This window comes from Heteronotia binoei, chromosome 3, assembly GCF_032191835.1.
Source record: "Heteronotia binoei isolate CCM8104 ecotype False Entrance Well chromosome 3, APGP_CSIRO_Hbin_v1, whole genome shotgun sequence".
Classification (NCBI taxonomy): Eukaryota; Metazoa; Chordata; class Lepidosauria; order Squamata; family Gekkonidae; genus Heteronotia; species Heteronotia binoei.
Window position 1 is genome coordinate 115845851 of NC_083225.1, and position 72089 is coordinate 115917939.

Here is a 72089-nt window from a genome sequence, read left to right on the forward strand (position 1 = left end):
AGGTATCAATCAGGATCGAGGGAAACCCCTGCCTGATGGAACTGGACTCGGGTTCCTCCATCTCCATAATTTCGGAGGAGTCCCTAAAAAAACTGTGCCCACGTGGCCGGCCTAAGCTGCGACCGGCTGGTTTCATACTACGGGACTTCCAAAAGAACCCCGTACAGATCCTGGGGTGGGCCACAGTGAGGGTGGAGTTTAAGAGCTTTAGGGGAAAACTGGATATACTGGTGGTCAAACGCCAGCTCACCACACTGGCCTGGTTTCATCCGTTGGGAATTCAGATCGTGGGGGTGCAGCAGCTGGGGGCGCAAGGGTTTGAGCATGTGTGCAGGGAATTTCCAGAGGTGTTTGATGGGGCTCTCAGGTGCTACAAGGGTCCTCCCATATCCTTACCCCTCGACCCCCACGTGTGGCCAATACGGCTAAAGGCCAGGCGGGTTCCGTTCGCTCTGAAGCCCAAAATCAAAGCAGAGCTGGACCACCTCACAGCCCAGGGAGTGCTAGAACCGGTTTCCTACGCCACATGAGAAACCCCGATAGTAACCCCGGTGAAGCCCAATGGGGACGTGCGAATTTGTGCCGACTACAAGTGCACCATAAACAAGGCACTACAAGATAACCCCTACCCCGTCCTAGTAGTCAGTCACGTTTTGGCAGCACTAGCAGGGTCAAAAATTTTGGGGAAGCTGGACTTGGCCCAGGCATACCAGCAGCTCCCAGTGGATGCCGAGATGGCTGAAGCCCAGACCATAGTGACCCACAGGCGGGCTTTCAGGGTGCGGCGGTTACAATTTAAGGTGAGTGTGGCTCCGGGGGTCTTTCAGAGCCTGATGGATTCTCTCCTCAAAGGGATCCCCGGGGTGCAACCATTTTTCGATGACTTTCTGATCGCCGCACCAGGAGCAGAGGAGTTCAGCAACCGACTGCGAGAGGTCCTCCGAAGGTTCCAGGAGGCCGGACTGAAAGTCAAGCGGGAAAAATATTCCCTCAGGGTGCCAAGGGTGGAGTTCTTGGGGTTTGTGGTGGACGCTGCAGGGATCCACCCAACGGCCGACAAAACCAAGGCCATTGTGGAGGCCCTGACCCCCACGTGCAGGGCGGAGCTACAAAGTTTCTTGGGGTTATTAAATTTTTACCATTCGTTCTTGCCCCACAAAGCAGCCTTAGCGGAACCCCTCCATAGGCTCTTAGATAAAAACGCCCCATGGGTCTGGGGAAAGAAGCAGGCAGCCGCTTTTCAGGGGGTTAAGGAGCTCCTCGTATCCAATAACGTGCTCCACCATTTTGATGAAGCCCTGCCAGTGGTTTTAGCATGCGATGCGCCACCATATGGGGTGGGTGCCATCCTGGGTCACCAACTCCCAGACGGAAGGGAGGTCCCGATAGCATATTACTCCAGAACCATGACCCCCGCAGAGTGCAACTATGCCCAGATCAATAAGGAGGCCTTGGCAATCGTGGTGGGGGTGCATAAGTTTAATGACTACCTGTACAGTAGACATTTTACGATCGCCACGGATTACAAGCCACTCCTGGGACTCCTCGTCCCTGACCGCCAGACACCACAGATTCTGTCGCAGCGCGTCCTGTGGTGGAATCAGTTCCTAAACTCTTACTCATATGCCCTGGTCCACCACCTGGGCAAGGCGATGGGTCACGCGGATGCCCTCAGTCGCCTTCTGCTGCCCTCCATGGATCCAGACATGGCCCCAGCCCACCATGTGATGCTCATTGAAACACTACCAGAGAGACCCCTACACGCTCCCGAGGTAGCGAAGGTCGCAGGGTGGGACAAAATACTCACGCGGGTTCTCGACTGGGTGGGGAGGGGATGGCCTGAGGGAAAACAGGCCGAAGAATTCAGGGCATTCACATCTCGCAGGGAAGAACTCTCCTCGCACAAGGGGTGTCTTCTCTGGGGAAGCAGGGTGGTAGTTCCCCTCCATTGCAGAAACAAGTGCTGTAGGCCCTACATGAAACACATCCCGGGATTGTACAGATGAAGGCCCTAGCACGCACTTATGTATGGTGGCCGGGGATGGACGAGGAGATTGAGGGGTGGGTTCGAAGGTGCCAAGCCTGCCAGGAGTCCCGGCCCAAACTGCCCAGTGCTCTGGTCCACCGCTGGGAAGCCCATAGGAGGCCGTGGTCTAGGTTACATATTGACTTTGCGGGGCCATTTCAGGGCCAAACATTCTTCATTCTGGTGGACGCTTACACTAAGTGGTTGGAAGTTATCCCCGTAGCCTCCACCTCAACAGTGGCGGCGGCCAGAGCGTTGCGCAGGGTCCTTTGCACACACGAGATTCCTGACACCATCATCTTGGATAATGAGAAATTCCAGGAGTTCTTGCAGACATACCTAATAAAATATATACGGCCCTCCCCCTTCCATCCGGCCACCAACGGCCAAGCAGAGCGGATGGTACGCACCACTAAAGAGGCCTTGGGATGCATAGTACAGGGGGACGGAAACAACGCCTGGCCGCCTTCCTATTTGACAATAGAATCACCCCCAACCCAGTCACAGGGGTGAGCCCAGCAGAGTTGTTAATGGGAAGGAAGCTCATCACAAGTTTGGACCAGCTGCATCCTGATTGGGCCACCGATCTCCGCAGCTCTCCAGAAATCAGGGAAGCGGCTAGGGGGTTCTTTCCAGGGGATCCGGTATATGCAAGGAACTACGCCAGCAGCCCCGAGTGGGTAGTGGGGCGGGTGCTGCACGTGACGGGGTCCTGCCACTATGACATCTCAACAGAGGGGAGCCAAATCCTGCGGAGGCATATAGATCAGATGCGCCGCCGCACCTTGCTGGAAGAGCTGGCTGCAGTACGGAACGAGGAGGAACCAGCGGTCGCACCCAATCTGAGAGCTACCCCGCCGACCGCTCCGACCATTCGGGCGGAAGAGCTGCACCGGGGCGGGGGCGATCCCCCAAGAGTAGAGACACCAGAAGAGAAGCAGGGCACAGACAACCATAGGCCGGCGCTACTCCCATGCGGGGAAACTGCCGTCCCGTCCGCTGCAGCAGCCGTGGCCCTGGCAGCCCCAGTGACTGCCCCTATTCCACAAGTAACCCCAAGGAGGTCGACCAGGGAACGCAAGGCCTCCGCTTACTTGCAAGACTATGTGTCCTGAACTAGGGGGGGAGGAGTGTTATGTCCTGAAACATAAGCTGATGTACCTCATGGCGATAGCTACAGAGGCGACCCCACGGGTCCCCGGATGTAGCTCACCAGACGCCCCGCCCATCAAGATCTGTGGTGGGAAGTTTGACTGACTAGGATTGGACTGGTCAGACTTGGGGGGCAGTTCCGGGTAATGTATATAAGCGGGGCCCGGCCCGCGTGTGGCTCTTTTGTAATGTACCACCAAATAAAGCATGTTGCCTTCCACCCGTCTCGCAACTCAGTACATTACAACTTTGCTCACTGAATTCAATTAACAAGATTTGTCAGTGACTGTGTGTCAAGCATCTTGTTTCTTTATTGGTATGCCTGTATTACTAACTGTTATTCTAATGTGTTGCACATCAAAGCCATGTAACCTCTTCCTTAGTTCTCACTAGTAGCAAATGCAGGAATGTCCTCTTTGAAGATAAGGCCTCTGGGAACACTTTCTCAGGCTCAGGTCTGAACCCAGGATGTTGCTAGACCGCAGTAATAGATAACGTAGTAGAATTCCTAAGGTATCTTTGATGTGCCCCCTTAAAGCTAGTATTCTTGAGTTACAATGTATCACTTCCAATCTGGTGCCTATCCAAGCACAATACATTATAAATAAACGAATACTTTGTTTCAAAATCAAGAACTGGTTATTTTGAGATCTAATACTTGACACTGTGTACAGTAGAACAACTTCTGTAATCAGATATATGCTCTCTTTAGGATATTGGAATGCCAAAGCTTATTTCCTAGCAAGCGCTTTTACTTGTGGAGAAACAAGAAAGAAGGAGATAGTCTCCAATAGTCTTGCTACTTGAAAAATGCAAATTTATTTTTTCTATGATGAAAATAAGAAATGGCTTTATGATAAACTGTAGAAGTTTGAAAGCTAAAATTTCAGACGAAGGATAGTGATCAGTCTGGGAAAATAAAGAAAGGGCTCAGGAGTACAATTGTGTGTTGGGCATAAACCAAACTGAATAAATACCTGGAAAATACCTTATCAGTATTTTTCAGATATTAATTCAGCCAAATACAGATTAAGTGATCTGATTTGACTACCAATATACCTGAGCCTGAATAAAAACTGATCTTTTACAGTTTTTATTTGGATGAGCTATTCCAAGGAGAGAATCAGTAGGGAGGAGGGGTGGAAGCTGAGAACCAGCTGGTGGGCTCCTCAAGACAGGTCTGCTTGCAGTGGGGAGAGGTCTCCCCATCACCCACAGGCCCTGGGGCCAGCTTCTCCTGCCCAGTGATTTAAATTTCCATTCATCAGTGAGAGATGTCTTCACCACATGCAGATCCTGGAGCCAGCTTCTCCTTTAAACCAGCAGGATGAAGAATCCCAGCTAGTTCTGCATGCTGAAAAAATCTAGCAATACCGGGATTTCAGAATATCAGGAAATACCAATTTTGGGGGGTTCAGTATATCCAAATCCAAAAAATATTGAGTTTTTTGTGCAAACCCCTGGTCAGGAGTTAATAAATTGTCTACAGGAAGAACAGCTTGAAAAGGAATGGGAGGTCAACTGGGAAGAGATGATACAGTGCAGAGAATTCACTTGAGAAGAAGTAGTATTGTGTGTTTCTGGATTTGTGTGTGTGTGTGAACAGATGCTGTTGATACTGTGAATTAAGGAGTGAAAATATTGTGTAAGATAAATCTAGCTTGCTTAAAAGGTATTCAACAATAACTTTAGATTTTCAAAAGCAACAATTACTTTAATATGTGTTAAATTATTATACTCCTAGAAAAATAATTGAATAATAAAGATATTTATTGGAATTTTATTTGATTCTAATTAAACTTTTCCTCCCTGCAGTAAAGTTTTGAACCTTCAGTTCTCCACTACAAAGTTTGGAGAGGAAAGTTCTAGGCACACACACACACACACACAAAGGATGATAGAGGAAATCTTAACTGTTTTTTCCCTTGATATCTACATTTGCCATCCCAATGAAGCACACTGCAGGGCAAGAATAAGGTATTATGAATGTCCCTTGCTCAGCTCTGAAATGCAGGACATGACTTGTGAAGACTGAAAGGGATGTGACAATGATGCATGTATCGTACAGTGAAATCCTGAACAGAAGTACACTCTTCTAGACTCATTAAAGTCAATGGGCTTAAAATAAGGTTCCAGATGGGACCCAGAGATCTCCTGGAATACAACTGATACCTGCAGGATACCACAGGGCTCAGTACTAGGTCCAATGCTTTTTAACTTGTTCATTAATGATTTGGAGTTGGGAATAAGCAGTGAAGCGGCTAAGTTTGCAGATGACACTAAATTGTTCAGGGTAATGAGAACCAGAGAGAACTGTGAGGCACTCCAAAAGGATCTGTCGAGGCTGAGTGAGTGGGCATCAACATGGCAAATGAGATTCAACATGACTAAGTGCAACGTAATGCACATTGGGGCCAAAAATTCTAACTATAAATACAAGTTGATGGGGTGTGAACTGGCGGTAGGGTTGCCAAGTCCAATTTAAGAAATATCTGGGGACTTTGGGGGTGGAGCCAGGAGACTTTGGGGGTGGAGCCAGGAGACATTAGGGGTGGAGCCAAGATCAAGGTTGTGACAAGCATAATTGAACTCCAAAGGGAGTTCTGGCCATCACATTTAAAGGGACGGCACACCTTTTCAATGCCTTCCTTCCATAGGAAATAATGAAGGATAGGGGCACCTTCTTTTGGGGCTCATAGAATTGGACCCCATGGTACAATCGTTTTGAAACTTGGGGATATTTTGGGGAGAGGCACTAGATACTGTACTGAAAATTTGGTGCCTCTACCTCAAAAAACAGCCCCCCCAGATACCCGCAGATCAATTCTCCATGATTTTGTATAGGAATAAATCTCCATAGGGAATAATAGAGTTCCCAGCAGACATTTCCCACCCCTCCCCCTGCTTTCTGACGACCCTGAAGCGGGGGGAGGGCCTCCAAACCGGGGGATCCCCTGCCCCTATCTGGGGATTGGCAACCCTAACTGGCGGATACTGACCAAGAGATAGATCTTGGGGTTGTAGTGGATAACTCAGTGAAAATTTCGAGACAGTGTGCAACCGCAATTTTTTCAAAAGGCCACCACACTTCAAAAAAGATATTTTAGCACTGGAAAAAGTGCAGAAAAGGGCAACTAGAATTATCAATGGGTTGGAACACTTTCCCTATGAAGAAAGGTTAAAACACTTGAGGCTCTTTAGCTTGGACAAACATCAACTGAAGGGTGACATGACAGAGGTTTACAAGATTAAGCATGGGATAGAGAAGGCAGAGAAAGAAGTACTTTTCTCCCTTTCTCACAATACATGAACTCATGGACATTCAATGAAATTGTTGAGCAGTTGGGTTAGAACGAATGAAAGGAAGTACTTCTTCAGCGAAAGGGTAATTAACACATGGAATTTACTGCCACAGGAGGTGGCGGTGGCTACAAGCATAGACAGCTTCAAAAGGAGATTGAATAAACATATCCAGAGGTCCATCAGTGGCTATTAGCCACAGCGTATTGTTGGAACTCTCTGTCTGGGCAGTGATGCTCTGTATTCTTGGTGCTTGCGGGGAGCACAGTGATAGGGCTTCTAGTGTCCTGGCCTCACTGATGGACCTCCTGATGGTGCCTGATTATTATTTTTTTTGCCACTGTGTGACAAAAGAGTGTTGGTCTGGCTGGACCATTGACCTGATCCAACATGGCTTCTCTTATGTTCTTATGATCTCCAGTCTACAAAGATAAGTTCTCCTAGTGAAATGGTTGCTTTGGAGGATACTCTATTGCATTATACTCCCTAGAGATTCCTACACCCTCAAACCCTACCTCTCCTGCCCCCACCCCCAAATCTCCAGAAATTTCCCAACCTAAAGGCAACCCTAGCTTAGAAGGACTGCTTGGGCCTACATTGCTGACCTTCAAAATTCAGGAGAGCAAATTTTTACCTATATTTAAAATAAATCCTGTTTCTAGAGTACACAATTAACAGTAGATTGACTCTGTAGTTTCTTTTGACTAAATAGGATGCAGTCAAAAATTAAGTGATCTATCAATACAAAATTAGTAAAAACTCTGTGTAATGTTTTGTTGATAAATATGGATCCTGCAAACAATGATATAATGAGTTAACCAGAACCAAATTTGACATAAAACAAAGCAGTGTCACAAATTTTTAAAATTAGATTATTTTACATTAGATGCTTTCTATTTCTAGCATATTTAATATTATTCACAATAACTTTTGGGAATAAATGTTTGCCAATAGACAAAAAGTAATTTTCCAAAGATTAAAAAAATTAGCTTGAATTTTATAGCCACTGATTCTTTTCTATATAGACAGGTAGGCTTTTTAATTAAAACTGCACTGACTGTCCTGTGTTTGTCATTGATGAGTGCAGGCAAGACAAAGACAAATGCAAACTCAGCAGATATTGCTTCCCACAATTGTTTTAAAAATCTTTAATCACTGATTCAGAGCACACAGTATCTTTGATTCCCTCCAATCTTCATCACTTCAAAACTGCTTTATCTTGAGTGGTTGCTGAGAAAAGTGGAGAATCTATGCAGCCTATCCATCACTTTTTGTCTTAATTGAATGGCACCAAAATCAGATCAATAAAATGGAACATGAGACATCTTTGCACTTCCACAGTCACTTATTCTTTCCTTTCTCTATAACTTCTAACCATCATCGTGACCAGAAACATTAAGCATGGCATTTGAACACTCCTGCCAAGAATACAAGCTGGTAGTTTTGAATAAAATTGTCCGGAAAACAATAAAACTTTTTCCATGTGAAAAGGCCATGAAGTCAATGCAAAAAACATTAGCCATGCCCATTCTGAAGTATCATGCTACTGACAAAAAAAGGATACACAAATTATGTGTTCTGTGGCTGCCAGTTTAACTCCTCCTTTCCCTGCCTCCTCCTTCCAGTTTTTTTTTCCAGCTGTGCCTGATTGTGTAACAAGCAATTGAGCTGACCTCTTAGTTCAATTCCACAAGTTTTGCAACAAACCCAGACCAGCTGTGATTTCTTTGTATACAGGGTTCTAAGCTCGGCAATGAATTATTGATAACTTCACAGAGCAAAATGCAAAGTCAGACACAGTTATAATCCCAGACTTTTGCTGAAAAGCTCTAGCTTTGCGAAGCCATCAAATGCAATAAAAAGAGCCGTGGTTTCTGAAATTCAGGAAGATTGCATTTATGAATTTTACTGCTGGGTATCTTTATCTTATGGTTTATTCACACATACATGCAATGAGGCAATGAAGGTTAAACATATCAGTCTAACATGATAACATTTAAAGATACAGTACAGAGAAAATTCAACTCTCCCCCCCCAAAAAAAACAACAACGTTATTCACAAATAATTGTCTAAGTGTACCTACTGTGGCCAAAAGCACACAACATAAAACAAGAAAGAAAACAACTCTCTGAAGAAGTAGTTCATCCATAGCATCCATCTTCCACAAAGAAGTGAGATATGATCACCATTCATGCTGTGTCATTTAGAGATCTTGCAGGAAAGTACTTTGACAGAAAATGTTACACACATGGAAATGAGCGTGCTGAGCAGCTGTAGCAGCCCCTTATAATTTCCCTTATAATTTCAGTTCATGATGTGCCCAGTTTGTGAACCATGAACTGTCATGAACTTCTAGGCACCAAACAAACAAGTTCATGATGCTCTAGTATAGTCCCGTCCCTGGACATACTAGAGACACCAAACTCACAGAGGATTTCCTGCTGGTTCTCCTCTATCAGACCTCCAGGTTTTGTGGTGATTGGATTTATGGGGTATGAGTTATGGCCCCTCATAACTTTCTGAGGAAATGTCAGAAATGATATGCACAGGTTTAGGAGGTTCAGGAGTGTATAGAATGGACCCAGTGTTAGCTAGAAGCATCAGACTTGCAGAAGACCTCACCCTGATACACCACCAATGTGCTCTGCACACATACAGCCAGTCAGGGGCAAGTCATCCCCCTGATTCAATGGAATTGGGCCCCAGGGAGACAGCTGTTCTCCCATGAGTCAGGGCCTTGGCAGAGAGCTTGCAGATAGGCATCACCATCAGGTTGCATCCACTCTGCAAGCAAAGGGAGTACAAGCTAACCTGTATCTGTGACCATCAGATAAAAGGCAGCATTGCTCTCCCAAAGGTAAAAATGTGGGTCCCCAGCTTATGCAATGGAAGTGTGAGCCCTGTTCAAAAAAAAAAAAGTGCAGAGGCTAAAGGGCAGTAGATATGGCTAGAGGGAACAGTGGGTAGAAGAAACTGGGGAGGAGGAGCACAGCACCTTTGCCTCAGATAAACCTTGATATGGGCTAAGGCTAATTTTAAACTAAGTTAAAAGTGATTGAAGCTAGCCAAAACATTCAGGATGTCACATGCCTTTTACTCTGTATCATGTAGTTGCTGTGCTCCTTTTGGGAAGCTTTGAGATGGATCAAGTTCTTCAAAAACAGTGCAGAAATTTTGAGCCATCAGGCCAAATAGCCAGTCAAATATAAAGGATGAGTCATCAAGAAAGATGATAAAGCTTACCAGGAAATGCAAAAGAAAGTGTTTTTACTTTTCCTGTACAAACTAATTGCTTAAGTATTCTTCTGTCTCCAAAACCACTTGTGAAATACCAGAACAGTTTCCTGAGAATTTATATAGACATGAAAATTATGGAAAGAAGTTGAAGAATGCCTTAGAAATGTGGTTGTGGAGACACTAGGATGTAGCATCCATAAAATCATTTTAAGTGATTGAACCGGATGATTGTTTTGGCACACATTAGCTTGAGCATGGTGTTTTCTTCACCCTCTCTTGCTTCCTTCTACATCACAGCTTGTTTTGCCAGGCTTGGTCAATCACATAGAAGTTACAGAGCAAAACCTCTATTTTTTTCCATTGGCTGAGGTTTCTCCCTTGGGGACGAAGAGGGGGGAAGCAGAGCTTGCTTTGCCAGGCTTTCTCAATCACACAGCAGAGCTACTGAGCCAAGCCTCTATTCCTTTGGCTGTGGTTCCTCCCCCCACCCACCCCCAGTCCCCTGGGGAAGGAAGGAAAGAGCCAAAGTTTCCATTGCCCTAGATCCCATGGGGGAAATACAAAGAAAGCACCTTTAAGACCAATGAGTGCTAATGTTTTAAGCATCATTCTCTGCATATCCTCCTTTCCCCTTCCTCACAGACTTGTCACAGCAAGCAATCTTTCAATCAATGGTATAAACTGTGATCATATCAATCAGTCAGCCAGTGATTGTAAGTAAACACTCCAAAAAGTCCTAGTATTTCACATTCTCTTAACTTACTCCTGCTTACTTTTGAACATCCTTATTGGAGATCTAGTTCTTCCGTCTCAACTAATAACCTGATTTTTCCATCCAGATGTAGCTTCTTCTTCCTATCATTTAATGACCCAAACTCACATCTGCAATATAGATGTGACCTGGATCCACACCATGGTAACATCAAGACTAGATTTCTGTAATTCATTCTACATAGGTCCATGGTCAATTTATCCATTAGGCATAGTAGGCACAGTGTCTAGGGTCAATGATACTTTTAGGGGTCCACAAAAATGTTCAATTTCTTTTTAAATGGCCTTTTTGGGTCAAAGAAAATGTTTTAATTTTTTTCTCACATCAGAAAAAAAATGAAATTTTAAGGTTTATGAAAATCTATTGCATTTTGTCTAAAACAGAAAAAATGTTGAAGTATCATGTTGAAGAAATCACAAAGGCAAAAGTGCTAGGGCCCACAAAAGTCAGCCCTGCATAGGTCTCCCTTCACAGTCAATTCAGATAGTACAGAGCACCTTAGCTAGCTAGCTAGCCAGGGCATGCATATTGTTCTCATTCTGCAGTCACTCTACTGGCTGTCCATCAGTTACTGGGGTGAATTCAAGGTATTGACAATCCCTTCATGGCCTTGGTCCCTCAAATCCGCAAAATCGCATCTCTCTCAATACTCCACTACAGTATGTCAGCTTCACTCTTCTCAGTAAGGCCTTCTGCAGGTACTCCCCTGCAAATGGTCAAAATAACTACTACCCAAACTTGTGCATTCTCTGTTGTAGCTTATGGAATGACTAGCCTGATAAGGTTAGCAAGATTTTCACTTTCCTGGCTTTCTGCATACTACTTTATTGACTTCCTGCAAAATGGAAGTATTCAAGAGCGCTTGTTTGCACAGATAATAGGACTGTAATGTAATGGTTCAGAAAACTGAATTGGTAAAGGGATAGAGACTACGATTATAGTACTGTACCGCTGCCTATCACTGTAAGTATGCTCTACCTAAGCAGTTTCTACACCATTTAATATTTCATGTTTAAATGGTGTGCTTTGTTTCAGCCCTGTTAGATATCTGCTTATTTTCTGTAGTCCAACCAAACCCTGTTGCACTATTAACTGGATGCAGTTAATAGCCTCCACATCAGCCCTACTTGACTTCTGAGATCTGACAAGATCAGGCTAGGCTGGGGCTATCCAGGGCAGGGAAGGAAAGGTCCCTTGTGCAAGCACCAGTCGTTTCCGGCTCTGGGGTGACGTTGCTTTCACAACGTTTTCATGGCAGACTTTTTTACAGGGTGGTTTGCCATTGCCTTCCCCAGTCATCTACACTTTCCGCCCCCCAGCAAGCTAGGTACTCATTTTACTGAGCTTGGAAGAATGAAAGGCTGAGTCAACCTCGAACCGGCTACCTGAAAACCCAGCTTCCACCAGGGATTGAACTCAGGTTGTGAGCAGAGCTTAGTACTGCAGCTTTAACACTCTGCGCCATGGGGCTCTTCATCCAGGGCAGGGCCCCTCCTATATTTGACCAAATTATTTTCGTTAATAATAATGAAACAAAATTTTGCAAATAATGGCCAGAAAATAGATTCAGGTGAGTAACCATGTTGGTCTGAAGCAGCAGAACAAAACTTGATCTTAGAGGCGTCACTGGACCCAAACTTTGTATTCAATGGGCAGAAAAGAAATGCAGATGGTAAAAGGTTTCTTGTATTTAACTTTATACATATAATCAGGCCAGTAAAAAAAAAAAATCAAATTCCAAATGCTATTCCATCATGAGAACCAGTGTGGTGTACTGCTTAAAGACTTGGTCTAGAATCTGGGAAATCCAGGTTTAAATCCCCACTTGTATGCCATAGAAGCTTGCTGGGTAAGACATTACTCTCAGCCTAGCCCTGACCTGGATAGCCTGATTTCATCAGAACTCAGAAGCTAAGCAGTGCTGGCATGAAGGCAGGCAATGGCAAACTGGTTCTGAACATCTCTTGCTTTGAAAACTGTAACAGTCTCCATAAGTCACCGTGACTTGACAGGGAAAAAGATTCATCATACCACTCATATACTGAGCAGGCACTTGGGAGACCTTCTGTTCTCCATTTTGAAGCCCAAGAAATGATCATCCCAAACATCTGCAAGGCATTTTTTAGAGCTAGGAGTCTACCTTTGTACTAACCACAAGTAATATTGATTCCAGCAATTTACTGTTCACCTGTATCACCATGTAACCAATCAATTTATCGTTTGCTGAACTATTCACAACCTGTTTGTTTCTATTAACAGGAACAGGCTATTGGCAGCTGGCAGAAGCTGGCTTCTAGCTGATGAAGAATCATCTGGAAGTTTGGTTCTTCTGACCTCCCATCTTGAAAACTTTGATGAATCCCAGATTTGATAAGTGCAGCAAATTTAGCAGTGCAGAGTGGGGGGGGGAGGGGAGTGATCAGCTGAGTTCTTTTATCTTTTCCCCTCCAGCTTGGGCTGGGGACAAAAGAAGATCATTTCTTCTCTCTGCACCCACCATGTCATCTTGGGCTACAGTCAAAAGGAGTGGATCACTTGTGCTGCGCAGAAAAGGAGCACAACAAACTCCTCCTCCTCTACCATTTGCAGTTGGGAGATCAAGAAGTGTTGTTTGTAACAGAGTGATCAAAAGCTGATTGCTTCTGATCTCTAACTTCAATGTAGAACTATTGGGGTTAGCTGTGATCAGCTGTGAGTGGGCTTCTGATCAACAAGCAGCTGCCAATTTATTTGACAGATGTTCAAGTTGCATGATACAAGTTGAACATATCTTTGTTCATTTCACAGTTTGATCATGAGTGTTAAACACGTTCATTGTGAAATAAGTGGATTCCCTATTTTAACTAGTGAACAAATAAGCAATTTAATAGTTTGGGCTATTTAACTCAAAAGACAGTGCCAACAAAAAGCCATGTAAGTTTCATTTTCACAATGTTATTTGCAAGGACTACAACATTGCTGGATACAATTCTCAACACAGGGCATCCTGTGTCAGAGGCTTATCACTTGCATCAAAATAAGATCACATTCCCAGGAGACTTAGTGGAAGGAATGTAACAGAAAAAGAAGACTTTGTTAGACTGCCAAGCCAAATACATGATCCAAATATATTATTCTTTTTTAAATCTATAATGCAATGACAATTTAGATAATATCATCAGAATTAACTGTAATGGCATGGTATTAGTATTTTTAAGAAAAGGGAACCTGCTGGAAAGGTTTGTGAAGTAACTTAATGTTAGTATTTATTTTCATACTTTTGCGGGGGCATTCATTAGTCTAATGAGAAGGAAAAGCTATGAAGCAATTTTGCCACCAATTTTCGCTAATGACTTAAACATGACAATTAATTTGGGTGAACAGCTTTTATGAAAGAGAACAAAAGTGAAAACTAGTCTAATTGATGTCATTAGTCATCTTTTTGCCAATTTCATCTATGGAAAATCTAAGCCATCATACTCTACATTTAAAGCAAAATTCTACTGTTATGATTACAACATGAAATGATATATAACAGCATTTTATTAAGAACAAAGTTAGAATCCAGGGGCACCTTTAAGACCAACAAAGTTTTATTCAAGGTATGAGCTTTTGTGTGCTCACACACTTCCTCAGATACATTGAAATGGAAGTTATCTGAAGAAGTGTGTATTCACATGAAAGCTCATGCCTTGAATAAAACTTTATTGGTCTTAAAGGTGCCACTGGACTGTAACTTTGTTTTACTGCTTGAGATCAACACAGCTGTCCACCTGGAACATTTTATTAAGTATTTATCAAAGAGTGCTAAATGATAAAGAAAAGAAGAAAACAGTCGGGATAGCATGCAGACTGTGGCTAAAAGAACAAAGTCAAATTGTGAAGTAACTTATGTTTGTTTTAACAGAGAAAATTTGTCAAAAGAACCAAGCATGATTTGCTAGAGATTTGTTCAACTACGGTATGGTGAATGAACTTACAACCAATCACCTATTCTAACCTCATACTTGCTAAAAGGCGGGGGGGTCTTCTGTTAGGGGAAGTGCTTTTAAGTCTCTTATTTTAACAGGGAAATTAGCTAAGAGACTTGGTAGAGCGAATTAGGAGCGAAGATCTTTTCTTTCAATGATACGGTGTTCAGGTTTTCAGCCAAGAATAGTCCAAGCAATTGTATCTTTTATAGTGTTTATTTAGAATATGTAGCAAGAGGATTTATACACACACATATCTTTGTACAAGCAAACAAGAGCCTAAGAAAATAAAGGTTATCAATAGACGAGTTCAAGGGTTGATGAACCGGGTAATATTCACCTGATCTAGAAGAGGAGACGTCCATCCAATAGAAAAATACACGGAGAGGAATGCAAATGACCAGCGTAACACATCCTATAGACCCAATTACAGGAGTAACGGGTGGTACAGGCTGCAAATGGCACCCTACAGAATGCACACCGAGGTGGGTTTTTGACCCACACTATATAGAGGTTCAACAGATGGAGGTCAGTAGCTACCAAAGGGACTTTGATGTTTCATTGATGGCTATCTTGAATCGCTATGTTGGGAAACTTTACACATTTCACTAGAATGATAAGCTTGCATAATTTGTTATCGGGTTTTGTTTGACACTCGGAAAAGGGATCAAAAGATCTTTAAGGGTAGGATCAATCAAGTTATGCATTTGATTAGATTTAGGAAGGTAGAGGTGATAGACTGGAGGAAGAAACAATTGGCAAGTAGCAGATCAGTGAGAGTAATACTTACCCTCAGTTCCCATGTTATTATGCATCCATTTGGGTGGAGGCGCTAAAGGGGGAATGGGTGAGATTATACTGAGAGGCAGACTGCAGGCGCCAACCAAAACAAGCTCTCTGCGGGGTCCACTCCACCTGTTTAGACAGAGAGTTGTCTTGGCCTGTCTTTGGTTGGACTCCATTTTGTTTCACAGAAGTAAGAGACCCTCTCTCTTTATTTGCACTGGGGTACTCCATTTTATCAGGCAGCGCCTCTCAGTAACAATCCCCCCTTTGCGGTCGTGCTTATCCATGGATATGATGACCGCACATTCACGATGCCAGATTGTACTGCCATTGGGGAACTGCACTTTCCAGAGAAGAGGCACAGACAATAGAGAACAAGACAGCAAAGGTATCAGAGATAGGAGTGTCATCTAAAAAAATGGGGCGCCAGCTCTTTGAGAGCTCGTTTCTTCTTTGAAACCAAATCCAAAAAATGCCAAATTAAAATGGAGAGCTACTGGGCACTTTCCTCTTCTGGATCTGTGTTAATAAGAGGATATATTTGGATAATAATGGTGAATTAAACTGACTTCTGCATAAGTACAATGCGACCGGGTGAGACTATATACAGGAAATAGGAGGGTGCTTATTAAATCAGTCTACCAGAAGCATCAAAATCATTCATGTAAAATGCGCGCACATTGTATATATGAGGGCTAAATATATGGTGAGTCTGGCAGGCAGTCTGCCTTTGACCCAGGTTACAAAACAGCACTCGTCTATCTAACATAATTTTCTATCTATACCCATGGTTCTTCATCCTTTACACACTCCTTCGTGTTGATTGGCACAGCGATGTCTTTCTGTTTTTCATAATACATTGTCTTTTTTTATTATTATTATTTTTAAAACAAATCCTTTATTTGACAGTTCCATATACAAAAAAAGCTAAACATAAACTATACACAAACATACTCGACCCACCACCCATCCACCCATCCCTCCAAACCAAGGAGCTTAAGGGGCTTCACCATAACACAATTCCGACTTTCTCATAGTAAATCCCATGCTTTTTATCGATACGTATAAATAGTCCCAAGTCTTCCTACAATCTTGTAGATTACCTCCTCTTAATCTTACAGTTAATGTGTCCATCTCAGCTGCTTCAAATAGCCTTTGTAAAAATTCATCTCTGTCCGGTAATTTAGAGACTTTCCAGTATTTCGTGTACAAAATTCTCGCGACAGTTATTATGTACAACAACAGTTTTTTTCTTGTCTGGATAAACTCCCTTTACACACATTCAACAAATATAATTCCGGAGTATGCTGAAGCCTTATTCTTAATATTTTTTGTGTCCAGAAATTAATTTGGGCCCAATATTTTTTTGCATATTCACACTGTCACCAAATGTGGTAAAGGGACCCCTTTGCTTTCCTGCATTTCCAGCATTTGTTTGAGTACTTAGGATATATTTTACTCAATCTTTCAGGTGTTAAGTACCATCGATACATCATCTTATATATATATTCTTTGAACACTGCTGATTTGGTTAATTTTAAGTTTTGATGCCAAATTTTTTCCCATTCCTCCATCTCAATACTATATCCAAAATCCTTCAACCATTTTATCCAGCTTTCTTTAAAAACTTCATTTTGCATTTTAATTTGTAAGAGCCAATTATAGATTTTAGAAATAAGCTTCTGATTGTCACAAATTATCATGTCAAATTCATTTGGTTTTTTAACAAATCCTGTTTCCTTGTCTAATTGATACTTAGATTTAACTTGGTTCTTCAGCCACCAATCCAATTTCACATTGTCGTCCAGTTTTAGATTATTCTCTTTGTCTAGTAGGTGTCCGTAATTGTAATTATTTTCCCAACAATATAAATTGGGTTGGCTAGAAGCTTCTACTGGTGATAGCCAAGAGGGTACATTTGAATAAACCATATTTTTCACTTCATTCCATACTTTATATAGCGATTTTCTTACCTCATGTCTGAGAAAGATATTATTCCTTGTTGGAGGCTGATACCATAAATAAGAGTGCCAGCCTCTAACCAAACCTACACCTTCCAGTACCAATAACCTTTTATTTTCCAGTGCAAACCAGTCTGTTAACCATACTAAACAGCACGCCTTATAGTATGTGTTCCAATCAGGTGAAAGCTAGCCCTCCTCGTGTTTTGCTGTCTTGTAAAACCTTTAATTTGATTCTTGGTTTTTTGTTTTGCCAAATAAAAATGGTAATCAATTTATTTAGTTGATAAAAGAATGTTTGGGACAAAATGATTGGTATTGTCTGAAATAAGTACAAGATTCTTGGTAGTATATTCATCTTGATTGATGCGACTCTCCCCAATAAAGAAATTTGTAGGTCTCTCCATTTGTATAAATCTAATTGTATTTCTTTTAAGATCTTGTCATAATTATCTCTTTGTAATGTTTTTAAGTCGTTTGAAAAATAAATGCCTAAATACTTGATCTTCTTTTCATGGCTAAAGCCAGATTTCATTTCTTATTGGGCAATTTCCTCCTTGGTCATATTTTGGGTCAAGAATTTAGTTTTCTGGAGATTAACTTTAAAGCCTGATATTCCTCCATATTCTTCCAATCTCTTCATCAGATGTTCTATCAAAAAGATGGGGTCTTCTAATATCAGTAACAAGTCATCAGCAAAGGCTCGTACTTTGTACTTTTCCCCCTTGATCTTAGTACCTTTAATTCCATCATCTTCCCTTATTTTTGTTATTAAAAATTCCAATGTTAAAATGAAGAGCAAGGAAGATAATGAACATCCTTGTCTAGTACCCCGTTCGATTCTTATCGCTTCAGTAAAATGCCCATTGATATTTATTTTTGCACTTTGTTTGGTATAAATGGCTCTCACCAATTTAACAAAAATTTCACCACATCCAATAGCCTCTAATGCTTTTAAAATAAGGTTCCAGTTGACGTTATCAAACGCCTTTTCAGCATCGAGGGCAACGCCTGCAAACTGCTTCTCAGAATGTATCCGATACTACTCTAGAATATTCATGAAGAATCTTACATTCTGTCTTATCATTCTCCCGGGAATGAACCCCGTTTGGTCTTCAACAATGACCGTAGATATAACCTTTTTGAGCCTGTTAGACAACATTGTCACAAATATTTTGTAGTCAGCATTTAGGAGCGAGATTGGCCTATAGTTACGAATTTCTGTAGAATCTGTCTCTTTCTTATGGATCAATGATATCAAAGCCTCACTCCAGGATGAGGGGAAATTAGCTGTTTCTTGTATTTCATCTATAACGCCTTTATAGGGAATCAATAGTATCTCTTCAAATGTTTTAAAAAACTCAATCGGTAGTCCATCAGGACCGGGTGACTTGTTACTTTTCTGTCTTTTCAATGCCTCTGTTATTTCATGCATGGTGATAGCACTCTCTAATCCATCCCGTTGCTCTTTTGTTATTTGCTTAATCCCAACATTTCTAATATACTCCTCCTGAGGTTGTTGTGCGATCTCTTGCTTCTTATAAAGTTTCTGATAATAGTCTTGCGCAATTATATTCATTTGGGATTTTTCTGAGATTTCTTCTTTATCTTCATTCTTGAGTGATCTTATAATTTTTCTCTCCCTTTCTTTTCTTAATTTATATGCTAGCCACCTACTGGTCTTGTTAGCACTTTCAAAATAATTTTGTTTTGTCCACTTCAACTTCTTCTCTAATTCTTCAACCAATAATAGATTTATTTCATGCTGTAGTGCATAAATCTTAACTGTTATTTCTTTTGTGTTTTTATCTTTTTGTTGTTTTTCCAACTCCTTTAATTCCGTTATCAAATCATTATAGGCTTTCATTCGTTCTTTTTTCCTTTTTGTAGTGTAGCTAATTGCAATCCCTCTGAAGAATGCTTTGAAGGCGTCCCAAATTACTTGCATCAAGGTATCCTTTTTCAGATTACATTCAAAAAACATCTTTATGTCTTTTTTCGCCTTCTCAGTAAACACTTCTTCCTTTAAAATTTGCAAGTTCAGCGTCCAACATGTTTTACGTGAGACATCTTTCAAGATAATCTGAATTGGATTGTGATCAGCATATGTTTTGGGATTGATATCTGCTTGGATAACCGACCAGCCCAGGGAGGTCGACATCCAGCACATGTCTAACCGAGACCAACAGTTATGTACATGTGAGAAATATGTAAAATCCCTTTTGTGGGTTTTTCATCCTCCAGACATCTACTAAATTGAACTCATCTGCCATTTTAAAAAAGGTTTTTGGTAACTGGCTGCCAAGATTTTTGGCCTTGGCTTTCTCTCATTTTTCGTCCTTCCCTATATCAAATACGGCATTATAGTCTCCCACGATACAAAAATTTTCCAGCCCATATTTCAATAAGTTTTCGTGTAGCCTGGTGTAAAATTGCTCTTGATTGTTATTTGGCGCATATATATTACTCAAAATTATTTTATTTCCATTAATCTCAATTTCTATTACTACAATTCTACCTATCTCATCTTTATATAACAATTTAGAGTTTACGTGTTCCTTCACATAAATAGCAACGCCTCTTTTTTTCTTCGAGTCACATGAGTAGTAGAGCTGTCCTAGTTTTTTATTTTGCAAATATTTTGTATCCCCTTCTTTTATGTGGGTTTCTTGTAGACATATTATTTGGGCCCCCGTCTTCTGAAGTTGCAGAAAGATCTTTTTTTTCTTTTCCTTGGTTCATTCAATCAGTTTGTGTTAACAGAAAAAATCTGTAATCCAGCTTTGGTCATCATCTTGTTGTTGAATTACTATCCAGTATCTTTCTTTGTTCTTTTTGTGATTGAAATCTTGTCTTGATTCTTTCTCTTTTCTTTTCCTGGGGATCCTTTTTCCCCACACTGTTATGATCGGGTTCTTCTTCTTGGTCTTCTCCAGATTCCGATTCCTGGCAGTGACATTCTACATATTTCTCCCAAAATTCTTCCAGCTTTTCTCTTGATGTTAAATTATGTCGCCTAGTTTGATAAATAAAAAAGATTCCTTCTGGTACCAACCATCTAAATTGTATCGAATGTTTCATAAGCCAGTTTGTTAGTTTTTTATATTCAAATCGTCTTTTCCTTATAGACCAGGGTATGTCTTTCAAGACTTTAATGTCCTTATCTTCCCATTTCAGGCCTTTTTCCTTTACTGCCCTCAAAATCTTCTCACAAGTCACCATTCAGATGAATCTAACTTGAATCTCTCTTGGGAGGTTAAGTCTTTTGGTATGCGCAGACGCCACTCTTCTTACCCATTCAATCTCCATCTTCCCATTTTCCAACAGTTCCTCTCCATCTATGGTCAACAAATCAACGGTCTTGTTTTCTATGTTTTCCTCTTTTTCCTCAGGAATATTTTGGAACCTCAATATATGCGCCGATTTCTCCATCTCCAACCTTGCTACTCTGTCTTCTAATTCTAGCAGGTTAGCTTTATTTTCTCGTGTACCTGCTGATGTTACTTCTCCTTGATCCTTCAGTTCTTCTACTTTTACTGACAATTCATGTACTTGTTGTGTATTAACTAACAACTGTTTTTGGAATTCCATTACTTGTTCATTTGTTTTCTTGATTTCCCGCATTAATTCAGTCTTGATTTCTTCTAGGGCTTCCTGGTTCTGCTTAAACCCTGCTATCATTATGTTTTGTAATTTTTCCAAAGCATCCTGATTGGTTGCTGGGGGTCCTAATTTACTTCCCCCTGGAGGGGTACAGTGACCAAGTTTTTTAATTTTAGGATCCATTTCTATAAATTCTCTCCGTTACTCTTGCTATTAATAGGCTAAGCTTTCTTGCTAATTTGAACAGCTCTTCTGCCAATTGATCAAGTTAATTCAAATTATTGTAATATCAATCAATTTTCCCAGCTAACTAACTACCTTAAACAATAATCATTTCAATTCCCTCTGAAACATTAATTTACATAATAAATACAATTCATTATTTGCAGGATTTACTCCCCATCATTTCCAATCAATTCAATCAATCAATTCCTTCTTATCAATAACCTATTATGCTATAAATCATTGTTATCAGAAATAATCACTATTATTGAAAAATAAGAATCACTGTTATCAGAAATAAATCAACTATACAATCTTATACTATTTATATTATTATTATACTATTATTCAAATTTAGTCCTCTTTTTCTTCTTTCTTCTGTTCTTCCTCTTTGATCTTCCTTTCCCTTTCTTCTTACTATATGTCCTTATCTCTTATTCCCAGTTCTTTCTTCCTCAAAGTCCCAGTACTTTCCATTTCTCACTAACACTGTCTTCTGCCACTCTTCAAGAAAAAGGTAGCAGCTATACAAATTAGCTAAGAACCACCTCTCCCTCCTTTAAACTTTCTATGTCTTCCAAGCAGTTCAAAATCTCCTGCCTCTAGGGTTCCTTCCTTCTATACACTTAGTCACATCCAACTCCTTCCACAGACCCTCTACTACTTGCAATTGCCAACCAATTCTTACTTCTACTCACAGTTCCTTTCCAGTACCACTGCCATCTTCTTTCTGGTTCTGTTCTCAAACCTCGCCATTCATACTGCCCTCTCCGCCATTTTCACCACTCCTTTCCCCTTACCCAGTCCTTCATTTTGACTTTTCAGTCCAGTCCAGTCTAGTCTTTCCTTTCTTCTTTTCTTCTATTCCTCTACAAGCATTTCCCTCTTCCTCATACACTCCGAGTTCAAACTTTTCCATCCTTCTCTTCTCCACTCCACCTCCTCTTTTTCGGCTTTTTCGGCTTCTCTGCTTTTCAACTTCCCAACTCCCTCCGCTCACTCTTCCACCACCGCCTCTCACCCAGTCCTTCTTTCTTATGCAAATCCTCCTCAAACAAGCTCAAATTCACATCTTTTAACCTTCCTTTCTCCGTTCCGCCTCTCCACCACTTCTCACCTCCGCTTTTCTGCTTTTCTGCTTTGCGCTCCACTTTCCCGGTTCCCCGCCTCTCAGCTTGCTCCTTCCACCTCTTTTCCAGACTGCTCCTTCTTCTTCTTATAGATGTTTCTTCTGTCTCCTCTTCAGTTGTCTCCTCTATTCAGCTCACTTACAAGGCATTGACAGACTGGTTCTTGGAAGTCTATTGCCCTGTCAGCTCCTTCCCAGCGGCCCAGCTTAACGCGAAAGCGTTAGCAAGTTCCAGTCAGAGGAAAGGCTGGGATCGAAAGGTAAGCCTCCTCTTCCCCCACAAGTCCCCTGCCAGCTCCCCAGACTACGAAGTGTCCCCAGACACTTCTTTAAGAGGTATCCTCCAAAGAGGACCCTCTCAAGAGCCTGCTAAATCGGAACGTTCACCGGAGCCCAGCACGAATGCTCCGCTTCACCACGCCATCATACCGGAAGCTCCATAATACATTGTCTTTGCACTGGGGCGAGGTGCTCAGTCCTAGGGATTTGGAACGGTTGCCCCAGTGACTAATTGCTCTCTCTTGAAGGAATATTAAGGCCTCATGATCAGTATGGGCAACAAGCACACACAGATCCCTGGGCTCCTGGGAGAACGATCATGACCCTGCATAAAGGCACTTGGAAACATAAAGCAAACTCAAATGCTAGCTCATTTCCAGATAAGCATAGCCTTTAGGAGAAACCCAGTTTTTACAGCTGCAGGGCTTGTCAGCAAAGCTGGACTCTGCTCCTTCCTGAACAGCATGGAGCCTTGCTCAGCAACAATACACAGATACGGGAGAAAACTCTGATAGGACAAAAGACCCCTTAATATGCTAAAATGGACTAGAGCATGATGGGTACATTGTTGGAAGGGCACAAGAAATTTACCCCTAGATTATTCATTGAAAGACACAATTCCTAAACCCCATTTTACAAGGTTCCCTTGGTTCCTCAACCTTCTTCTGCTGCTGGTGCAACATACTTATATTTATTGTGAACCAAAAGGGACTTCACGCTGTAAGGCTGAGTCTTGGCAATGCAAGCCTGCACACTTTCACTTTTCCCTGCTGTTGGTCGGGGCCCGTGTGGGTCTCGATTCGACAGGGGCTCCCCAAACCTACTCAGATCCTAACCAGTAACAGGCCAGGTAAAGCCCGCTCCTCCCCCCCTCCACATCCCCAGGAGACCCTGACATTGGGGTCTCCTCCTTTCAAATTGTAAAAGATAAATGTGCTTTGTGTAGTCCCTTTTTCTTGACATCGGGAGGGGGTGGAGGTTCCTTGCATAGCCCAGCCTCTTGACCTTATTCCCACAATCCCTCAGCATCTTTCCTGATCTCTTCTGAGCATGCTACAACTTTTACAGGGGCAGTGCATATGGAAAACAGTTGTCTAAAAGTGCAATTGGGAATACATTCCAGGCTTATTCTGGCAGTGATCCTTATTACCAGGTACTGTTACAATACATATATATTAAATATGCAAGGGTGAGCTGTTTCATTATTGATTGGTAGAAGCATTAGGCATACTCACATTAGCATGATATTATGAAAGTAGGTCCTGCAAGGTAGGCTCTGAGTGTCAGTGATGTCTCAGTATCTGGGGCCATGGCTTCCAGTGAGTCTATCCTGACCCGGGCTTGCCCAACAGGAAAGCGGGAGTGCCTGTCAAACTGGTGACCTTTTCTGTGTGTGGCCATGCGTATGAGCAGTCAACGTTTTCCACATAGACCACTTGAAGGTCAGAGATGATAGTCTCTATAATATGGAGCCACTACAATAAGATCTTAATGACCCTAATTTTTGTCGAAGACTCAGTCTTCAGTTTGGGATCCCAGTCACCCAATATAGTAAAGAAAAGATTTTTAACATAAAACAAAAAAGGGGGGAATGAAGCTGGTGGGCTATCTTTCCCCACAGTATCATTTCCTTGTTTGCAGCAGTTCCAGGGGTGGGGAGTATGAGAAGCTTTCAATACATTTGATTTGCTTACGAACCCAGCAGACTATGGCTATGAATGCTACCGCTACCACGATCTGAAAAATTAAGATTACAACAATAGGGTGCAGCATAACATTAAGAATACCCCCGGCCATAGGGCTCCATCCAAGAAATACCTCTCACCAAAAATGTTTTACATCAGAAATGATGTCGGCTGAGATTTTTGCTATTCGAGGTCCATTATGCAGAACAGTGAGTGTAGCATCTTCCCCCATTTCTTTGACCTTTTGCAATGCTTGACTCAAGAGGTGGTGAGTGAGCAGGCTGCGAATGAGTTCTAAACCAAGACCAAGGGAGACGGGAGAAATAGACTGATACATTGCAGGGGACAAAGACATTTCCTGCTTCGTCCATATTGGGGTGTAAAAATTAAAGTTGCAGCCGTGTATGGTGGAAATATTGCAAAAACATCAATTGATCTTGGGGAGCATGGATTGCACATAAAGAGAATTTATAATAGCATAATTGCAACTCGTCCTCAGGCACACACATGCTTGGCCCACATATACCAAAGCTGACTGGGACTCATTCATGGAGTCATATTGACGCTGTCCTGAAACTTTTATTCCCGGGTTCAGGCAGGGCTGGTGCTCCTCGAATGCATTATCTTCACATATAAACCCTAACTTTTCCTTATGTCTGCAACCTTGGACATTAACAGTCTTCCAACCAGAGGGGGTATCTCTAGCCCATCTGTTACTATCCCGGGCATAGAGTACGGTATCTGAGTTCACTTAGAGATCAAGAGGGACAACCGGATAAGCAATAAAAATGTCACTGGCATCCACAGTAGTAATTAACAGGGTTAGCTGCCGCAGAGTCCTGTCAAAAACAGTTTTCTCTAAAGACCACCAGCCTTCTAATTGCATTTCTCTTTTGGTCATGTGCACCTTGACGAGGTGCCGAATTTCTCGGGGGATATGACCATCCACGGTTTGCCTAATTACACCCATGGCAGTCTCTGAGTCAACGGCTTGTGCTTGGGTACAAGCAATTGCCAACAAGATATTTTCCTGGAGGAAAAGAAGGTTGTCTATTAAGAGGTGAAAATCTCCTTCCATTACTTGCTCCCAAGTAATTAACATTGAACTGATAGCATGTTGTATGCCAGCCAAAGAATGCATGGATTTAGTGATAGGCTCTCCTAACTTGGATGCGTCTGCAGCAGATCGTGGCAACTTATTAGACAATACTTCCAGATTGGTTGCAGCTAGTAATGCGATACCTGCTCCAATGGGTGCTACCCAAGTCTGCAAAACCTCGTTTTGACTTAGTGGGTTTCGTTTTTAACTGTAACATATCCATCCATTTTTCCACACCCATCTCACCAGACTCAATATAGGGAGCGCATTGCTTAAGATGGAGTGAAGTATCCAGTCCTTTTAGGTCAATTTTGACTTCTTTGGCTGGCATTTGTGGTCTAATTAAGACCGTCTCCTGCCAATTACGTTTCAAAACATGGAATCCTACCACTGGATATTGGAGAGTTCTGAGGGATCCTACCTCATTTATTAATGGATTAAAGATTAAGGCTGCCAGGTCACTCAGTACTAAGGAGTAATTTTCTTCAACATGGATGGTATCAATAACAAGAGTGCCAAGCATAATAAACTTTTGCTCTCTCGTCGCATTGCTGCATTCTGTGTTGTTTAAATTAATGATCCAATCAAGGGGTTCTTGCCTTGACATCACTTTACTTTCCATGGCCCAATTTAGCGGGTTCCATTCTACACAGGCAAATGGGTGCTTTTCCCCTTTTGGGTCTGTCAGCGTAATAGGAAATTCAGTAGTATGGGGAGGAAATGGTCTGTTCCAATTGACACAATGATTTTTAGTGGGTTGCCGATGTTCCAAACAGTGGCAGTTATAATGGCTATCGAACAGGGTGCTATCTGTGTACTAGGGGATTCTGTGCTTGGGACCTTGGAGAGTTTGGGCCAGAGCCAGCAAACCACAGGGACCGCTAGTTCCGCTTTTAGCTTAGGTTGGTGACAGAACTGTTCAATCTTTCTGGATTTAAAATTTAAAATTAAAATTAAAAATACAGTTTATAATATTTTCTGAGGGGCAGGCTTGCAGGGTCTTGGTCATTCTTAGGTCTGTGTAATCCTTCAGAACTACAAGCATTTATGGGTTCCAGGCTAAATAGCATGTCATGGCCTCTCCGGGAACCTGTTTTCCATCACATTAGTACACATTAGTGAACTTTCCATGTCTAGTTACTGGGCACGGAGAATTCCCTGGAGACTCTAGGCGGCCATAACAGTCTCAAATTTGCGGTTGTGTCCCCAATTGCTCTGTTTGTGTTAAGGGTAAGTCTCTACTTACTGCAAGCAGCACAAAATAAAATATACTTACCATCATATTCAGTGATCTGTTCAACTGGGGCACAACCTGCAAAGGGAATTATTATGTTTTTCCAGACACGTTTTCCCCACAGCTTTTATTTATGTGAAGAATCCTCCCCCCTTGGCTGGCTTGGGAGGGTGGGGGCATCTTCCGAAAGTGTCATGGAAGTATTAGCTAGGCAAACTTGGTTAGGCTGCGCTTGTGCTCTTAAGGAGACCTGTTTTACATTTATCTCAGACATAGATCTCCTCGTGGCTATAGGGGCAGCAGGATCACTAGGAGCGGTTGCCTCTGGTGGCTTACATATGAACATATGAAGCTGCCTTATACTGAATCATATCCTTGGTCCATCAAAGTCAGTATTGTCTTCTCAGACTGGCAGCGGCTCTCCAGGGTCTCAAGCTGAGGTTTTTCACACCTATTTGCCTGGACCCTTTTTTGGAGATGCCGGGGATTGAACCTGGGACCTTCTGCTTCCCAAGCAGATGCTCTGCCACTGAGCCACCGTCCCTCCCCAAAGGGACGGTGGCTTCCCTTTCCACTCCTTCAACTGGGAACAATGGAAATACTTGAGCCTTGGTTCTGCTCCCCTTCTAGGGATGGCTACTTGATAGATGGCAGGAGTTATCCTCCGGGTGATTTTTACTGGCCCCTGCCATTTAGCAGCCAGAGAGTGCTCTTGTTGAAACAGTTTGCGATACATAACCAATTGTCCCACTTCCCATTGTTGGGGATTTTGAACCCAGCCCAATCTCTTATCCACTCTTTGTTGGGCAACTCCTAGCTGGAGGGCTACTTGATGGTGAACCTTACTTAGCTCACTGATCAATGTGTGTACCCATTGATCCGTGACCAAGGCAGGCTCTAGTTTAGAAGGGATTTGTGTGTTTATCCAGAATGCTTCTGGCAGCAGCATTTTCCACCCCATCATAACCAGGTGCGGGGAGAAACTATGTACTGCCTTTGTTCCTCTAAGGGCCATGAGGATGATGGGCAACATCTCATCCCAGTCCTTCCCAGTGGACTGCACCGTTTTACTGAGAGCTTCCTATAAGGTGCAATTTGTTCTCTCTATGGCTCCAGATGACTGCGGGTGTGCAGCAATGTGAAATCTCTGCTTTATTCTCAAAGCTTTACACAGTCCTCTGGTAACTTCTCCAATGAAATGTGAGCCCAAATCTGAGTCAATTACACGTGTGATGCCGAATCTGCTAAAGATGTTGTTAAACAAAACTTTGGCTGTGGTTGCTGCAGTGTTGTTGCGGCAGGGAAATGCCTCGACCCATTTGCTAAATGGATCTATTAAAGTCAGGCAGTATTTGTATCCTTGTGAAGTGCTAGGAAGGGGGCCAATGAAATCGATTTGGATCCAAGCCCATGGCCCTTCAATCCTTTGATGCTGAATGGAAGCTTTTGTGCCGACCGGGTCTGCACATACCATAGCACAGAAGAGGCAATTATTAACCCATTGTTCTATGTCCTTGCACACGCCCGGCCACCATCCAGTTTCTCTTACTCTTTCTAGAGTGACATCTTTGCCTTTGTGGCTTTGTTCATGGATGAATTGGAACAGATCTCCCTGTGTCTCAGTATGAACTAGGCAATGAGGATTCCGTTCACTGTCTATGGCCCAATACACTCCTTCCTTCTTTTCTATCATATATCGGCCAGTGGGATCCTTCCCTGCCTCAGTAGCTGCGCTATCATGGGGTCTCCATCCTAAAGGATGGCCAGGTCCAGGTATGGGAAAAATCGGGAAGCTTGCCTTCTAGTGGTAATTGCACAAACCAGGAAGAATTCTTCCTCTACCTCTGTGTCCAGGTCTGCATATGCGGCTACTTTTGCTAACTCGTCTACCCTGTTGTTCCACTGGCTGATGGGGAATGAGTCCCTCTGATGTCCCTTGACATGGGTAACCCAGGTTTGGCTGGTCCTGACTAGAACATGCTTGGCCACACTATGCCATTTGTCTGGGTGTGGTATCAGTTTCCCCCCTGAATTCACCCCACTGCTCTCAAGCCATCCGGGGAGCCACATGGTGGCGGCTTTGGCCACCCATTCTGAGTCTGTATATATTGCTAAGGAGCTCTCTAAGGGCTCAAAGAAAAGGACCTGACAGAGAGCCTCTATTTCCGCTGCTTGGCTTGAGTGCGGAAGTGCAGAGCCTGAAAGCTCATATCCATCCGAGGTTCTAATTCCTCCAAATCCTGTCACCGCTCTCCCTTCTACATGCAATGAGGAGCTGTCGCAAAACCAACATGTAAAACCCTGCAGCAGTGCTTCCTCTAGGGATCCTCCCCACATCGCAGGCCATGTATCCTTTTTAAGTTCAGGTATAGGGCATTCGTGTTCTGCTCCTACAATCATCAGGCCATAAGGAGAGGGCAGCTCCTTTGACTCCTTTTGGAAGTCGATGCCTTCGCTTACCAAGGCTATCATCCACTGGGCAATTCTGCTGTTAGTGATCTGTCCGTTATGAATTCTTCCAGACAGAATATACTTCAACGGTGTGTGTGTGGTCTGCACTATAACTTTTGCTCCCCTGATGATGAATTCCTGTCAAGCATTGTTTATTCCTTTCTGATGGTAGCTATTAAAATATAGAAATGTTACTAACCATGAATAAAACTCAGGCACATCAAAGTAGAGAAGTCTTTCGCTTTTACTAACAAATGCAGGAATGTACTCTTTGAAGATAAAACCTCCTGGGACCAATTCCCAGGCCAGCCAGGCTTGGACCCACGAAGTGCCAGCCATAATAGAAATAAGGAAGTTACAGTGTAGAGTTTCACACGTGAATGTAGAATGGTTTAGAGAATGTAGAATTGTTTATAGAATCCTTTGATGTGCCATCTTTAAGTATGTATCTCACTGTTATACTGTATCAGTTCCAATGCCTAGCTCAAATGAACCACATGGATTATCAATAAACCAAACTTTGTTTCAAAAATCCAAGGTTATTTTGAAATCTCATGCTTGTCAATTCCCGGTGTTCCAGACTCCATACCAGGGCTAAGCATACCTTCTCGCAAGGGGTGAAGCATTTCTCTGGCTGTGACAAGTTGTGAGACACATAAGCCACAACTCTCATAGCCCCATTTTGGTTTTGGCTCAGGGTGGCAGCAATACTTTGCTCAGAGGTGGCCAGTTGTATGTAAAATGGTTTCATCATGTCAGGGTGCACTAGCACGGGGACTTGTAGAAGACTTTTCTTGAGATCGGCAAAAGCTACCTGCTGTTTCTTCCCCCATTCCCACTGTGCCTTTTTCTTAAGTAGTGCATAGAGAGGACGGGCCTTATCTGCAAAATCTGTATGAAGGTGCGCAAGAAATTGAACGTTCCTAGCAGAGCTCTTCGTGAATGAGAATCGGTGGGGGCAGGGAGCTTCGAGATCACTTCTACCCTTTGTGCATCTGGGGTTCTGCCTTCAGCTCCCAGTGTCAGTCCTAGGTCCTTCACTTCAGTTTTTACTAATTGTGGTTTCTCTCGGCTCGCTTTGAAGCCAGCGTCCTGCAATAAGCTCAGTACTTCCTGCGTGATTTCATGTGTCATTTCCTGCTCGTTTGAATGAATCAAACGTCCGTGCAACTGATCACATGGTCGTGTGAGGAGGGGCTTAGCTTCTCCCACATCTGTACTACATGTGCATGACAGATGCTAGGACTGGAGTGGAAACCCTGCGGCATGCGTTTGAAAGAATACTGTTGTCCACGGAATGTAAAGGCGAATTTGTACAAACAAGATTCATGGAGCCTAATTGAATGAAACGCATTGGCCAAGTCCAAAACGCTATAGTACCTGGACTCTGCTGCTATGGCTGCCAGGATCTCATTGTACTTAGCCACTATGGGAGCCACCACGGGAGTGATGGCATTTAGCGCTCTGTAGTCTATTGTCATTCCCCATGTTACTCCGTCTGCCTTCAGTACTGGCCACAGAGGCGAGTTACATATGGACTACATGGGGAGAATTACATCCCACTTCAAAAGACCCTCATTCATTTTTGCAATCCCGGCTTCAGCCTTGGCTGGGTATTTATACTGTTTTTGTGGTGGGGGATCCCTTCCTTCAATCAGTACACAAGCATTTTTAACCAAGCCACACTCCGCTTTGTCTTTAGTTCAAACATTGGGAAACTCGATGGTCCATTGTTCTGAGGTGAAAGGCACCAATGGGAATGGTGCCTTAAGGGTGGCACATATATGCACGGCATTAATGAGAGGAGGACTGTCTTCCAGCTGCCACAGCAGTCCATTAGCTAAATCTACAGTGAGCTTGTTTATTCTCAGAAAAGGCATTACCAGAATACCAGGCTCTTCCTCATCCTCACAAGCTTGTATTGTTGTATGCAGTACCTCAACACTAATGGGAATGTTCTCCCAGAGCTTGGATGCATGGGAACCTCCAGCAAAGCCTGAAAGGATCACAAGCACATGGGCAGGGTTTCCAGCTACAACAAGATCTGGGTGAAGTACATTTAAAGCAGCACCGGTGTCTACCAGGAGATCTGCGGTTTGAATATTCCCCAGGGTCTTTATGCCTGCTAGAACCATCGGTTTCCCCAGTCATCCGGCTTAAATCATGCTATGACTCCAGTGGGAAGAGGATGGGACCCGGGGCACTCCTATTTATACTGACTTAGATCAAGGTACAGCTGCTGGGGAGGGGAAGAAGTGGTAATGGCAACCACAGGAGCATTGGCATGGGCCCGCTGCATACCGAGCTTCTTTTCCTATTCCTGCACAGCTGCCAGAAGAACATGGGTGGGCTTCTTATCATATAGGCTCATGTCCTCTTCTATATCCTTGAGCCCATCTCCATGTGTCATTTCTTATGCTAGATGTGTCCGGGGTGTGCGCCTTCTCCCGGAAGCCTGTACGCCCACCTTGTTGAGGCAGGGAGGGAAGCGGAGGGGGGGCAAGGGCACTACTGGAGCTGCTGAGGGTTGCTGAGGTGCATACATTCCTTGGGAAGGAGGCGCTGGGGCAGAAGGAACATGAGGATTATATAGGTTCGGCTGCTGCATGTATTGACCCTGGATTGAAAGCGGTCCATATTCTCCATTCTGGCTGGGATAGCTGTAGTGGTTTGCTTGAAGGAGAGGGGGAGCTGGCATGTGTGGGGTCGATAGTCCTGATTTGTGGTTTCATCTAAAGTCCTAGTAGCCTCTATTTTCTCCTTGGTCCTTATTCCATTCTGCTTGGGCTGGATGAACTCTATTTCTTTCCTGCCTTGGCTTAGAATGTGGCCCGTTGTTGGCATATGTTATAGCCTGTATGAGCTTAGCCTGCTTAGTCTCTTGTATTCTACAAGAGGGTTTGCAGCCGGTTTTGGGTGCACGTTCCCTCATTAAGTCAGACACATATCAGATTTTTTCATTAGGGTCCAGCCACGTCATTAAATTGTGCTGGATATGCCCCATAGCTGCTCTGGTTTCCTGATCCAATTCCCTATATATTGCTGCCTTGAAGTCTGGCTGATCAAAATTATACACTCCATTCACAGCCGGGATTCTATCGGCTAGGATGTCAAGTCTGATGTTCAATAACGAGACCTTCTTGATAAAAAGTTTCTAGTTTATTGTAACATACTGTTAGACTGTAGAAGACGATTGAGAGACTGGCAAGCATACACAAAGAGCAAACATTTAAGGTATACATCAAAGGAATTCCTTAGGGGGGCACTCTATGCAGGGCACATTCACACATTATTGTTACTTTATCGTTCTCAAGCTTTGGCTGGCCTTGGGCGCTTCCTTAGCACCGACTATCTCTGAGAAGGCACCACAATCTTGTTCCCATATTCCCATTTCTAAGCATTGCTACATAACAAAGGAAGGGAGGTGGGGGAAGGAGAGTTTAAGTTAGCAGCATCTGAATACAGAGTGGTTTTTACCCAGGATCCTTTTCCTGAACCAGAGTTTGTAACTAAACTACCTAGACATTGAGCAGACTTGACATAGGATGGCTAGCGTTTTCTTCCTGCCTAGGTAGCTCTCTGGACTCTCCCTGGGGCGTTGCTTGTCTTCAAAATACATTGTCATGGCATCCATTGCAGGCCACATTAACAGGTCTCTTGTAGTTAAATTACGGGCATTGACCCCTGCATCAAAAGTAGTAGCATCAGCCCCATTTATACAGATACATGCTAGTTGTGTCAGGTCTGCCCCTGTAGCCGTAGGGTAAGCCATAGCTACCTTTGTCATCCAGTCTAAACCATTCTCTCTATTAAAGGAGCCCACAGAGTCGGCTATAGCCTTAGCTTCATGTGGTTTCCAAGGGGCATACTCAGTGATTTCCTGAGTGGTGATTCTCCCCTGCCCACTTGGGTGTTCACTATCTTAGTATGAATTGGTCTTAAGGGCGCTACTGCTTCCTCTCCACTTTCCACGGGGGCAGACTGGAGGGCCTCATAACTCCTGGGTTTCCAATCAGGATTGAAAGCGGAGATTGCCTGGGTGTCTTGGGGGATCACATCTTCTGACATAGTTCCATTATACCCTTAGATGACATATGCTTGGGTTTGAAAACTGAAATGAAGGCTGTTTGCCTTTTAAGTTTTTCCTCCAGTCCCTCCTTCTCGGCTTTGCACTTATCGTGATTGACCTCATCGTAGACATTGATCTTTTTCTGAGCTATGTGCTTTGCCAGCCTCTCTGCATCCTCCAATTCCCTCTGTAACTCTTCTATGCATTCCTTAGCCTTGCTATGCTCTATAAACAGCTCATCGTACTTCTGTTGGTGAGCCAGGAGGGTCGAGTTAAGGACTCTCCACTCCATCTGATTATTAATTTCAGCACTTCTGAGTTGCTCCAGCTCCTATATTAGGGCTGCCCTTTGATCATCAAAATCTGCTTCCAGATCCCTCTGAGTAGCATCTAGCCATGCCCCTAGCTCCACATTCTGATCTTATATCTGGCATTGCGCGGCCTCAACTCGAGCATTACAGCTCGACTTCAGCGACTCCATTTCTAAATTCCTTATAGTTAATTCCTTATCTCTCTTCTATTTCGGCCGTGTTTTTCTCCTCCTTTAGGGTCATCTCCTTCTTTATCTTGGTAAGCTTGGAACTTAATTCCTCATTTCGTGCAAGTATGCCTGCAATAAAGGAGATGGCATCCTGGAGTGCAATAAACATTCCCCAGGCGGCAAACTCCTGTCTCTTCAACTGTCCGATTTTCCTTTCCTCACAAGACTTCTGGAAAGCTTCCCTAAAAGTCTGGAGGGAGTCGAGACTCTTGAAGGACCCAGCCTCCCAAATATTCTTCCCTTGCTTTGCCATCCATTTTCTAAACTTATCTAGCTGTGGTTTCTGACTCATTTCCTACACTTCAATCATGATCACTATGTTCCAATCTACTCTACCCAATTTGCTCTCGAAACCCAAAACCTACAGCTCTATCCTTACTCTTTATTTCAAACGCAATTCAGTAGACTACTCTACAAAGTCTCACTCTCCGCTCTTTTCCAGCTCCATGCCAGCTCCAGTGCGAGGAAGACAGTCCCAACAAAACTTCCCACTGTTTTTCCACTCTACATGCTTTCAGCAGGAAGGGGGGGGGGGTTCACAAAGATTCCAATTTTGCTCTAAACAATTCTTTCCTTCTTATTTCTAAGGGAGGGTCCACGTTTTTTCGACCTCGTGTCAGCTCCGGGGGGGGGGGGGAGTGAAAAGAAGGGGGTGGAATCTGGAAACAACTCTCAATCTTGAACTACACCATTCCAACTGGTGTGTCAACTCGGGTGCTGTGAAGAGGGGGGGGGAGAATTCCAGGGAGCAGTCTAGCAACAATCTGTCCTCGTATCCAACTACAATCACACCTTTCCAACATGTGCGCTAGCTCAGTTGTGTGCAGTACAATTTCTAAACAATAATCAGAGGGCTTGAAAGGTTTTTCGGCTGGGAGGGGTACCAGTCTCCACAGTCCAGGGAAGACAAGAGTGAGTAGCTCGCCCTCTGGGAGCGACCCTAGGAGGACTTCTTTCAAGATTTTCCTTTTTCTCTTTTCCTTTTAAAACCGTGGGTAGGGGAAGGGGTGGGCTAGAGTGCTTCTTTTATAGTCTTTTATATATGCCTACCTGTGTTGGTGCAGGTTTTCCTAACCAGAGATCCTAGCCTGTTTCCTCCCACAAAAATAGCCATGTTTAGAAGGCCTCAGCGGCGGCCAGGGACTTGGGGATCTTTAGGCACTTGCGTTTGAACTATGCTCATGGATTGGGGCGAACTGCAATCCTTGTAGAATAGTCGGGGTGTTTTGCTAAAGATCCTTGCAAGAGATGAAAGGGGAAGCCAACCCACAAAAGATCAGCTCGACTAGAGCCACTCATTCACACACCTGTGTTGGTGCAGGTTTTCCTAACCAGAGATCCTAGCCTGTTTCCTCCCACAAAAATAGCCATGTTTAGAAGGCCTCAGCGGCGGCCAGGGACTTGGGGATCTTTAGGCACTTGCGTTTGAACTATGCTCACGGATTGGGGCGAAATGCAATCCTTGTAGAATAGTCGGGGTGTTTTGCTAAAGATCCTTGCAAGAGATGAAAGGGGAAGCCAACCCACAAAAGATCAGCTCGACTAGAGCCACTCATTCACACACATTCACACTTTACTGAGCTATTCCAATGAAAACCTTTCCTCTACAAGAGCCTAAAAAAATAGAGGTTATCAATAGAGGAGTTCAAGGGTAGATGAAGCAGGTAATATTCACCTGAACTAGAAGAGGAGATGTCCGTCCAATGGAAAAATACACGGAGAGGAACGTGAATGACCAGCGTAACACATCCTATAGACCCAATTACAGGAGTAATGGGTGGTACAGACTGCAAATGGCACCCTACAGATTGCACACCATGGTGAGTTTTTGACCCACACTATATAGGGGTTCGACGGATGGGGGTCGGTAGCTACCAAAGGGGCTTTGATGTTCCATTGATGGCTATCTATGTTGGCAAACTTTGCACATTTCACTAGAATGATAAGCTTGGAGGGACTGCATAATTTGTTACCGGGTTTTGTCTGACACTCGGAAAAGGGATCAAAAGACCTTTAAGGGTAGGATCAATCAAGTTATGCATTTGATTAGATTTAGCAAGGTAGAGGTGATAGACTGGAGGAAGAGACAATTGGCGAGTAGCAGAAGATCAGTGAGAGTAATACTTACCATCAGTTTCCCCGTTTGGGCAGAGGTGCTAGAGGGGGAATGGGTAAGATTATGCTGAGAGACAGACTGCAGGCACCAACCAAAACAAGCTCTCTACTGGGTCCACTTCACTTGTTTAGATAGAGTGTTTTCTTGGCCTGTCTTTGGTCGGACTCCATTTTGTTTCACAGAAGTAAGAGAGCCTCTCTCTTTATTTGCACTGGGGTACTCCATTTTATCAGGCAGCGCCTCTCAGTAACACTTCCTTCCATTATTGTTTTGGTTTCAGAGTTTTCTTCACACTGATTAAATGTAGGATTGTCAACTGACAGGGATGGGAAGCAATATCAATGCTGCTCTCTCTATAACAAGATTGTTTTATGCACTCTGTCTGCCACAGCTTCGTATGATTTCTGGCTTAGTAGCACAAGGTCATCCAAGCTTACTCGACATTTTAATTGGTACGGCTACTCAAAAGCAAACTTCAACACAATGCTGGCACTCTCAATTCCAAGGCACAAGGGAGCAATGTAAAGATGGAGCAGCTTTCCAAAACATAGGCAACATATTTCATAAGATTACAACACATCACCAGCATGAATACAAATTTCCTAAGACAGCCATTTGTCTCACCATATGAATCAAATACCATTTTGATGGAAAGAAGACACACTGTAATGATCATGCAAGGCATTTGTATGTTCTTAAAGTGTTGCTTTTTAAAAAAAAAAAAAAATCAGGACCAGAAGACATCTTAATAAATGGACTTAGCTAAGAAAATGTTTTGATATCTGCCAAAGCCTACCGCAGCAACAACTTTGAAATTTCCATATCAAATTATAAACTTTGGATGCCTGAAGCACAAATAAACATTCTAAAGGCTTTTAGCCACAAGGAGATAAGATCTCTCTCTGGGGAGACTGCTCGAAACTGCTCCATTGCCTTTGTGCAGACTACTGGAATGTGCTTGCTTTTCATTTCTTTCTTTGTGTCTGGCTCTCAGGCCTCACAGGCAGTGTCTTAAGCCAGGCAGGGTCAGTGCAAACAGAGAACAGCATTCATGGACAGATCAAGTTTATGTGAGAATCTGCGCCTCTTGTGCCCTCAATTTCCATTTGAATTGTTAATAAAATCTCAGCCTGAAAAGCACATGATCCCATCAGTGGAGAAGTCATGCAGAGAATCCTCTAGCTCAAAAAACCAAAATTTCTTTATCTTTTCTCCTTTTTTTAGCTATCCTCCTACCACATTCATGGGAATTACACCACCTAACCACTCCTAATGCAGGCTCCCAATCCTATCTGAACAACTGATTGCCACTGAAGGGCTTTGTGTTTACTAAATAAGAAAGTAACAGATGCAAAAGAAAGCATTTAGGTAGATGCAAGAAAACCTGGAATCTCAAACATTTCACATTTCTCAGGCATTACTAGGTCAGACATTTTCTATCAAAGAGCAACATAAGTGGACTTTCCATACTAAGTGAATTTTTGAACAGTTAATAATCCTGCTGACACTATATGAACTATAGGTCCACACAGATAAGGCAAGATCACATATAAAGCAAAGAACAGATCCATACCCCAGTTTATCTTGATCGCCAAGTGCAAACATTGTACAGGAACAAGAGCCATTCTGTCCTTCCTGCATCAGACATGCTTCTTCCTAACCCTGCCACAGACTAACTGGGCCTCTTGTTTCTTCTTGCTTTGCTCCTTGCAAACTGTTTGAATATATTGAACGCTTTTCAGGAGATGGACTGATGAACGAAAACATGAATTTCCTGCTTCCACTTTAATAAGGGTTAAAGGGGGTGCCAGTGATCAATCGCAGAACAAAAGGAGAGCAACTGAAGATTCTAAACAATATACTTTGAGCTTCCTAAATTGAATTCTCTATCCCTCCCTAAAATAGCTCTCTGTTTAAGAACAAAATGTAACTGAAGTAACTGGTGCATAAAATATGCATGACATCCATCAGGTTTATCTCAAATTATGAAATAGTCTTTATGTACTATTTTAGGTTTGAGAGCAGTATACACGTGACAGGCTTATATTCTTATATTTCGTTTCTTCAAGTGAACTTTTTAAATCTGCCTTCAACAGCTGCTTGCATACAAATTATTTCTGCCTAACATCTTAACTCTGAGTAAATCTTAAACATGAATGTTACTCTCAACCAGAAGAATGTACGAGTTAATTTTAGGTTATAAACTATTTCTGGGAGAAACAGTGGATTGTTATAAATATGGAACAAAATATGCCAAAGAGCAATCATTTCCAAAGGTTTTATTAAGAACATGAGAAGCCATGTTGGATCAGGCCAATGGCCCATCCAGTCCCACACTCTGTGTCACACAGTGGCCAAAAAATTTATATACACACTGTGGCTAATAGCCACTGATGGACCTCTGCTCCATATTTTTATCTAACCCCCTCAATAACTCGTGTTCATCAATGTGCCTACTCATTCTGTCCTTGATAATGGTTTCTACCAACTTTCCCGGTATTGAAGTCAGACTGACTGGCCTGTAATTTCCCGGATCTCCTCTGGAACCCTTTTTAAAGATGGGGGTGACATTTGCTACCTTCCAGTCCTCAGGAACAGAGGCAGATATCAATGAAAGATTTCATATTTTTGTCAGAAGATCCACAAGTTCAACTTGGAGTTCTTTCAGAACTCTTGGATGTATGCCATCTGAACCTGGTGACTTATTAGTTTTTAATTCGTCAATCAGTTGTAGGACCTCCTCTCTTGTCACCTCAATCTAACTCAGGTCTTTCAACAACCCTTCCAAAATAGGTGGTTCTGGAGCAGGCAAACACTTCTCATCTTCCACAGTGAAGATGGAGGCAAAAAATGCATTCAGCTTCTCAGCCATTTCCCTATCCTCCTTCAGTAATCCTTTGACCCCTTGGTCATTCAAGGGCCCCACTGCCTCCCTGGCTGGTTTCCTGCTTCTAATATATTTGAAGAAATTTGTATTGTTGTTCTTTATGGTAAACATGAAGGAAAGGAAAATAAAATAATATCAAGATGGATTGCTGTGTTAGTCTATGGGTGTGATCATTTGAGCAGTTTGGCCCAACATAGCCTCCCAGCCCCAATGGATCAAATGGGTGCGATCAAATGCACACATCTGGCTCCCGTGCCTCACTTTTCCCTATCTCACACTAAAATGATTTCCACATGGATTAAATAGCCACCAGCAAATTCTGGTGGTTTCTTGTTGGTATGCTTCCATAGTGGGTTTTCAGACATTTGATCACCTAGGCATGCCATGGAAATACATGAGTAGTGTGATTGTTCTGTTTCTGGTGCATTTTCCCCCTCCCCCCAACCCCATTCCAACGTGTGCTTCAGCACCCCCACAGAATGCAGCCAGGAGCATTTGTGCACTTGTCTGCTTCTGCACACACAATTGTGCTTAGAAAAACCTCCCAACATAGCCACAGGGCTGTGGTTATGGTGCACTAGTGATGTGAATTATCAACCACAGGCCTGTGGCACTATAATGCCAGCTTAAGGGACACTGTCTGATCAACAGAAACTGCCCAAACTCAAGCAGCTTATTAAAGACAAGATACTGCCACAGTAACCGTCCTGTCTGTCCTTACCCTATCTTTAGCAGCAGAAAAGAGCAAGAGTCCAGTAACACCTTAAAGTTTAAATTTGTGGCAGGATCACTGCTCATTGAAGAAGTGAGCAGTGACACATTAAAGCTCATACTCTGCCACCAATTTTGTTAGTCTTTATGATGAAATAAGTATTTCTGATTAACAGAAAATTATAGGAAAAGGAATGCAGCACTAGGGGATAAGTTCAAGAAAACACTTGCTTTCAAAATAGTGGAGTTTGTATAAGAAATGGTGCAAACAGAAACCCGGGATATTTTTAAAGTATTTATAAGCAAATTCTTCCTTGTAGTTAGTTGCATTGGTATTAGCAACCAAACTGATTTATATTTGGCAGTTTAACCTGAACTGAATATTTATAAATTGGCCAGCCAAAACATGAAAATGAGACAACACACTAAGCCAAGTGTAATTTATAACTGTGAACAGCAATCCAGCAAGAAATCAGTAAATTCCCTGAATTTATCCAGAAAAAAGGTTTTTGGGTTTTTTTAAAAGGAAAGTTATTAAACATTAAACTGATCATTTTATGTAGTTGATATATTTGGTTGGTGGATCTCAATTTGTGCAAGTCTAAAATAGGATCTATGTCCACCCCATCCCTACTCAATGAATTATTAGCAAAGTTCTTTTCACATAATGGGGCTGTTATGTTTTTTATTCTCTCTTCATAGCCTACTGCATCCTTGAAACACTGCCCTGTTGTTCAAAATCCTCCCCCACCCCACCCCCCCAAAAAAACCCCAATACTAGATATGACACAGGGATTTGTTGTAACAGATGATAAAAACTGCCACCAACAGAAATCTGGATGCATTGTAGTACAGATAGTGTTGCCGGGCCTAGGGTAGTTAACCCTCAGGTAGAGCCTGACAATCTCCTGGTATCACAACTGATCTCCAGATAACTGTCCTTTCCCCGCCTGGAGAAAATTAATGCTTTGAAGGTGGACTCTGTGGCATTATATTCAGCTGAGGCCTTTCCCCTCCCCAAACTCTGGCTTCCTTAGACTCCACCACAAAATTTCCAGGAATTTCCCATCAACCTGGAGCTGGAAACACTAGTCAGGACTGTCCCCAATGAGTTCTCCCTCAAAGACCAAAATAGGCGAGATGGCCTTCCCCTACTCTTTTACTTATAGAACCAAGGTTGGAATACTATAGTTGTCTTGGAACAGCCACTGAGGGAAAAGTGAGTCGTTGGTAAAGGAAGCTTCCCTAGTGGCCCAATTTGTCCTGAGGATGGAAAGTGGGGTTGCTCTCCATTGATGCTGAATGACTGAATGGCATGTGACTGAGCCAAAGGGAGGGCAGGTGAGTTGTTGCCGAGACAGCTCACCTATATAAAAGCATACATATGAATATATGCCTTTTTAAAGCAGGAACGCACAAGAACATAGTTCTGGATGGCTTGGTGTCAAGGGGTGTGGCCTAATATGCAAATGAGTTCATGCTAGGCTTTTTCTACCCAAAAAGTCATAGGTATTTAAAAAAATTAAAAGGTCCTGATTTGCTTCCCTTTTATCTGTGATCTCGGAGTATTCAACAGTCATGTACCGAGAGTTATGGCTGCCATATTTTAAGATTACCTATCGGAAAGCAAAGGTTAATGAAACAATATAAGGTGGAATCAAAACCTCTATAATTGTATTAATTATTCTTTAGTATACAAACGAAAATATAAAAATGTCATCACATAACAAACAGTAATACACCTAACTGTTCAACTCTGTCTGTGTTTCTCTCCTGGGGCCAGTAGCCTAATTTACATCAGCAAAAGAGGGCTTCGATCAGGCCCGTGGGGCTCCCCCCTCCTGTCCTCACCCTGCGAAGCTTCAACGCTGCCGACAATGTTCTCAGCTCCTTCTACCTTCTCTTAGTAGAGGCTAAAGCAGGAGCAAAGTGGCAAAGAAAATGTGGAATGGATTTCCCATTCTGGTCCATTGGCAGAGCAGACCAGAGTGAGAAATCCACTCCATGTTTTCCTTGCAACTTTGTTTCAGTCGAGAGGTTTAACTTCCTAGCATTCCTATGGCCAGCCGAAGCTTCCTGGAGTTGTATGCTTGCAAATCAAGCATCCATGCTCTGAGTCAGCTTTGTCTCTTCTCAGTGGAGTGAGAACTAGTGCCTAGTGAGTACTCTAACTTGAGAACCCACAGCTAAAGGGGGATATTACACAAAAGAGCCATTGCTAATCTGAGTAGATGGGGGGAGGGGGGGGGAGCTTGTCTTGCCTAGCCATTTCATTTTTTCCCTGGCTGAGAGCATTTTATTTATTTATTATTAGTTTTTTGCTGTGTGATCTTTATGCTTTTCTTGGATGTTTTATTTTTAAATTGCATTGTAAAAACCCACTATTCCACCACTTTTCCAGTTTAAACAAATTATTGCAAGAGTTTGTATTTTAAATTAAAAATAACATATTTGTGTTTGCCTGTGCCCTTTATAAGTCTATATCTCCTCTATCTGGCATTACATTTTAGGACATGCATGGCTTGGCCTCACAAAGTCCCATTTCTGTCAGATCCAGCCCTCTTAACAATTGAGTTTGACACCCCGTCTTAGATCATAATATATACCTTATGGTAACATGCAAGTGTCATTATTAGACATGATTCTGTTTCTTGCCTCACTGTTCTATAAGCACTTTTTTGTATGCTTAATATCAAATTTGAAAATGCCTCAAGATAGCAATAAATAAATAATATCCTTGAAAAAGTAAAAGAAATTTGGTGGGGTTTTTTGTCTTAGTTGCTGTTAAATTTGTCTCCTATGGAATGTCACTCTTTGCTTTAGCAGCCAAGAAAATATTAGCTAGAGTCACCTTTGAAGAGGGCAATGCTTTTATTTGATTAGTATTCTTTTGTTAGATTGTTTTAATGCTGATATTTGTAATTATGTTATATGTGTGAGATTGTAATGGCCTTTGGCTACAGACAATAAACTTTATGTATGTGAGCTTCCGGCAAGATGGCGGAGTGACGCAGAGCTCCTTTCTCTGTCTCAGGAGGGAACTCCGTTTGGGGGGTAATCGAGGGGGCTTCCCGGCTGGGAGGTACCTCTTAAGGAGCTGTCCAGGGACGCTCCAAAGCCTGGGGGGCTTTCTGGACGTGGAGGAGGAACGGAGGTTCCTCACCCAGCGCCAGTTCTCCTCCTGGCCGAAACCCCATCCAACACTTCGGTGCCGAACTGTGCCGCCGGAGAAGGGGGACTGGAGAGGAATCGCAACTCCCTTAAGTATACCCTGTAGCGTTCTTTTCTAAACGGGTCATCATACCTTTGAAAGTGTGCCGAGAGAAGAACGGAATTTGCCGGTAAGCGGATCGTGTTATGCGGAGAGCGGCGACACGGCTGTGAGTTTTGGCTGAGGACGCAAGCAGCTGATGTGGCGGAGCGGCTTAGAGGCTTAGAGGTGGCAGGGTGAGCGATCGTCGGAGAACAACAGAAGACGCGATTGAGTGGGTGGACGTAAGCAGAAGGGAAGGCGTGAGAGAGTGAAGGGGTAAGAAACGATTTTGCTTCTGAGACATCAGATTTTGTGAGAGAATTCCGGCCCGGGTCAGGAGAAGGGAAGACGGTTTGTAATGGCGGACGCGATCTGCAGTTCTTCCCTAGGAGGTGAGGTGCGGAAGTTGTAGAAGGCGCTGGAGGCGAGTTGAGACTGAAAGTTTTTGTGAGCGTGTTTGAAGATCCAACCCCCCCCCCCTCGCTTTTACTTTACTCTTTTTCATCTTTCCCTATTTGCGCCTTGGTTGGAGTGATATTCTTATATTTTAACCTTTTTGAAGAGGATTGGCTTTGTCTTTTCAACCACTTATTTCCGGGATACTATGCAACAGTTTAAAGGGTAAAGTAGCGGTTCTGAGCAGCTTCTGCTGCGGCTGCGCTTTACTGAAGGTTCTGGGTTTCATGTTTTTAATTACTGAGAACAGAGACAGACATTGCAACAGATACTGAACTCCTTTGGAGTATAAGAGACAAACTTTGGATTCTTGGGATTTGTTCCCTGGCTATATAGTAGATTTTTAGATTTTTAGATCTTCAGAACGTCAGAACGTTGGAGCTGCTAGGACTAGAACTCTGACTTTATAATATTGAAAGACAGTTAACAGACTTTTTGATACCAGCTACTAAGACATTAAGATTGGGAAGACTGGGAAGAAACAAGAAACAAGAAAAGGGAAGAGAGAAGAAAGCAGAAGGAGCAGAGAAGATAAGACTGTGTAAATACTTTTATTGGTTATTTTTCTGATTTTGCAACTGTATTTCTTGATTTACTATTAATCTCTCTTGATATAATAATTCCAGAGATAAGCTTTTATAGATAGTCTATAGAGCATTGCCTTTAATGAATTGAGTTAATAACTAATAATTAATAATTAATTGAATCACTGATTGAACTTAATGAATTGCTGATTGATCCAATTTATTGATTTGCCCTATTGTTTTTCTTTGTTTTTATGGGGTGTCTGAAACCTTGAATTGTTGACTGAACTTGCGGATTTACTTTATTGAATGTTGAATATTAATTGCCTTACTGTCTAATTCTCCTATTGAGTTATTGAAAACCTTAAGTTGGGTTAAAGTTATCAGGTTTGTGGTAGTACTATCATCATGACGGAAACAAAGATTAAAAAATATTTACAAGGTACTCCTCCGGCGGGAGGAAGCAAAGCGGCCCCAGTTTCTGTCAATCAAGATTCTTTGGAAAAATTACAGAACATTGTCACAGCTGGATTTAAACAGAATCAAGAAGCTCTCGATGGGCTGAAAACAGATTTGATGAACCAGATTAAGAAAACTAACGACTAGTTGGTAGAATTCCAAAAGCAGTTGCTGGCCAATACACAACAAGTTCACGAGTGATGAGGTGATGAGGCTCGAAATGGAGAAAGCTGCAACTATTCTTCGCTTTCAAAATGTACCAGAAGAGAAGGAGGAAGACATAATCAGTAAAATTACAGATATCTTAATAGTTGATGATGAAGAATTATTGGAAGAAGGCCCAAGGGATATCCTCTGGGCCAAAAGAGTCTCCTCGAGCTACATAAGGAAATTTAAACTCCCTAGAGAGGTGCAAATAAGTTTGCTCGCCCAGAAACTACGGAAAGGGTCCTGCAAAAAGCAAGAGAATGTGAAATGAATTGGAAGGGAACCAAGATTAAAATATTGAAAGAGATACCCTGGAATGTGTGACAGCGGAGATTTAAATTCAAGAAATTGTCTACTTGGTTAATCAAACATGAGATCCAGTTCAGATGGCTTATTCCGCTTTTTTACATTTCAAGCTAAGAGGTACAATATCACTACTGAGGCAAAGATGGAAGAATTTTGGGATGAGTTTGTGAAGCGAAATGGATCCGAGTCAGGAGATGAACAAGAGGTAGAAGGTGCCAAGAAGTCTACTGATGATGTGACTCCCAAAAAGAAACCTGAGAAGGTTAAAACTAGGCTCCAGAGCAGGAAAGACTTAACCAAGATACCTGATAGTATGGATTCAGCAAAATGAACTTTAAGTTGGGAACTAAAATACTCTCTCTGAATGTTAACGGCTTAAATGAACCTGGAAAGAGGAAGAGAACCTTTCAACAATTGAAAAAATCTGGTGCACAAATTATTTGCTTGCAAGAAACTCATATCAGGAAGGATAATGTGAAGTATTTGGAAAATAAGAAATTGGGCACCTTATACTCTTCATGCGATCCTCTTAAAAAGAAGAAAGGGGTAGCTATATTTATATCCCACCATATTAAGTCGAGCTGTCTATATTCGGATGAACAAGGAAGAATCATTATAGTTGAGTTGGAATTAAATGGTCTTAAAACAATTCTTGGGAACATTTATGCCCCTAATGAAAATCAAGAAAAATTTTACCAAGTACTGTATCTCAAACTCAGAGAATTTAATTCGGATAGGTATTGTTGGGGACTATAATGCAATATTTGATATCAAAATGGATAAAAAATATGACGATCCTCAAAAAAAGAAGAAGAATCGGAATTTACTACCTAACTCTTTTTTGAAATTGGCTGAAGAATTAAATTTAGTGGATGCCTGGAGAACAAAAAATCCGACTACAACAGATTTTACTTTTTACTCGCACGCACATAAATCCTGGTCTAGAATAGATATGTCTTGGATATCCTTGAGTATGATATTGTCTGTCAATCAAGTTGATATTCTCCCTCAGTCGTATGCTGATCATAGTCCAATTTTGTTAATACTACAGGAACAGTCGAGAAACCCTCGATGGTCTTTAAACTTGCAAATTTTAAAAGAGACTCAATTTTTGGAAGCGGCCAAAAAAGAGATTCAGGAATTTTTTAACCTCAATTTGGAGAAAGATACGAAGATCCCAGTTATTTGGGATGCATTCAAGGCCTTTTTTAGAGGAGTTGCCATTAGATACTCAATGAAGAGGAGGAGAGAACAAAGGAAAGCTTATAATGAACTTATATCAAAATTGAAGCATCTTGAGAAACAACAGAAAACTGGAAATCCAAGGGAGGTGAAGGCCAGAATTATTTTTATCCAACATCAGATAAATACTCTTTTGGCAGAAGAAATTGAGAAAAAATTAAAATGGACAAGACAAAACTATTTTGAAAATGCCAACAAAGTGAGTAGATGGCTGGCTTACAGACTGAGGAAGGAAAAGGAGAAGAAGATTATAAAAATGTTGAAAAATGAAGCTAAGGAGGAGGTGTTTCAAAATTCTCAAATGAAAGATATTATTCAAAATTTCTACCGGAATCTTTATAAAAAGCAGAAGATTGAACAACTAAATCAAGAAGATTACATAAAGGGAGCAGAAATGAAACAACTAACAAGGGAACAACAAGCAAGTTTGGAGAACCCTATTTCAATGCAGGAAATGGTTGATGTAATTAGAACCCAAAAAAGTAATAAGACTCCAGGTCCGGATGGACTCCCGATTGAGTTCTTCAGAGCTTTTGAAGATTTATTATTGCTGCCCTTCAAGAAGGTAATCGAGAATGTTTATAACACAGGCGAGACCCCAGATTCTTGGAAAGAAGCTTTAATTACACTTATTCATAAAGAAGGTACCGACCCATCAGAAATTAAAAACTATAGACCAATTTCACTTTTGAACAGTGATTATAAGATCTTTGCAGCAATATTAGCAAATAGATTAAAGAAAGTAATTGCTGGCTTAATTCATGAAGACCAAACCGGTTTTGTTCCAGGACGATTAATGAACCAGAATGTGAGGCTACTTTTAAACGCGATTGAATATTACAGGGAACACCCTGACAAAGAATTTGCCGCCATTCTAGTGGATGCGGAAAAGGCTTTCGACAACGTCAATTGGAACTTTATTAAAGCGACATTGGCTGCGATTGGTTGTGGTGAAAGGTATCGTAGAATGGTTGAAGCGGTTTACTCGAAGCAGGCAGCGAAAGTGAGCTTTAATGGAGTAATGTCTGATTCAATAGAAATAGAACAAGGTACTAGACAGGGATGCCCGTTATCCCCTTTACTTTTTATTCTGACGTTAGAACCGTTAATCAAGAAGATTAGGGAGGACACTCAAATTCAAGGGACTAGAATAAACAACATAGAACTCAAGACTCTGGCGTTCGCGGACGATTTAGTATTTACCTTGGAACAACCCATTTCTTCGATAGTTTTTTTGAAGCAAAGATTAAGAGAATTTGGAGAAATATCCGGTTTTAAATTGAACGTTTCTAAGACTAAAATCTTAGCGAAAAATATGGGAAAAGCTCAAGTTGAATTATTAGAGCAACTTTCAGGATTTAAGCACGAAAAAAGGATAAAATACCTGGGAATTCATCTCACAAGTGACTTAAAGACTTTGTATAGAGATAACTATGAAAAAATACTGAAAGAAATCCGTAATGACTTAACCAACTGGAAAGATCTCCAAATTTCGCTTTTAGGTAGAATTGCTACAATAAAAATGAATATTCTTCCGAGAATCTTATTTCTGTTCCAAACAATTCCAATTATTTTACCCAAACTATTCTTTCAGCAACTCAATTCTATGACTAAGACATTTATTTGGCAAGGCAAGAAGGCTAGAATAAAACTGAAAGTTTTACAAGACAGTAAATTAAGAGGTGGTCTAGCTCTCCCAGATTGGAATTTGTATTACAAGGCTTGCTGTATTGCATGGTTAAGAGCCTGGTGTAAGCTAGACAATAAGAGACTATTGACCATTGAGGGTGCAGGTCTGGGAGAAGGCTGGCATAGCTATATGTGGTATCATGCTCCTATAAAAACCGGTCGTTTTCTCAGACATGAAATAAGAAGATCTCTGTACAAGATTTGGGATGAAATCAAAGTGCAATATACCTACACTCCAAAGTGGCTATCCCCGATAGAAGCTCTGACTCATCCTAATCTGTATAATTGGGATAACCCACAAGACTATGCCTACCTGTTAAATAACCAGAATGACCTGGTTGAGGAAGAGCTCTCTAAGTTAAGTTGGTGGCTTCAGTGTCAACTCAAATCAAGGTTTCGGAAAGACAAGGAAAAGGGCTTTTCGAATGGACCAATTGAATTGGATCTTATTTTAGAGTCTAATCAGAAGATAATTTCTAAAGTATATGATTGGCTACTTCAAGTCAAGATGCAGGATGAGGTCGTTAAAGAAGCATGGATCCGTTGGTTGAAGGACTTTGGCTACAATATAGACTTGGAAGAATGGGAAAAACTATGGAAACAGAATTTAAAACTAATGAAACCAGCAGATCTCAAAGAAAACTTATATAAAATGGTATATAGATGGTACCTTACACCAGATAGGCTGGCTAAAATTTATCCCACATATTCCAATAAATGTTGGAAGTGCCGAGAAGCTAAGGGGTCTTTGTTTCATATATGGTGGCAATGCAAAGATGCTAGAAAATATTGGACACAAGTTAATATTTGGATCCAAAAAATTCTGAAAACACAAATTAATCATGTGCCGGAACTGTATCACACTTTACTGAGCTATTCCAATGAAAACCTTTCCTCTACGTTCTGAGCGCTGAAAGACATATGTGCACTCATGTAGTCCAGATGTTCAGAAAATGCCTAAGTTCAACACCAATTTGTTACAGGCAGTGCTTTTAAGTCTCTTATTTTAATGGGGAAATTAGCTAAGAGACTTGGTAGAGCAAATTAAGAGCAAAGATCTTTTCTTTCAATGATACGGTGTTTGGGTTTTCAGCCAAGAATAGTCCAAGCAATTGTATCTTTTATAGTGTTTACTTAGAATATGTAGCAAGAGAATTTATACGCACACATATCTTTGTACAAGCAAACAAGAGCCTAAAAAAATAGAGGTTATCAATAGAGGAGTTCAAGGGTAGATGAAGCAGGTAATATTCACCTGAACTAGAAGAGGAGATGTCCGTCCAATGGAAAAATACATGGAGAGGAACGTGAATGACCAGCGTAACACATCCTATAGACCCAATTACAGGAGTAATGGGTGGTACAGACTGCAAATGGCACCCTACAGATTGCACACCATGGTGAGTTTTTGACCCACACTATATAGGGGTTCGACGGATGGGGGTCGGTAGCTACCAAAGGGGCTTTGATGTTCCATTGATGGCTATCTATGTTGGCAAACTTTGCACATTTCACTAGAATGATAAGCTTGGAGGGACTGCATAATTTGTTACCGGGTTTTGTCTGACACTCGGAAAAGGGATCAAAAGACCTTTAAGGGTAGGATCAATCAAGTTATGCATTTGATTAGATTTAGCAAGGTAGAGGTGATAGACTGGAGGAAGAGACAATTGGCGAGTAGCAGAAGATCAGTGAGAGTAATACTTACCATCAGTTCCCCTGTTTGGGCAGAGGTGCTAGAGGGGGAATGGGTAAGATTATGCTGAGAGACAGACTGCAGGCACCAACCAAAACAAGCTCTCTACTGGGTCCACTTCACTTGTTTAGATGGAGTGTTTTCTTGGCCTGTCTTTGGTCGGACTCCATTTTGTTTCACAGAAGTAAGAGAGCCTCTCTCTTTATTTGCACTGGGGTACTCCATTTTATCAGGCAGCGCCTCTCAGTAACACTTCCTTCCATTATTGTTTTGGTTTCAGAGTTTTCTTCACACTGATTAAATGTAGGATTGTCAACTGACAGGGATGGGAAGCAATATCAATGCTGCTCTCTCTATAATAAGATTGTTTTATGCACTCTGTCTGCCACAGCTTCGTATGATTTCTGGCTTAGTAGCACAAGGTCATCCAAGCTTACTCGACATTTTAATTGGTACAGCTACTCAAAAGCAAACTTCAACACAATGCTGGCACTCTCAATTCCAAGGCACAAGGGAGCAATGTAAAGATGGAGCAGCTTTCCAAAACATAGGCAACATATTTCATAAGATTACAACACAGTTCTTCAGACTAGCACAAAGAAACAAAAGGTCCTAGCTTACTCTTTACTATCTATTTTACTATGCAAACAACTTCTAAAATGAATGCAAAACAAACGAAGGCTCTCTTGCTTTCCTATAGTTTCACTATTTTAGTGTGCAAATGACTTCTAAAATTAATGCAAAACAAACAGAGACTTACTTTCTCACAACTTCACTATCTGCTTTATTGTGCAAAGGACTTCTAAAATGAATGCAAAGCAATGGAGGCGCTTACTTTTTCACGTTCCATCCCCAGCCAAGCTCCCACAGAAATGTAAAGGCACATGCACCTTCCAAAAAGCAAGCTGTTCCCAAGCTTCTTCTAGCCTTCCAAGTTGGAAAGGCACATGGTGGCTGTTGAGGCTGGGGGCTTCTCCTCACTGGCTAGTTGGCTGGCAGAGGGGAGGAGCCTGCATGACTGGGACTGGCCTAGGAGGCAGGCACTTAGCAGTCTTTCTAAGTGCCTGCTTTTTCCAAGCCACACAATTGGAGAAAGCAGGTTTGGAGAGGGCAGGAAGTTCAAGATACAGTCCCCTGCCTTCTTTCCAAGCCAGCCAGAATGCTCTCCAAGCCAGGCAGAACTCTGTTCCTGTGCATTCTGGCTCAAAAAAAAAAAAGCCCTGCAGACCAGCATCCTGGAGGTCCAACAAGAGGGTAAAAAGACTAGAATTACCAGCTATGATTTGGAAAATACTTGGAGATATTGGGGGTGAAGCTTGGGGCAGCAAGGATCTGGGGAATGGTTGAACTTGCCATGTAACTCACCCTTCAAAGCAGCCATTTCCTTCATAGGAATTGATCTCTGTCACTTGGAGATAAATTATAATTCTGGAAGATCTCCAAACCTCACTTGGAAGTTTGCAACCTTAATAGAAGCCAAAGTCTTCTCTTGACATTGCACTGGTATTCAGAAGTTTACTGCACCTGGATTTGGATGTTCCCTTAAGTCATCATGGCTGGTCCTTTATGAATCTGTATAATCCTCTTTTAAAACTATCAGTGCCTGTGGGCATCACAACATTGCCCGGCAGTGAATTCCACATTTTAATCCTTTGTTAAGTAAAGAACAATCCATATACTGAGATGCTGCCTAAAGGGGCAGGAAGATTATGGATAAGGCCTACACAAATGGTCCCTTTCCAACATCACATAATATGTCCAGATGTAATGCAGTCGTACGGTAAAGGAGTATGATTCTATTCTCTAGTAAGCATTCACTGTCATAGTTTGACATACATGTAAATAGGACTCAGGTTATCAAAAGAATTCTGATGACTGATATCTGAAGAAAAAAACACGTTGAAAGGGTTTTTACACTTCCTGTAACTCCGGCGCAGACAGTGGGAAATCCGACGGACGCTGCACAGAGAACAGGAACGTGACCGCAAGGTAAGCCGTGTGTGAAATCGGTAATTAATAATACTTGCTAATAGTATCAAAAAGAAATAATATAGAAGAAACTTCTGAGGACAGCTTAAGGAATTAAGATACAGAGAAAGAGAGAGAGAGAGATGCTTTGTTAAAAAAAACCCCCAAAACAAGTCATCTAATGCTTTGTGGTCTTGCTCACCATAGGTCTCAGAGTTCTTCCAAACATTTGCAGGAGAAATCAAATTATTTCCATAAGTTGGACAGAAACTGTTATATTCTCCAGCTGAACCCCACAGCACTTCATGTGAATTCTGAAACAGGAATACAATGTATTATAATTAACCAATCTGTTACCATGGGAAATGCATAAAGGCAAAAGACCAAGTACTATTAGAAGGAATGCTAGTTACTTCAGATTAACTAAATGCTCTTTATAGCAAACAGAGGGATATGAAACTCTATAACACCCATACTTGAAAATAATTTGCATTTAGCTCAGTAAGATTTACTTATAGGTAAATATGCTTTGGCTCAGAGACTACCAATCACTGTTTTTTAAAACTCTTCTCCAGAAGAAGAAGAAGACCTATACATATCAGTATCTAAAAATATATTTGTACTGTTACAGGTATATCTCCCCACATGGCCTTACAAAGGTTCTCATTCATATAATATATCCCCAATTATTTTCCCTTTCATAAGTAAATAACTTAGTTGCAACACCTACTGTGATACGGAAAGAAAAAAAATATGCCAAAGCTTTCCAGCAATTTGGGAATCACACTATTTAAACTAATGGACTTTTTTTTTAGAACACAAGTGGCTGTCCACAAACCTTGTTTTGTGATCCCAGACTGGTGCACAGTATGATAGCCCAATCTGAAGCACAGTTTCTATGTATAATAACTCACACAAAAGAATGTAATAGTTAACATCCATTATTATCTATCTCATATTCCCCTTCTCCTACTCCCAATTTAATATTTCCCTTCCCTGAAAGTCCCTTCAAGCTCTCCCCTTTTTCTTGCTCCCTTCTCTCCTCTGTACCCAATAGCCAACCTATTTTTAATTACCCCTCCTTCCTTCCTTCCCTTGGCAGTTTATACCCAGGAAAACTGCAGCCCAGTTGTGCACTGGCAACCACCTGTCTGGGTAGGCTTGCCAATCCCCAGGTCCCAGCGGGAGTTCTTCCACTTTCCCAGGCTCCTTCCTGCCCCCAGTCAACTGGCCGGAGGGGGGAAGCCCCACCCCCAGAGGACTTTCCCCCTTCGGAGGCTCCAGTCTCCGATTGAAAGGCCTCCTCTTTGGATGGGGTGTCTGTGTTACTTGGAAGAAGTTGGCAGTGACTCGTGAGTAGAGAGGCCAATCCCTTGCTTCAGAGTCGCCAGAAACGGGGTGTGGGGGGGAGGGAAACGTCTGCTGAGCACTTCATTATTCCCTAGGTGGAGATCGATTCTCATAGGGTATAATGGGGAATTGATCTGGAGGATTTGGGGCTCTGGGGGAACTGTTTTTTGAGGTAGAGGCACCAAATTTTCAGTATAGTATTGAGTGCCTCTCCCCAAAGTACCCCCCAAGTTTCAAAACGATTGGACCAGGGGGTCCAATTCTATGAGCCCCCAAAGAAGGTGCCCCTATCCTTCATTATTTCCTATGGAAGGAAGACATTTAAAAAGGTGTGCTGTCCCTTTAAATGTGATGGCCAGAACTCCCTTGGAGTTCAATTATGCTTGTAACACCCTTGTTCCTGGCTCCACCCCCAATGCTTCCTGGTTCCACCCCCAAAATCTTCTGGCTCCACCCCCAAAGTCCCCAGATATTTCTTGAATTGGACTTGGCAACCCTATGTCTGGGCCAGCCCAGTTGTATGGTGGGGAGGCTTACAGCGTCATCTCATTTTCCCCTGTATCCTCTTCCCCCGATTACTGTCTTATTCCCTCCTGGCAACCCCCATATCTTCTCTTTTCTCTGCTTCCTTATTCCTTTGCCGCACGCACCATCTATCTTTCATCTGCTCCCCATTTTCAGCTATATTTATTTGCTTTATTTAAATCCCACATTTTTCACAATGGAGACCTAAAGCTGCTTATTCATTCACCTCTCCTCCATTTTATCCTTATAACAACTTTGTGAGGCAGGTTAGTCCCAGATTGTGTCATTGGCCCAAGGTCACATAATGAGCTCCATAGTATGGTGGTGATTCACATCTGGGTCTCCTAGATCATAGTCTGAAAAATTTGCAGCACACTGGCTTTTGTGGGGTGGCTGCTGTTTAATTGTAGTGATCAGCCAGTCCAGGGTAAGTCATGCAAGTTAGCTGCAGGTGAGCATGCCTCCCTGAGTCAAGGCCAGCCCACCCACTAGGCAAACTAGGAATTTGCCTAGGGCACCAACAAGGCAGGTGTGCCAAATTCGCCCCTCACCCCCACCTCAACCCCTAGGCAAATTCCTATTTGCCTCCCCCTCCCTCCCTTCACCAACGCTGCCTGGGGCGACATGCGCTCTAGGGCCGGCCCTGCCCTCAATGTTCCTTTAAAAAGTCAAAACAACCCTGGAATGCACTCTGCCATTTCCCTTACCTTTTACACAAACACCAAGACTTGAAGGCTGGCAATGCTGTTATGCTTGTCTACCAATGACCACCAAGAGCTAGAGATGCTGCTTCTTTTATTTGGAGTGAGTTCACCATCCCCCCTCCACAGTATATATTCTGATTTCTGATTTGTTCTGCAAACCTGAGGCATTTTTCAAATTTGTAGAAAGATCTATTTAGTTTGCTCATGGCTTCAGTCTCTGTATTTGAGCATCCTCAGAAGGGACCATGTTGACAATTAGATATATCACTAATTTCAAGTGTTCATAAAGAATTCCATCCATTCTAGAAATACTTATAGTGGGCTTGTAAGGTAGTACTATATGTATATTACAGATGAGGAAGAAGTGTTAAGGAAGGCAGCTTGTATCTAGCTAGCCTGTTGCCAGAAGAGACTGAACTAGTGAGATTGTGACTCTCACTTGAAAGATTATGCAAACGCAATTCTCAGGTGTCCATATTATTCTAAAGCAGTGGCCCCCAACCTTTTTGACACCAGGGATCGGTTTTGTGGAAGACAATTTTTCCACAGACCGGGGGGGGGGGGGCAATGCTGGGGGTTTTGTCATCCCACACTCATGCCACATCCCTGCCCCCCATGGGGGTCTTTAAAGGGGGGGGGACTAGGGATGTTTCTGCCTCCCCCTCCCATTTAAAGACCCCCACCGATCAGCTGATTGATGGAGGTCTATAAATGAGGGGTAGGCAAAGGTCACAGCAGCGCTGCCCCTTTTGCTGGCCCAGGACCCTGCAAGGGGAGGCAGCCTTGGAGTGAGGCTGTGCTGCCTCTTTAGTCCAGGACTACTCAGCCTTTCTCCACAGCCCAGTTGCTAGCAGGCCATGGACCGGTAATGGTCCATGGCCCGATGGTTGGAAACCCCTGTTCTAAAGTATTCTAGGGTTGCCAGCCTCCAGGTGGGGCCTGGTGATCTCCCTCTTTCACAACTGATCTCCAGCTGGCAGATATCAGCTCCCCTGGAGAAAATGGTTGCTTTGAAGGGCAGACTCTACTATGGCATTGTACCATGCTGAGGCCCTTCCCCTCCCCAAACCCCACCCTCTCCCTGATCCACCCCCAAAGTCTCCAGGTATGTTCCAACACAGACCTGGCAACCCTAATTTTATCATGTATTCATAAGGTGAAATTCTTTCAGCTGTACATATGGGCAGTGCTTTACCTCACTCTGTTGAGATTAGAGCAATGTATTACTGAAAACAGCAAAACAGACTGGTATTGTAAGGTTGTTTACTGGTCAATGTGAGGCTAGGACCCTCTCAGACTAGAAAACTTCAGATATGGAGATGCCCTTCTCACTGGCCTGCAGTCTGACTTCGTATGATGGCTGGTGCAGTTGGTCTTCTTGATATCTTGTGAGAGTCTTACAGAAGGGCAGTAATGAGGCCAACCAGTCAGAGAGCTTTTATTTACCCTGTCCCCTTTTGCCTAGCCTTAGATGTGTACCAGCTGTTTATGATGATGGAAGATGGGCCTTGGGCCCAAACTACAGCTTGCTCATCAGGGTGAGCATGCTCTTTTCCCACACTGGGTGGTGACAATGAGTGTTTAGACCTAGGTCCGGTTCTAGGGAGGACACCCATTCAAGACAACCTGGCAATTATAGTCATATTTTTAGCAAGTGACCAATGCCAAGCCAGTATTATTTGCTGTTGATCTGCTAGTTACTGCATGGTTTTTCTCCATGACACACAAGCTTCTGTCTATTACTCTATAATAGAGTACTGAGATAGAGTTGGACGGTTTCTCATTACATCGCTTGGATAGGAACAAGACTGTCAGAAAGAGCAAAGGAGGAGGAGTCTGTATGTATGTGAGAGAAGATTGGAGTACGAACTCAAAGATCATAACAAGACATTGTTCTGCTGAAGTAGAATATATGACTGTAAAGATTAGACCTTTTTATTTGCCATGGGAATTTAGTGTGGTCATTATATTGGTTGTGTACATTCCACCAGATGCAAAAGCTGATTTAGCTTTGAGTTGTTTAGGCAACGAAGTTAGTGAGTTGCAAACTAAGTATCCAGATGCTGTTTTTATTGTAGCAGGGGATTTTAATCATGTTGATTTGCGAGTTGTTCTTCCTAAGTTTTATCAACAGGTGACATGTGCGACTAGGGGTTTGAATACTTTAGATAAAGTTTATATAAATATTGCACAGGGGTATAGAGTTTTGCAGCTACCACAGTTAGGTATGTCGGATCATTTATCCTTGGTCTTGGTTCCTGTGTATATTTCTAAGCGGAAGAGGGGGGTGGTTGTAACTAGGACAGTGAGATGCTGGCCTGTGGGGGCGACTATGCAGCTTCAAGACTGCTTTGAACGAACAAATTGGGACATCTTTGAACATCCAGACCTAGAGTGTTATACAGATACAGTTTTGGGGTATATGGCCCACTGTATTGATACTGTTACAACAAACAAGTGTATTCGAACCTATCCAAATCAAAAGCCATGGATGACTGGCACTGTTAGGTTTCTCTTGCATAGGAGATATAAGGCTTTTAAGTCTGGGGATGCCTCACTTTACAGTGTGGCCAGAGCAAATTTGAAGCGGGGTATTAAACAGGCCAAAGCTGCATATAAGGGCAGGATAGAAGAATGGCTTTCTCTGAATAATTTGAGACAAGCCTGGCAGGGGATTCAGCAGTTAACTAATTTCAAGGCGCTAAAGGCTAGTACGAATGGAAAGCAGGAGCTGGCAGAGGAGTTAAATACTTTTTATGCCCGGTTTGAAGTGGATCAAAAGAAAGCGGAATTACCAGTAACATCATCGTTGGGGACCGAGCGAGGTGCTCCTTTCGTTGTGAGGGAGCACGATGTTAGGTGTATAATGAAGGCAGTAAATTCTAGAAAGGCTGCAGGTCCCGATAATATCCCTGGTTGTGTAGTAAAGGAATGTGCAGGGCAGTTAGCCGGGGTGTGGACTGAGATTTTCAATCGTTCTTTGTCACAATCCATTGTTCCCACTTGTTTGAAGGCTTCCCTTATTGTCCCAATACCAAAGAGGACGCCAGCAAAAGTTTTAAATGACTATAGGCCAGTGGCCTTGACTTCTGTTATAATGAAGTGTTTTGAACAATTAGTTCGAAAATATATTATTTCCTGCCTTCCTGTTATTTTTGATGAATATCAGTTTGCTTACAGGAAAAATAGATCTACTGAGGATGCTGTTAATACTGTTCTTTATACTGCTTTATCGCATTTGGATAAAAAGGGGACGTATGTTAGAATGTTGTTTGTAGATTTTAGTTCTGCTTTTAATACAATATCACCCCATAGATTGTTGTTTAAGCTTAAAGATTTGAAGCTGTCGGACTCTATATGTGAGTGGATTTTGAATTTTTTGTCAGGTCGTTCACAAAGGGTTAAAATGGATGGATATATTTCCTCCGTGAAGATCTTAAATACTGGCACCCCTCAGGGATGTGTCTTGAGTCCACTTCTTTTCACTATTTACACGTCTGATTGTGTTTCTAGCAGTCTGAGTAACAAAATCATTAAGTATGCAGATGATACAACGTTGGTAGGGCTCATCTCTGAGGATGATGAGTCTGCATATAGGAGGGAAGTTCAACAGCTGTCCCTTTGGTGTAAAGTAAATAATCTTATTTTTAATATAAGTAAGACGAAGGAAATTATAGTGGATTACAGGAAGAATAGTTTGGACATCCAGCCGTTGTTTATTGATGGTGTTATGGTAGAACAGGTGACAGAATGGAAGTTTCTGGGAATTACCATGAAACAGGATCTAACATGGGGGGCAAATACTTTAGCTCTAGAGAAAAAGGCCCAGCAACGACTATACTACTTAAGACTCTTAAGATCACTACAACTGTCAGGGAGTCTGCTGGTTGCCTTTTATTGTAGTTCCATTGAGAGCATTTTATCTTATTGCCTCTGCGTGTGGTTTGGGAGCTGCACGGAAGCAGAGAGAAGGGTGCTCCAAAGAGTGACGAGAAGAGCACAAAAGATTTGTGGATGTTCTCTCCCCTCATTGGTGGATCTGTATAATATGGGATGTAAAAGGAAGATAAAAATGATCCTAAGGGACCCTTCACATCTGGGCCATTTGCTATTTGAGATCTTACCGTCAGGTAGACGATATAGAGTGTTGAAGGCTAGGACAAACAGATTTAAGGACAGTTTCTATCCAAGTGCTGTGGTTAGGCTAAATGCAGGGTTATGAAGGATTATCTGTTTTAGATATATTTAAAAGGTTTAAATGGTTTTAATGGTTTTATGAATGTTTATCTGTTTTAGATGTATTTAAATGGTTTTAGATGTATTTAAATGGTATGAATATGAATATGTGTGTTTGATGTGTTGGTATGTTTTGTGGAAGAGCACCTCATTTCGTTGCTCTCTTTTTGTTGAGAACAATGACAATAAATCTATCTATCTATCTATCTATCTATCTATCTATCTATCTATCTATCTATCTATCTATCTATCTATCTATCTATCTATCTATCACAGGGGTATCAAACTCATTTGTTATGAGGGCCGGGTCTGACATAAATGAGACCTTGTCGGGCCAAGCCATGTGTGTTCCTATTTAAGATTAGGTAGCAGAGTTATAAACTTTATAAAGGACACAGACAAACACAATTAAAGATTTTTTTAAAAAAAATTTAAACATGCTTGAAACATTAGCACTCATTGGTCTTAAAGGTGCTTTCATTGTATTTCTCCCATGGAATCCAGGGAACCAGGCAAAGGAAGCTGTAGCTCTTTCCTTCCTTCCCCAGGGGACCAGGAAGGGGAGGAGCCTCAGCCAATGGAGAAAATAGAGGCTTTGCTCTGTAGCTCCTGTGTGATTGAGCAAGCCTGGAAAAGCAAGCTGTGATGCAGAAGGAAGCAAGAGAGAGGGAGAAGGAAGCAGATGACAGCCAGTTGTTCGGGAGCCTAATAGGAGCCTGGAGGGCTCCTATCAGGCATGTTTGACACCCCTGCTCTATAATATAGTGGGTTCAATGCATAGATGAGGCGAGATGGTAGTGATCATCAGCTCTTTATTAAGTACAGGATAAGGCAGCCTGCACTCCAAGACTGGAGAAGTGAGCCAACGGGGCCAACTATATACAACTCAGGGTTCCCATGCCACATTATTGGATCATTAACGTATTCCCCTTACGTTATCCCCTGTATCTTTTTGGGTGTAAGAAAATAGAATTTTTAAATGCAAGTGCATCATTTAGCTGTAGTCTTTAACAACCTCCTATGAAGGCTAGGATCAACACAATTCACTCCAAAATTCATCTATAAAAATTCTATGTGTTTCAAGAGTCATTTGTAATAAAAAGCCATTTTACACTACTGATCAATGATTAATGAATTTATGAAGAAAAAGAAAACCCTGTAACCTTAGAGCAATATTTTGGGTAATGTTTCTGAGAATGCTGTTTGCAGGAGAGATGTGTGCAAATCTAGAGATAGAAGTGTAGTAGACTGGGACAAAAAACTCTCAAAGCTCTATTAGTTAAAATTAAGTAACTCGTGAAAAAAGGTTTTGATGGTTACCAGTGCTGATGAAAAGGGACGAGATTTGGGGGTATACAATACCCTATTTTAGACTTTTGCCCAGGCCTGCACAAATAGGAAGAGAGCTAAGACTTTATTCTCTCACTGTACATCTTTGGCCTCTTCCCACCCCAGTTAAACATTTTGAGAGTGCCTGGAATACATGGTTCCTTTTTGTTGGATTTTTATTTCTGGGTAATTATTGAAAGCTTAATATTACTTGACTGCTTTAATGTACTAATTCTCTGGACCATTTTTTCCAGTAGATTTTATTTCTGCTTTCACTCTATCCAGAATCACTTAATGCACTCTTCCTGCCTGCCTTACTACTTTTACAACAGATACCTTAGTTATGCTATGGTGCTCACTGCTCACAGATGAAGAACTGAAGAACCTTCTTCAATAATTTAAGATTGCCACTTTCACCTACCACCTGATCCCTTTAACTGGAGATGCTGAGAATTGAAATTGGGACCATCTGCATGCAAAGCAGAGGTTCATCCACTGAGCCACAGACTCTCCCCCAGCAATTCTTCCTGCTCTCACCCTCACTCAGTGGAGTGACAAGGGAAAAGGGGGGGACAGCACAGGAAGTAACATCATGATGGTTAGGCTTCCCAATCCCCAGGTCTCAGCGGGGGATCCCCCAATTTTACAGGCTTCCCCCCTCCCCCAGCCAGCTGACTGGCAGGGGAAGCCCCGCCCCCACAGCCATTATGCACCTCCACAAATGATTCCCATAGGGAATGATGGGGAATTGATCTGTGGGTATCGGGGGCTCTAGGGGGGCTGTTTTTTGAGGTAGAGGTACCAAATTTTCAGTATAGCATCTAGTGCCTCTCCCCAAAATACCTCCCAAGTTTCAAAAGAATTGGACCAGGGGGTCCAATTCTATGAGCCCCAAAAGAGGGTGCCCCTATCCTTCATTATTTTCTATGGAAGGAAGGCATTTTAAAAGGTATGCTGTCCCTTTAATTATGCTTGTCACACCCTTGCTCCTGGCTCCACCCCAATGTCTCCTGGATCCACCCCCAAAGACCCTAGATATTTCTTGAATTGGACTTGGCAACCCTAATGATGGTCTAAAAAATTCAAACTCTCTATGACAGGGGTGTCAAATGTGCAGCCTATGGGCCTAATCCAACCCCCACAGGCCTCCAATCATGCCCACCAGTGAATGGTCCTTATCTGTTTCCTTCCCCCTCTCCTGCCTCCTTTGGTTACTATTTTTCTGTTTATCTGGGCACTTCAGCCAAGCCAAGCAACTTCTTCCTCCTTCCCTCTTCTTCCTCCCTTTTCCCCAAGGGAAGAGAAGCCTCAATTGTCAGAACTTGAAGAACGTCAAACGAGGCCCATAACTCTGGTTAAAGTCTAAGTGTTTATTGAGAACTATACAGGTAGAAGACGAGTTGATTCTGATGACGAGCTCAGCAGCGGTTACATTCTTTAAGCTATTCTAGTTACAATAACAAACTGGTTCCCACCCCTCAAGAGGCCCTGCTTGGTTTCCAAGGCTTCTTATCAGTGAGAGAGGAGAGGGGGAGGCAGCTTCAAAGGTTACTGACAGATGTTTCCCAAGAACTCCCCGTCACCCTCCCGTTTGCTTGGAATGTGAAGCATTTGTGCACACTGTCAGATACAGAGCTAGCTATTTCCTAACAGTTACAATATAGATTCAGCTAAGCCAAGCAGGCATTACTATCATAGGGTTCAATAATTACAAGTTCTGACATACTGCCCCCCCTAGGCCCCGCCCCGCCCGGGGCTTATGCGGGTACAGTTGGTGGAATCTCTTAAGCAGTTGTGGGGCAGACACATCACGGGCTTTGACCCACTCGTCGCAGCTCAGGGGGAAGTGTTTCCACCGTATCAGATAGTGCAACACTCCACGTTGGACCCTGGAATCTAGGATTTCCTGCACCTCATGGTGGCTCTGGCCCCTCACGCGGGTAGGGGGCGGTTCGGGGGGGCGCGGGTGCCAGGGCGTGGCCCCCGGGTCTTTCCGAAGAAGGCTGCAATGAAACACCGGGTGGATCTTGCTAAACATTTTGGGCAACGCCAGTTCCACGGTGACCTTATTGCTCACGCGTTTTATTCTGAAGGGACCCAGGTATTTGTAAGTCAGTTTCCAACACTTTTGGGGAAGGGGAAGGTTTTTGGTGGAGAGAAATACCGAGTCCCCTTCTTTGAACTCCCACTGGGGGGAGTGCTTACGGTCGAAATGCTTTTTATAATCTTCTTTAGCTCTTTCCAGATTCTCCTGTATTACCTTCCAGCCCTTCTGGATCCCCTCCCACCATTGCTGACAAGAGGTGGGCTCAGTGGCGTTTCCAGTTGGGGAAAGGAGAGGGACGGGCTTCCCTTCGTAGCCGTTGACGACAAGGAAGGGGGAAGTTTTGGTGGAGCTATGTAAGCTGTTGTTGTACCCGTATTCTGCAAATGGCAGTAGCTCTACCCAATTGGTCTGCTGGTAGTTGATGTAGCACCTAAGGTACTGTTCCAGCAGGCCGTTCACCCTCTCCGTCTGTCCGTCTGTCTGGGGGTGGTAGGCAGAGCTTAGCCCCTGCTCTATGCCTGTGAGTTTGCAAAACTCCCGCCAGAAGTTGGCAACGAACTGAGGCCCGCGGTCGCTAATTACCTTATCTGGGAAGGAGTGGAGGCGGACCACGTGATTAAAGAAAAGGTGCGCCAATTTCTTAGCAGTGGGGAGCTGCTTGCATGGAATGAAGTGGGCTTGCTTGGAAAAAGTATCTACCACCACCAATATCACCGTTTTCCCTTGGGAGGGAGGTAGCTCGACTATGAAATCCATCGAGACCACTGCCCATGGCCGTGTGGCTGTCGGCAGGGGAATAAGGTGGCCAGGTGGTTTCCCCCTCTCCGTTTTGCCATGATGCATGTGGGGCATGAACTCACGAATTCTGACACATCTCTTTTCAATTGGGGCCACCAGAACTGTCTCGTGACTAGGTTCAGGGTCTTCACGTAACCAAAGTGCCCTGCTAGCTTGCCTGAGTGGCAGTTTTCCAGTACTTCTTTGCGCAGGGTTCTGGGCACGTAGACCTTCCCATTGTGATACCAAAGCCCCCCTTCTCCCTTTTCTATCCGTTCGGGCCGGTCCCCTCCCTCTGCTTCCGTCTCGGCCACGAACTGATCTTTCCCTTTCAGTTCCGGGCCCCCGGTTGTTTTCCCTGATCAAGTGGTGACTCCTCCCGCTACTTGGTCTGGGGGGATCAGGGAATCTATCACCTCCTCTCTTTGACTGTCGTGCTGGGGCATACGCGAGAGCGCATCTGCGAGAAAATTCTTAGTGCCGGGGATGTGTTTCAGCACGAAGTCGAACTTTGCAAAAAAGCCCGCCCAGCGAATTTGCTTTGCAGTCAGTTTGCGGCGGCCAGTCAGGGCTTCTAGGTTTTTGTGATTGGTCCAAATTTCGAAAGGGACGCGGGCTCCCTCTAGCCATGACCGCCATGTTTTCAGGGCAAACATGACTGCAAATGCTTCCTTGTCCCACACTGACCAGTTTCTTTGTTCATTCGAAAATTTGCACGAGATGTAAGCGCACGGTCGGAGCCCCCCCCTCGTCCTTCTGAATCAATATGGCCCCCACCGCGACGTCGGAGGCGTCGCATTGCACCACGAAGGGTTTCAACTCATTGGGGTGGGCTAGAACGGGTTCGGATGTAAATAACCTCTTGAGCTCGTTGAAAGCTCGTTGGCACTCGAGTGACCAAGTTAGGCGTGCATCAGGTTTCTTTGCCTCCTCCCCCCTCCCTTTTGTCTTGAGAAGCTCTGTGAGCGGGAGCATGACTTGAGCGAACCCCTTAATGAACCCGCGGTAGAAATTTGCGAACCCGATGAAAGATTGGAGCTGCCGTCGGGTTCGGGGCGGTTCCCAGTCCAGCACCGCCTGGATCTTTGCGGGGTCCATGGCCAGTCCCTCCCCTGACACCCTGAATCCCAGGTAATCCAGTTCCGTTTTGTGGAACTCACATTTGGACAATTTAACATACAGTTTGTTTTGGTACAGGGTGGTCAGCACTTTTCTCACTAACGGTACATGCGACTCAAGATCTTTTGAGTAAATAATGATGTCATCCAGGTACACCACCACCCCCTTGTACAGGTATTCTCTTAACACTTCATTTATAAAGTTCATAAACACCCCCGGCGCTCCCTGCAGTCCGAAAGGCATTACTAAGTACTCAAACTGTCCCATGGGCATGTTGAACGCCGTCTTCCATTCATCCCCCTTCTTGATCCGCACACGGAAGTACGCGTCGCGGAGGTCGAGTTTGGTAAACACCTTGCCCTCGGCCACGGTGCTCAGCAGGTCCTTTATCAGGGGGATCGGGTAGGCGTTGGACATAGAAATCCCATTTATCCCGCGAAAATCTGTGCAAAGTCTCAAACTGCCATCCTGCTTCTTGCGGAATAGGACTGGGGCAGCGTGGGGGGCCGTGGCCGGCCTGATGAACCCCCGCTTCAAGTTTTTGTCAATAAACTTGTTCAGTTCCTCCTTCTCCGCCCAGCCCATCGAGTAGAGTTTGGCTTTTGGCAGTTCCTGCCCTGGTATTAGCTCGATGGCGCAGTCGGTAGGGCGGTGCGGAGGAAGTTCGTCCGCCTCCCGCTCACTAAAAGCTTTCCTTAAGTCTCTGTACTCCTTGGGGATCGCCCCTATCTCCTCAAGAGTGAGACAGAGTCTTTCGTTCTGGGGAGGGGCTTTAGGGCCCCACTCAGTTCTCCAGTGGTGGTGCTCACACCGCCAGTCAGGGAATCGCACAATCTGTTCAGCCCATCGAATGTCCGGTTGGTGCCGGGCGAGCCACCCTGCCCCCACCACCACGTCAAAGGAAGACGAAGGGGCTATAACGAAAGTCTCTATCCCCCAGTGATCTTCCGTCCCTACGGGGGTCGCCTGGGTCTCCAAGGTGCAGGGCTCCCCCCTCATGGTGGACCCGTCCATCTGTTCGAATTGGATGGGGTGGGGTAGGGGGGACGTGGCCAGTCCTAACGCCTCTACTAGGCGCGGGGTAATAATGTCTCGAGTGCACCCTGAATCAATCAGGGCGCGGGCGTGCATAAACCGCTGAAGGTTGGGGTTCAGGAGGGTGACCGCCATGAACAATAGCCCCCCGGTAACTCTCACCGTCAGTAGTGCCGGCGTTTCCTGGACCTGCTTTGCGGCACTGATTAAAGCAGGTCGCTGTCATTTCCCGCCGACTCCTGGTCCCAGGACTCCTCGCTGGACTCCTCTATGGTGGTAACATCCTCGTCAATCGCCAAGGAGGTGGCGATGGCGCCCCGACTGGGCTCCTTGGAGCGGCTGCCTTTCTTCTTCTGCGCGGTGGTCGCCGGTTTGGGTTGAGTCGGGGTTGGTGTCTGTCTCACCGGACAGTTGGCGGCTAGGTGGCCGGGGTCGCCGCACCTGAGGCCCTTCCTGCTGGCTGCAACAGGGGTGGGGGGCCGCTTCCCTTCGGTCTTGCCGGCGGCGAGGCCCGATTTCTTCCCTTTCTTGCTCAGCTGTTGCTGGTGGCGCCTCCCTACATGCTGCAAGTCGGTCTCCACTTCTCCCGCCAGCTGGATCCATCCCACTAGGGTGTCGGGTCGCCCTCGTTTGTAGCACCGGTCGAGGATGTTCGCGTTCAGCCCATTCTTGAACGCTGTGTACTTCATCACCTCGCTCCATCCCCTCGTTGCCGCGCAGTGCTCCGTGAACTCGGTGGCGTATTCGCGGGTCGTGTGGTTCCCTTGCTCGATCCTCTGCAGGGCCTCGGCGGCTTTCTCCTCTCGTAGGGGGTCCCCGTACTGGCGCAGCATGGCTTGGAGGAAGTCGGCCACCGTGACTAACTCGGGTTTGCGTCCAGCATACAACCCCACGTACCATTTCCGCGCGGCCCCCTTCAATCTGGAAGCGATGTGGTCCACCCGACTCGCCTCCGTGGGGTAGCCTGCTCCCCAGTGCATGAAGAAATTGTTGCACTGGATGGTGAAGTAGTCCACTTCGTCTCCGTCCCCATCGAACGTGATCTTCAATTCTCGGCCCCCCCCGTCCCGTTCCCGCCGGGGCGACCGGCACTGCTGGTGGCGGTCTCGCGGGGGCTGGGGCTGCTGGGGCAGCTGGCACCGCGGGGGGTCCCGGTGCTGCGGGGCCGGCGGGCGGTGGCGGCGCCAGCGGGGGTAGCGGGGCCGGCGTGCCCCGCGGTCCCTCTCGGGCTCCGGTCTGCCTCCGGATCGCGTCCAGCTGTTCCCGGATTTCTCGGGTGATCTGGACATGGCTGGCCTGGATCTCCTCCATCAAGGCCCAGAGATCCGCCTCCATGGGTTTGTTGGTGGGCTCTCCGTTATCTGGTGCCCTTTTAGCCATCCAGCCAAGGTTCCCAGTTCAGATAAGCTCCAAAATAGGATCAGAATCAAAATGTCAGAACTTGAAGAACGTCAAACGAGGCCCATGACTCTGGTTAAAGTCTAAGCGTTTATTGAGAACTATACAGGTAGAAGACGAGTTGATTCTGATGACGAGCTCAGCAGCGGTTACATTCTTTAAGCTATTCTAGTTACAATAACAAACTGGTTCCCACCCCTCAAGAGGCCCTGCTTGGTTTCCAAGGCTTCTTATCAGTGAGAGAGGAGAGGGGGAGGCAGCTTCAAAGGTTACTGGCAGATGTTTCCCAAGAACTCCCCGTCACCCTCCCGTTTGCTTGGAATGCGAAGCATTTGTGCACACTGTCAGATACAGAGCTAGCTATTTCCTAACAGTTACAATATAGATTCAGCTAAGCCAAGCAGGCATTACTATCATAGGGTTCAATAATTACAAGTTCTGACATCAATAAGAAAGCAATGGGAACTGCTTAGATGAGGAATAACAACAAACCATATTGAGGTGAATTAGGCTGAGAGTGTATGTCCAGCACATCTTCTGTGAAGACTGGGGATTTTGAACCTAGACTTCCCAAATAGTAGGCTGATAGCAACCACTATACATGGCTGTCTTTCTATTCTTGCACTTCCTCATAGGAGCTGCAGCTATTTTTCTGGGAAAGATTATAGTTTTACAGATAAACATATAGCCCTCAGTCTGTGTCAAGGTGCCTTCACAGGTTCTTGAACAGCACACAAAGCACTTATGTACAAAAGCTCACAATGCACAGCCATTTCATGTTTCCCCCTAGGTTCTAGGGCACAGAGCATTGACCTTAAGATTTCTGTAGTGAATGTCAATAAATCAAAAGTAGGCTTGCAACAGCATAGTCAAGATTGCTACACCACAGATATTGCCTCCAGATTTTGATGCAATAATTCAGAGCAAGAGGTGTTAATTATTAGAATATTTTGCAAACATGCTAATATGTTAAGAATGTTTTATTTTAAGTAAAAAAATCTTAAGTTGTGTTTGTCTATGCCCTATACAGTTTATATCTTTTATTACATGGGAAGAAAATGAGCAAAGCAAAGCAAAACTAATCAACAATCTTATATATATAATTCCTGGTTTGTGGTGACAAATCCCAGCTCCCACATTGGTTCCATGTGGGGTATTAATTATTGGCTAATGGAGTGTCTGTCACCATCTTTGGCCTCCCCTTGGCTGACTCCCCTGCCCCTGCCGCTGCCTACTGCAGGCCCAGGAATGTTGAACAAACTGCCAAAACAGTCTTATCTCAGAGACAGACACATCTCTGATGCTTCTCTGAGTGTTTCCTCAGAGGGCATGGTTGTCCCAACTTTACTGTCTTTCCTGCCTGTTCCCTGTCACTCCCTCTCTCCCTCCACCTCTCAGCCTCACCCCAGGATGATTGCCTGAAGAAATAGGGTTGCCAACTCCAGGATGGGAAATTTCTGGAGATTTGAGGGGTGAAGCTTGGAGAGGGTGGGGTTTGAGGAAGGGTGGGATCTCAGGCAGATACAAAACTGCAATATACTGAGTTACGAGACTTGTAGAAGGCAACATGCTTTATTGGCGAGTCAATCACAAAAAAGAGCATGGCAGGGCCGGGTCCCCGATTATATACATTTCCTGGAACAACCCTCTTACCTGGCCAGGTCCAATCCTGGCCAGTTAAACTTCCCGCCACAGATCTTCATAGGCGGAGGGTATTTATGTCCTTACATCCGGTGACCTGCGGTCTCCCACTGGTCACCTTTGTGTGTGCGCACGCACTGTGTTGTGAGTTCAGGGATCAAATGGCAAGACACAACACTCCTCCCCACCTTAGTTCAAGCAACAGTCTTTCAACTAAGCCGGTGCCCTTCTTTCCCTACTCAATCTCCTAGGTTCTATCAGGGGAACTGGAGCGGTTGCTGTGGCTGCAGGGGCTGCTGGTTTCTCGTTGTGGGGTGAGACCAGAAGAGTGCTGTCCAGTGCCTGCAGCTGCTCCGGGGCCTCTCCTTGCACTCCCACAGGGGAGGGGTTGCTCCAGCTACTCCGAGGCTCCTCTGGCCGCAGTGCCAGCATGGCTGGCCCTGGCTGAGTGGCTTCCTGCGGCACTACTGCTATTACCCCGCTACCTGCTCCCCCGGTCTCTGCCTGTTCTTTCAGCAAGGTGCGGTGGTGCAGCTGATCAATGTGCCTCCTAAGGATCTGGCCCCCTCTGACGAGACCTCGTAAGAATGGGACCCGGTGACCCGCAGCTCCCGGCCTGGTACCCATTCCCGCCTGCTTGCAAAGTTCTTTGCGTTGACCGGATCCCCTGGGAAGAACCCCCTAGTGGCTTCTCTTGTCTTGGGGGAGCTACAGAGGTCTGGGGCCCAGTCTGGATGCAACCTATCTAGCCTAGTGGTCAACTTCCTCCCCATGAGCAGCTCTGCTGGGCTTAAACCGGTGACTGGGCTGGGGGTGATTCGGTTCCCAAATAGGAAAACTGCCAGGCGGTGGTCCCAATCCCCCTGTACTATGCACCCCAGGGCCTCCTTGGTGGTGTGCACCATGCGCTCTGCTTGGCCATTGGTGGCTAGATGGAAGGGAGCGGACCGTATATACTGGATGAGGTACTTATTCAGGAACTCCTGGAAGTCCCAGGAGGTAAAAGCGATCCCGTTGTCCGTGATTAAGGTCTCTGGGATCCTGTGGGTGCAAAAGCCTCCGTAGGGCTCTGACCGCAGCCGCGGTGGAGGTTGAAGCTACAGGAATCACCTCCAACCACTTCATGTAGGCATCTACCAATATAAAGAATATTTGGCCCTGGTATGGCCCCGCGAAGTCTAGATGTAGCCGGGACCACGGCACCTGATTGGACTCCCAGCGATGGATGGGGGCACTGGGTGGATCTGGCCGGGTAGGCACCTTCTAACCCAGCCCTCTATCTCCTCGTCCATCCCTGGCCACCATAAATAACTACGTGCCAGGGCTTTCATACGCACCATCCCCGTGTGCATCTCATGCAAGGCTTCAAGCACTTGCTTCCGAAGTGGGGGGGGGGGAACCACCACCCTGCTACCCCAGAGAATGCACTTTTTGTGTATGGACAGTTCTTCCCGGTGGGATGCAAATGCCCTGAAATCAGCGTCCAGTTTGCCCGTGGGCCACCCCCTTCCCACTCAATCAAAAACACATGCGAGGATGTGGTCTCTGCTGCCCGTGGCCCGAGCTACCTCAGCAGCGTGGAGAGGCCTCTCCGGTAGAGTCTCCAGTAGCATCATGTGGGGGAGGCGGGGGCTGGGTCAGGGTCCTTAGAGGGCAGTGGGAGGTGGCTGAGTGGGTCTGCATGTCCCATTGCTTTCCCTGGGCGGTGTACTAGCTTATAAGTGTACAAGTTGAGGAACTGGTTCCACCGCAGGACGCACTGTGACAGGATTTGCGGTGTCTGGCGGTCCGGGGCGAGGAGGCCTAGCAGCAGCTTGTGGTCTGTGGCAATCGTGAAACACCTGCCATAGAGGTAGTCGTTGAATTTGTACATGCCCGCCACGATTGCCAACGCCTCCTTGTCTATTTGGGCATAGTTCCGTTCCGCGGGGGTTAGGGTCCTAGAGTAATAGGCCACTGGGACTTCCCTCCCGTCCGTAAGTTGGTGCCCCAGGATGGCGCCCACCCCGTATGGGGAAGCGTCGCAGGCTAGAATCACTGGAAGGGACTCATCAAAATTGTGGAGCACCGCATTGGAAACCAGGTTGTCCTTGACCGCCTGAAAAGCGGCGGCCTGCTTTTCCCCCCAGACCCACAGGGCGTGCTTATCGAGGAGCCTATGTAGGAGTTCTGCGAGGGCAGTTTTGTGGGCAAGAATGAATGATAAAAATTCAAGAGTCCCATGAAACTTTGTAGCTCCGCCTTGCACGTGGGGGCAGGGCGTGGACTATCACCCTGGTCTTGTCCGCCATCGGGTGTATCCCCATGGCGTCCACTGCGAACCCCAAGAACACCCTCGGCACCCTGAGAGAGCACTTCTTCTGCTTCTCTTTAAGTCCGGCTGTTTGAAAGCGGCGGAGTACTTCTCACAAATGGCAGCTAAACTCCTCAGCGTCCAGGATGGCAATCAAAACGTCATCGAAAAAGGGTTGCACTCCAGGAATCCCTTTAAGGAGAGAGTCCATTATGCTCTGAAAGAGTTCCGGAGTCATGCTAACCCCAAATTGCAATTGCCGCACCCTAAAAGCTCCCCTGTGCATCACTATTGTTTGAGCCTCAGTTGTCTCGACATCCACTGGGAGCTGCTGGTATGCTTGCACCAGGTCCAGCTTGCCAAATACTTTAGAGCCGGCTAAGGATGCAAGAACGTGGCTGACCACTGGGACGGGATATGGGTTGGCCTGGAGTGCTTTATTTATTGTGCATTTATACTCCGCGCATATGCGCACGTCCCCATTTGGCTTCACGGGAGTGACTATGAGGGTCTCCCATGCTGCATAGGATACTGGCTCTAGCACTCCCTGGGCCACGAGGCGATCCAGTTCGGCTTCTATTTTAGGTTTTAGAGTGAACGGAACTCCTCTGGCCTTCAGCCTTATTGGTCTCCATTGGGGGTCGAGCTGTAATGGGAGCCCCCTTGTAGCACCCCAGGGACCCATCAAACACCTCTGTGAATTCCTGGCACACATTTTCAAAATTGTGCGTTTGTACCTGCTGCACCCCGACTATTTGTATGCCCAGAGGTCTAAACCAGGCCAGCCCCAGTCATGTGGTGAGCTGGCGCTTGACCACGAGTATGTCCAGTACACCCTTAAAGTTCTTGAACTCTACCCTCACAGTGGCTCATCCCAGAATCTGTACGGGGTTTTTCTGGAAGTCTCGCAGGATGAAATCAGCAGGCCGCAACCGGGGTCTGCCGTGGAGGCAGTGTTTTCTGAGGGATTCCTCCGAGATTATGGAGATGGAGGATCCCGAGTCCAGCTCCATTAGGCAGGGAGTACCCTCAATTTGGACCGACACCTTGACTTTATCCAGGGTGGCTAGGGGCAAATTCATTACCTGGATGCTGTTCAATGCTGTCGTGTGAGCATCGATCGAGTCGTAGTGAGTGGATTGGTGCCTGCGGTTGGTTTTGGCCCTGCAGGCGCGTGCGATGTGGCCCACTTTCCCACAGTTCCTGCAGTCCACATTGCGATAGGGGCAGTCCCGTCGCTCGTGTGGGTCTCCACAGCTGGCACACTTTGTGCTGGCGGACCTCTCTGTCGCTCGTGGCCGGGTGAAAGCTTTCGGCCCGTTTCCTGGTTGGCGGCAGAGCTGATGTGCCTCTTCCTTTTCAGGGTCGCCCGACGCCATCTCCTCCTGGTGGACAGCTTCTGCTTGAGGCTTAGCAGCTCTCTCGAACGCGGTGGCTTCATTGAAGGTGAGCTGGAGGGTCAGCTCTTCCTTCGTGAAAAGCTTTTGCTGTAGCCTTTCATCCCGGAGGCCCCAGACAAATCAATCCCTCAGGGCTTCCTCCAGCTTGTCGAAACTGCAGTTTCCTGTGATTTGGCGGAGAGCAGCCAGGTAGATGGCGGCCGTCTCTCCCACCCCTTGATCTCGCTTGTGGAATAGGAATTGGTGGGTAATGATGGAAGGCTGGGGCGAGAAATGCCCTGTCAGGAGTTTGACGATCTCCTCGTATGTTTTCGTGGTGACCTTCGCGGGGGCCAAGAAACCCTTGGAGATCTCAAATGTGGCATCCCTGCAGATGCTCAGGAGCATGTCTTGCTTCTGGCTGTCTTCCGTAATCACATTCACCCATAGGTAGCAGTCGACCCACTCTGCATAGGTCTCCCATCTTTCGAGTTTGGCCGGGTTGAACTCTCCGATGTGGTCGGTCATTCCGCTCGGGTTTGCCATGGTGGCGGCGGGCGCTTCTGCCTCTCCAGGCTGCGTGCCTTCTTCATCCCCTGCCAGGTCGGCGATTTCTGATGGGGAAACTACCTGGCTGGGATCCCATCCTCGTCGCCAATGTAATGTACTGCGTTATGAGACTTGTAGAAGGCAACATGCTTTATTTGCGAGTACATCACAAAAAAGAGCATGGCGGGGCCGGGTCCCTGATTATATACTGTGGAGAAAGACTGTACTTTTCCTATGTAGTGGCCGCAGGAAGAGGGAAGGCAATTGAAACCTGAAGTCAGAGGTGCCAATAAAGGGAAGGAGCTAGGGTTGGCAATTCCAGGTTAGGAAATTCCTGGAGATTTAAGGGGTGGGGGCTGAAAAGGGTGGAGTTTGAGGAGAGATGGGACCTCAGACAAGTACAATGCCATTTCCTCATGGGGAACCACTGTTGCCAATCTGTAGGTGAGCGCTGGAGATTACTCAGAATTACAACTGCTCTCTAGGTGGCAGAGATCAGCTCCCCTTGAGGTGAGGGGGGAGTGAATGCTTGCACTTGGGTGGGTGGGAAGACAGCAAGGATGGGGGGGCACTCACATCTTTCTAGAGCCCATTGTATTTTTCCCTACAACAGGCCTTATTCCTAGTTACGTGTGAGACACTTATATAGAATGCATTCATTAGATGAAATGTATATTACATAATCACAATATTAAT